This window comes from Oncorhynchus kisutch, linkage group LG3 (assembly GCF_002021735.2).
Source record: "Oncorhynchus kisutch isolate 150728-3 linkage group LG3, Okis_V2, whole genome shotgun sequence".
NCBI lineage: Eukaryota > Metazoa > Chordata > Actinopteri > Salmoniformes > Salmonidae > Oncorhynchus > Oncorhynchus kisutch.
Window position 1 is genome coordinate 26,307,068 of NC_034176.2, and position 72,089 is coordinate 26,379,156.

Genomic DNA, 72,089 nt, shown 5'->3' on the forward strand with positions numbered 1-72,089 from the left:
GATATAGGTCTGTAGCAGTTTGGGTCAAGAGTGTCCCCCCCTTTGAAGAGGGATTTCTGGGATTTTTTTTTATTTTAATTTTTTTAATTTTACCTTTATTTAACCAGGCAAGTCAGTTAAGAACACATTCTTATTTTCAATGACGGCCTGGGAACAGTGGGTTAACTGCCTGTTCAGGGGCAGAACGACAGATTTGTACCTTGTCAGCTCGGGGGATTGAACTCGCAACCTTCCGGTTACTAGTCCGACGCTCTAACCACTAGGCTACGCTGCCGCCCCTCTCTCTCAGACGACACGAAAGAGAGGTTGAACAGGCTAGTAATAGGGGTGGCAACAATTTCGGCAGATAATTTTAGAAAGAAAGGGTCCAGATTGTCTAGCCCGGCTGATTTGTAGGGGTCCAGATTTTGCAGCTCTTTCAGAACATCAGCTGAATGGATTTGGGAGAAGGAGAAATGGGGAAGGCTTGGGCGAGTTGCTGTTGGGGGTGCAGTGCTGTTGTCCGGGGTAGGAGTAGCCAGGTGGAAAGCATGGCCAGCCGTAGAAAAATGCTTATTGAAATTCTCAATTATGGTGGATTTATCAGTGGTGACAGTGTTTCCTATCTTCAGTGCAGTGGGCAGCTGGGAGGAGGTGTTCTTATTCTCCATGGACTTTACAGTGTCCCAGAACTTTTTTGAGTTAGTGTTGCAGGAAGCAAATTTCTGCTTGAAAAAGCTAGCCTTGGCTTTTCTAACTGCCTGTGTATAATGGTTTCTAGCTTCCCATCGCTGTTCGATGCTAATGCAGAACGCCATAGGATGTTTTTGTGTTGGTTAAGGGCAGTCAGGTCTGGGGAGAACCAAGGGCTATATCTGTTCCTGGTTCTAAATTTCTTGAATGGGGCATGTTTATTTAAGATGGTTAGGAAGGCATTTAAAAAAAATATCCAGGCATCCTCTACTGACGGGATGAGATCAATATCCTTCCACGATACCCCGGCCAGGTCGATTAGAAAGGCCTGCTCGCAGAAGTGTTTCAGGGAGCGTTTTACAGTGATGAGTGGAGGTCGTTTGACCGCTGACCCATTACGGATGCAGGCAATGAGGCAGTGATCGCTGAGATCTTGGTTGAAGACAGCAGAGGTGTATTTAGAGGGGAAGTTGGTTAGGATGATATCTATGAGGGTGCCCGTGTTTAAGGCTTTGGGGAGGTACCTGGTAGGTTCATTGATAATTTGTGTGAGATTGAGGGCATCAAGTTTAGATTGTAGGATGGCTGGGGTGTTAAGCATGTTCCAGTTTAGGTCGCCTAGCAGCACGAACTCTGAAGATAGATGGGGGGCAATCAGTTCACATATGGTGTCCAGAGCACAGCTGGGGGCAGAGGGTGGTCTATAGCAGGCGGCAACGGTGAGAGACTTGTTTTTAGAGAGGTGGATTTTTAAAAGTAGAAGTTCAAATTGTTTGGGTACAGACCTGGATAGTAGGACAGAACTCTGCAGGCTATCTTTGCAGTAGATTGCAACACCGCCCCCTTTGGCAGTTCTATCTTGTCTGAAAATGTTGTAGTTTGGAATTAAAATGTCTGAATTTTTGGTGGTCTTCCTAAGCCAGGATTCAGACACAGCTAGAACATCCGGGTTGGCAGAGTGTGCTAAAGCAGTGAATAGAACAAACTTAGGGAGGAGGCTTCTAATGTTAACATGCATGAAACCAAGGCTATTACGGTTACAGAAGTCGTCAAAAGAGAGCGCCTGGGGAATAGGAGTGGAGCTAGGCACTGCAGGGCCTGGATTCACCTCTACATCGCCAGAGGAACATAGGAGGAGTAGAATAAGGGTACGGCTAAAAGCTATGAGAATTGGTCGTCTAGAACGTCTGGAACATAGAGTAAAAGGAGGTTTCTGGGGGCGATAAAATAGCATCAAGGTATAATGTACAGACAAATGTATGGTAGGATGTGAATACAGTGGAGGTAAACCTAGGTATTGAGTGATGAAGAGAGAGATATTGTCTCTAGAAACATCGTTGAAACCAGGAGATGTCATTGCATGTGTGGGTGGTGGAACTAATAGGTTGGATAAGGTATAGTGAGCAGGACTAGAGGCTCTACAGTGAAATAAGCCAATAAACACTAACCAGAACAGCAATGGACAAGACATATTGACATTAAGGAGAGGCATGCTTAGTCGAGTGATCAAAAGGGTCCGGTGAGTGGAGAGGTTGGTTGGTGATTTAGACAGCTAGCCAGGGCATCGGTAGCAAGCTAGCATAGAATGGAGGTCTGTTGTTAGCCACCTCTTGCGTTCCGTCAGTAGATTAGTGGGGTTCCGTGTGGTAGAGGGGATTAATCCAAATCACACAACAACAACAAAAATAAAAACAATAGATATAGTTATAGAGGCCCAAGAAGAAAACATAATAATAATTAAAAAAAATAAAAAATTGTCCGATTGTCTATTCAGATAGCAGCCGGTAAGACAGCTAACGGTTAGCAGGCCGCAGATGGGCGTTCAGGTAACGTCGCGACGGAGGAGCCAGCCGAATAACTCCTTCGGGTAGATAACGTCGGCAGTCCAGTTGTGAAGGCCCGGTGGGGCTCCGCGAAGGCAGTAAAACGGGTCCGGATAGGTGACTGCAGCCCAGGTGTGATTGATGGAACTCAGGAGTGATTGACGGAGCTTTCTAGCTCCGGAATAATTGATGTTTGCTCCGGAATCGACGAAGGCCGATAGTCACACGGATAGCAGCTAGCTAGCTGTGAGATCCGGGTATGAATGTCCAGAGAGCAGTCGAAATCCAGGGACATGGAGAGAAAAATTGGTCCGGTATGTTCCGTTCCGAGCCGCGCTGCACCGTACAGAACTGGCGATAGATTTTCGAGCTAAAGGATAGCTGATGACCACAAACCGTGGTTAGCTGAATACTAACGATTTGCCAGTAGAGGAGCTAACTAGCTTCTGAACTAGCTTCTGGATTAGCTTCTGGCTAGTTTCAGGCTAGCTTCTTGGAGTTTCTGGCTAGCTTCTTGGAGGATTACAGATCTGAGGTAAATAATACTTTTTTATAAATATACATTGGTGAGGCGGGTTGCAGGAGAGTGTTTTGAAGATGAGTTGATGGAAAATAAAAATAAAATGTATGTGAAAAAGTTGTAAATATATATATATACAGGACACGACAAGACGAGGACAAAAGACGTCTGAACAGCATTAATGCCTTTAGGGGGAGCAAGGGGTCTACGGTTGGGTAGGGAGAACCCCCCACCCGTGCCCATCCAATAGGGGGCACCCCTGGTCATTTGGACGTTTAAAAAAAAAACTTTAAATAACAAGAGTCCCACTTCTCCCTCATAATACATGACAAATAGAGCATCTAGGTTGATTCATGGCTTAACATAGTGCCATATATCATTTGGGCATTATAAAAGCCATTTGGACATGGTTCACTGACTTTTGACTTTGACTTCCTATGATATCATATTGCAAATGGACAAAACATTGTGATTTGGCACTTTCAATACGTTCATAATGCATTTGGACATTTCTTATGGCATTTGGCAATGGTTCACTGACTTTTGACTTCGACTTTTGACTTCCTATGAAATCAAATTGCAAATGTACAAAACAAATGCCTTTTCGACAAGTAAAAAATAAAATATGACAATAAAATATGACAAAAGTATGTTCGTACAGTTCTTATTCATCTATAATTAACAAAAGAATAGAAAGAATTTCGAAAAACGATTCAGAAAGCACTTTTTTAAGGGTGTGATAAGTATTTTTTTTACATTTCAAATTTTTTATGTGTATTTGCAATGTGAAAATTTACTGTGAAGCTCGCTCGCCATCTATTGGATTTTTGCTGTATGACACTTAGCATTTGCCATATGACATTTGCAATACGTTTTGAATGAAATGCCATCCATTTGAGTGGTATTGTACATCGTGTATATGTTTCGTACGGTGCCAATAAGTTCCCATTAATTTTTGTCCATTTTAGGGGGGTTTTCCCTTACATTCTGAAATCTTGCTCTGATTTATCATCCAAAGGGTCCCAGAGATATCACATTTGTATGTATTCCACTGAGATCCTAGAATGTAACCAGACTTCACTATATCATTAGGGGTGTAGTATATCCTATAGAACACCATATTTAGTCAGAGAGCTACGCCTTCATGGCACGCCGATGACTCGGGCGGTCTTCACTTGAACGACTCTAACTTTGTCAAATAATCACCAATCGGGGTCAAACAAAGCTAGCTAGATAGCCAATGAGCCGGGCTTTACAGAAGTATTTGGAAACCCTGTATCTGTCGTAAAATGTAGCTACTAACCTTGTACGACAGCATGCCTTTTCCTTTTGGACAAAAATTATAAGAATATTCAGAGTTATGAAGTTATGAAAACTGGTTGTTTTGCAAATGTTGTACTTATAGTATGGCTACTAATACTGGAAAAGCTAAATCAAAGTCCAAGTATACAGATTTGACGATATTCTTGCAGAAAAATGTAATATGAATGCAAATGTCTCCTTCACTATTTGCCCAAATGTACCTGGGTGACTTCAGACTAAATGTCATGTAGTTCGCTCATATTTCAAGTTATCCATCTGAAACGTTTCACATACATTGCTGCCATCTTGCGAACAGCAACGGAATTATAACCAGAGTGATGGCTGGAAGTGGGACCTTTCTGTTGCATTTCAAAGACGGTTGAAGAAAAAAAATGTTTGTTTTTTTCTTTGTATTTTCTTCTACCAGATCTATTGTGTTATATTCTTCTACATTCAATTCACATTTCCACAAACTTCAAAGTGTTTCATTTCAAATGGTACCAATAATATGCATATCCTTGCTTCAGGGCCTGAGCTACAGGCAGTTAGATTTGGGTATGTCATTTAGGCGAAAATGTAATAAAGGGGGCTATCCCTAAGACGTTTTAACAAAATGTAGAAAAAGTAAATGGGGTCTGAACACTTTCTGAATGCACTGTAAGTGCTTTTAAACAGAGTAGGGTAGTAGGTGCCAGACACAGGGCCAAGAACTGGAATGTCAAGAACTGCAACGCTGCTGGGTTTTTCATGGTCAACGGTTTCTTATGTGTATCAAGAATAGACCACCACCAAAAGGACATCCAGCCAACTTGAAACAACTGTGGGAGGCATTGGAATCAACCCAGACCAGAGCTTTCGACACCTTGTAGAGTCCATGCCCAGGACAAATTTATGCTGTTCTGAGGGCAAAGGTCTCATTTTTCCCCGCTGGGTCTGTGAACCTTGAGGCACGCGAGTGGCCTGTAAAACATGTTAAAGAAACTAAGGGATACATACCAAGCTTTCACTGCTTGCATGTTGGAACTGGGTGTGTTGGTTTGTGTTGCAGGTGGTATTAGAGGATAGTGATCTGGCTGCAACTGAAAGGTAATAAAGAGAAAGTTTGCTGAATGTGGAGCATCCAAGAGAGGGATCTCTGCAGGGATCAGATTTCAATAGAGAGATAAATAAATTACTAATCTAATTTTAAATAGACCCATGTATAGACTTCCCTTAGAAATGCACGCTGTGCTCCTTGTAAAGCCATGCAATTAAGCCTGGAGTTGCATTTTATTCGAGTAGCGTGCTCTTAACCCCTCCCAACTTTTTATTAATGAGCATTTTTTCTCTTTGATTTTCAGCCAATATTTAGATTAGTAGCGACATGCAGAAATCCCAGGTTCCTCCAGATATGTGAAGTTTCAATGAGCTCAGTTGTTTTGCTGTCTCCTCAAAGGCATCAAACAATATGTGTACAAAGAAGAAAGAGAGAGACTGAGAGGAGCCACTCTGCTTCGTTAACACAGGGAATTGAACTCCAAATAAATTGTCCTCCTCAGTTAGAAATACGCTCTCATTAATAGGCAGACACATGCTACCGGCACACTGCATCATTATTGTCTTGAGAATGCAATTGTACGGTAGGGGCAATTAGGATGGAGAAACCGTGAGTTCACCATTATTTTAGCATTTAATGACAAGGCAATAAGGCAAGAGCTTGATGTAAAAATGAGGGCTGCAATACAAAAATGATGCATAATGTGCACCCCCCACACTCTCTTCCTTAGCCTTGAATACATTTACATGGAAATGAATATTCCTCTAATTTATTCAGAGAATTATAATATACATTACAAATATTTCCATAGCAGACATTAATGGCATGCAGTTAGGTTTTTAATGACTTCTTTCTTTGTTTTCAAAGGGGGTAGATGGGCTTGTTGCCCTCACTAAAAAAATATAAATAATTACCTACGTATAGAGGTGCGAATAATATTTACTGGATTTATCTTCACGTGGAGAATTACAAAGGTTTTAAGGATCATCAAATCCTAAAGCTAGAGGGAAAAGTGTGGTGTATAGGTAGTGTACATACGATAAATACCACGGATGGTTATGTGTAATAGCATGAAGGCAAAATACATGGGTATGCATGGACACAACCCTAAAGAATGGAATATTGACATGGATGCTATAGGTCTTTAATAAGCCACTGTGTCCGTTGTGTGTTCGGGGTCACCATTGCCTACTATAACTATACCTTGTCAAGGCTGCTCCAGCCTCACAATATGTACCTCATGTATATTCTGTCAGCAGGCATAATTCCTGTGTGCTGGTACACCGTTGATTTCTGCATAAGTAATGCAAGCCTTAGGAGCTGGAGTTAGGAGCTGGAGTTTTTTTTTACCACTGAAAGATGTTCATCATTCTTGATCCTGCTCTGTCAGGGCCTAGTGTTTTAGTGCCTCTCACGATTAGGCAGAATTGACAGGCCAAGAAGGAAGCGAATAGCAGAAACGTGTGAAATGAAGGGGAGTGTGGTGTAGGGTGGAGGATGAAGTGAACTGTGACCGTCATTTAATCTGCAATTTATCAGTTTAGGCTGCACCATGTAACATCGGGATATTAGATTCCAGAGAGGAGAAGCTCTCCCCTGTATTCTCTCACACACTTCTTAATGTTGTCTAGGGGTGGAGGAAGAGAGGGAGGGATTTCTTTATTGTTATTATTATTATTTCTGAAACACTTAATTAATATATAGCATTGTGGACTCCTCTGTGGGGTAGCAGAGGATCGTTGGTGACAGAGTGATGGAGTGAATGAGGTGTGCTGCAGGAAGAGAAAGAGAGAGAGCATCTCCCATTGTTACTGCGTCATTGCTTGTCATGAGACCGAGGTCATACAGTATCGACACAGAAAGAGAGACAGAGAGAGACAGAGACACAGAGAGATGCACACACACACACACATACACACACATACACAGATACACAGAGACACAGAGACACAGAGACACAGAGACACAGAGAAACACACACACACACATACAGAGAGAACTGACGCAAACTATATATCTGCACATATCTACTATACATAATGTTAGTCTGCACATGACCTCTAACAACATGGATCATGTTTTGGAGTAATCAATGTTTAATTGGTATGTTTTCCATTATTGTTCTATTGATGTCTTTTCTAAACCATAAATATGAAGTGGTTTCTAGTTGGTGTTATATTTCCCACTCTACATTAAATATATTAATTGATTCAGTAGTTGATTACTTTCACTGTATAACCTTCGGTTCAAATACCTTTACAAAATAAGAAGCATACTGTACGCAAAACATTGGTATATTGAAAAAGTAAATTGATCCTGATGTATTATAATTTGATAAGATGTGTGTCTTCCTCAACAGCAGTTCCCTCTGGTAACCCAGGAAGCCCAGGGCCATTGTTCCTTTTTGTAGACAGGGAGCTGCGGCCAGTGGGCAAATAAACTCTCTCCTCCAGAGGTGTCACTCAAATTACATCCCAGTAAGTGATCCCCAGCTCAGTGTTTAGTGGACTGTTATAAAGCCAAATCACAGTTAGTGGCAAGGGGCATTGTGCTTCTCTCTCAAAATGGATCCATTTCCACCTTTTTTGGGAGAGCTTAATCCACCTCATGCTTTGCACTATACAGTATAAATCAAATCAAATTGTATTGGTCACATACAGAAGTTTTGCAGATTATTGCAGGTGTAGCGAAATGCTTGTGTTTCTAGTTGCAACAGTGCAGCTAAAACTGTTGCAGTTAGAAACACACACATACGATAACATACGGACTATACCTACACATGGATTTAGTACAGTAGATATGTGGTAGTGGTTTTGTAGGGACCTGAGGGCACACAGTGTGTTGTGAAATTTGTGAATGTATTGCAATGTTTTAAAATTGTATAAACTGCCTTAATTTTGCTGGACCCCAGGAAGAGTAGCTATGGCAGCAGCTAATGGGGATCCGTAATAAATACAAATAATATCTAACAATTTCACGACAATACACACAAATCTAAGTAAAGGAATGGAATTAACAATATATAAATATATGGACGAGCAATGTCAGAGCGGCATAGACTAAGATACAGTAGGCAGCAGCCTCTAATGTGCGGTGATGGCTATTTAATTAACAGTCTGATGGCTTTGAGATAGAAGCTTTTTTTCAGTCTCTCGGTCCCAGCTTTGATGCACCTGTACTGACCTCGCCTTCTGGATGGTAGCGGGTTGAACAGGCAGTGGCTCGGGTGGTTGTTGTCCTTGATGATCTTTTTGGCCTTCCTGTGACCGAGTGTTGTAGGTGTCCTGGAGGGTGGGTAGTTTGCCCCTAGTGATGTGTTGGGCAGACCGCACCAGCCTCTGGAGAGCCCTGCGGTTGCGGGCGGTGCAGTTGACGTACCAGGCGGTGATACAGCCAGATAGGATGCTCTCAATTGTGCATCTGTAAACGTTTGTGAGGGTTTTAGGTGCGAACCTAAATTTCTTAAGCATCCTGAGATTAAAGAGGCATTGTTCAATCACTGCACCTTCTTCCCCACACTGTCTGTGTGGGTGGACCATTTCAGTTTGTCAGTGATGTGTACGCTGAGGAACTTGAAGCTTTCCACCTTCTCTACCATGGTCCCGTCGATGTGGATAGGGGGTTGCTCCCTCTGCTGTTTCCTGAATTCCACGATCAACTCCTTTGTTTTATTGACGTTGAGTGAGAGGTTATTTTCCTGGAACTACACTCCCAGAGCCCTCACCTCCTCCATGTAGGCTGGCTCATCATTGTTGGTGATCAAGCCTACTGCTGTTGTGTCATCTGAAAACTTTATGATTGAGTTGGAGGCATGTGTGGCCACCCAGTCATGGGTAAACAGGGAGTACAGGAGGGGGCTGAGCATGATGGTGTTGTTGTGAGCCATGACCAGCTTTCAAAGCACTTCATGGCTACCGACGTGAGTGCTACACGTCGGTAATCATTTAGTCAGGTTACCTTCGCTATCTTGGGCACAGGAACTATGGTGGTCTGTTTGAAACATGTTGACATTACAGACTCGGCCAGGGAGAGGTTGAAAATGTAAATGAAGACACTTGCCAGTTGGTCCGCGCATGCTTTGAGCACATGTTCTGGTAATCCTTCTGGCTCCGCGGCTTTGTGAATGTTGACCTGTTTAAAGGTCTTGCTCACATCGGCTATGGAGAGTGTGATCTCAGAGTCATCCGGAACAGCTGGTGCTCTCATGCATGCTTCAGTGTTGCTTGCCTCAAAGTGAGCATAAAAGTTATTTAGCTCCTCTGGTAGGCTCGCTTCACTGGGCAGCTCGCGACTGGGTCTCCCTTTAGAGTCCGTAGTAGTTTTCAAGCCTTGCCACATCCTACGAGTGTCAGAGCCGATGTAGTAGGATTCAATCTTAGTCCTGTATTGATGTTTTGCCTGTTTGATGGTTCGTGTGAGGGCATAGCAGGATTTCTTATAAACTTCCGGATTAGTGTCCCGCTCCTTGAAAGTGCCAGCTCTAGCCTTTAGCTCGGTGCGGATGTTGCCTGTAATTCATGGCTTCTGGTTCGGGAAAAGTATATACGGTCACTGTGGGTACGACATTGTCGATGCTCTTATTGAACATATTCCACTCTGTGCTAGCAAAACAGTCCTGTAGCGTCATCTGACCACTTCTGTATTGAGCGAGTGACTGGTACTTCCTGCTTTAGTCTTTGCTTGTAAGCAGAAATCAGGAGGATATAATTATGGTCAGATTTGCCAAATAGAGGGCTAGGGAGAGCTTTGTATGCGTCTCTGTGTGTGGAGTAAAGGTGGTCTAGAGTAGTTCAGAGCTCCGGTGCACAACTGAGCAAGAGGACAAGTACATTAGAGTGTCTAGTTTGAGAAACAGATGCCTCACAAGTCCTCAACTGGCAGCTTCATTAAATAGTACCCACAAAACACCAGTCTCAACGTCAACAGTGAAAAGGCAAGTCCGGGATACTGGCCTTCTAGGCAGAGTTGCAAAGAAAAAGCCATATCTCAGACTGGAAAATAAAAATAAAAGATTAAGATGGGCAAAAGAACACAGACACTGGACAGAGGAACTCTGCCTAGAAGGCCAGCATCCCGGAGTCGCCTCTTCACTGTTGACGTTGAGACTGGTGTTTTGCGGGTACTATTTAATCTTGGCGCATGGATCAAGCTAGCGGGATCAAAATCGTCAACATCCGGTGAAGCTGGAGTCCAAATGACAAAATTGTAATATTAAACATTCATGAACATTCAAGTGTTCTACATCATTTAAAAGCTAAACTTCTTGTTAATCCAACCGCATTGTCAGATTTCAAAAAGGCTTTACAGCGAAAGCCTACCATGCGATTATCTGAGGACAGCGCCCCACACAAAAATACTTTTCCAAACCAGCACAGGCGTCACAAAAGTAACAAATAGCGATAAAATAAATCACTTACCTTTGCAGATTTCCCTCTGTTTGCAATCCCAAGGGTACCAGCTACACAACAAATGGTTGTTTTGTTTGATAAAGTCCTTATTTATATCCCAAAAATGTCAGCGCGCTTGATTCAGTAATTCACTCATTCAATATGCATACAAACAAATCCAAAAAGTTACCAGTAATGTTCATCCAAACACGTCAAACAATGTTTCTAATTAATCCTCAGGTACTCTAATATCTAAATAAATGATCCAATTTAAGACGGAGAATAGTATGTTCAATAGGGAAGATAAATAACGAACAGCGCGCACCTCATTCATGCGCGCAACAAGACTACATTTCTAATGAGAGACACCTTTGCAAAACTACAACTACTCAATCATTTTTCAAAAAACAAGCCTGAAACCCTTTCTAAAGACTGTTGACGTCTAGTGGAAGCCATGGGAACTGCAATCTGGGAGCTATTTATTTGTATATCCCATAGACAAGTATTGAAATGGACATCTGAAAAACATTTTCCAGATGGTTTTTCCTCGGGTATTCGCCTGCCATATCAGTTCTGTTATACTCACAGACATTATTTTAACAGTTTTAGACATGTCAGAGTGTTTTCTATCCAATGCTACCAATTATATGCATATCCTAGCTGAGTAACAGGCAGTTTACTTTGGGCATGTCATTCATCCAAACTTCAGAACACTGCCCCCTAGCCCTAAGAGGTTTTAATAAAGCTGTTAGTTGAGGACTTGTGAGGCGTCTGTTTCTCAAATTAGAAACTCTAATGTACTTGTCCTCTTGCTTCTCTCCAATGACAGATCACTCCTGAAATGTGGCTTGAACCCTTACAAGATGAAGACATGACATGACATCTTCCGTTCACTTGATGTCAATGATAGGACAGCTCACTTTTAGATCAGGCATGTTGCCAGCCAGTCCACCCCGGGTCATGAGAGCCAGTCGTCGTCTCATACCAGAGGCCAATGACACAGACAACACCCAGAAAAGCCCATCACCTGTTGCTTATGGACAGCATAACCAAAGCAGGTCACACAAGTACAGGGGCAGTACCCAAGCCCTCCTCGTGAGTGTGTGTGAGGTGATCATCTAACCAATTTGATGCTCCCAGTCAAGTACGTGCTCCAGCTCTGAACTTATCTGTGATATCCAACCTGACATAGATCAACATAATCAGTAGCAGCATCACATGCTCTGTCAGATCATACTCACTCTGAGGGCCAGTCATTGTCACTATGTCCTGCTGGACAGCATGTGTGCCGCAGTAGCTGATGTTTTTGTGTAAATGATTCATTTTAAAATAGTATGTGGCACTTAGGAAGATAATGACAGTATTGTGGGACTATGCCTAGTTTCTGTAACTGATTAATGGTACAGTATGTAAAAAAATAAGTATCACTTTTTGACTGAACACACACACACACACGTCATGTGTTCCCTTCCCTTGTTTTTCCCCCAATTGGAAACTCCCCCTTGGCTGGTCTCCTTGGAGACAGGAGTGGTCCCAGGTCTGCCACACCTGAGCCTGATCAACTAACAAGCTATCTGGGCTCCTTAAAAAGAAGCTTCCAGTTCACTCTGGGGTTGCTAGAGGAAGACCACGTCAAAACGGCTGTCATCAGCGCCACACGGCGATGACCTTGCAAACAAAGGGTACTCATGCATGTGAGCGTGGTCGAATATGTCTGCTCAGAATGGCTCCCTGCTCATGCATGTCTTCTTCTCCCCCCTCTGTCGCCTGCACTGGACTGGACCATTGGCTGGATGCCACAGATGCTTTATGACAATCGACGATGAGGAACGACTGCCAAGTGAATACCGACGAACAAACAAACCAACTGCAGATGAGAGACCGAAGGGTGGTGGTGGTGGCCATTTTAACAACCCTCCAGCAACATGGACTATCTCTGGGACTGAATGTATGGTTGGTGTGAACCCAAACATGTGTTACATTACAAACCCTTAACCTTACATTTGTCTGTGTTGGCCTGGGATCCAAAGAAACTGGTTTTTGACACACATTATTCACAACTGTATATTGTTACAAATGGGTTTTTCTCAAACATCAGTTCAATTAATTTAGAAGCATCAGAAATGTATGCTTCAGGAAATGCCTTGTGGTCTCTCTCTCCAGGGGATTTTTGTCTCCCTAACTATGCTTCTTAATTGCAAGAACAAAGGAAAGTGCCTGTACAGTAATGGCAGCACCTTACTGTTGCCATTTATGTGAATGCTATGTATGAAAAAGAGATTTGTGCACCTTTTAACTGTCAAGTCCAAAGGGTAATTTTATTTGTTTTCATTAACATAATGCTGGCTAAGCGCATCTAATTCTTGTTTCCATGGGTGATTACACATGCATAGAAAGCTTGCTTTAGAAACTAAGTTAAGTGCAACTTTGAACTTGCGCTATGCTCTAACCACACGGACAGCTGTACTTGACACAATGCCTAATACTATTCAGTGCACAAAGGAACCTACACTACATGACAAAGTATGTGAACACCTGCTCGTTGAACATCTCATTCCAAAATTATGCAACCCCCTTCGCTGTGATAACAGCCTCCACTCTTCTGGGAAGGTGGTCCACTAGATGTTGGAACATTGCTGCAGGGACTTACTTCCATTCAGCCACGAGCATTAGTGAGGCCGGGCACTGATGTTGGGTGATTAGGCCTGGCTCAAAGACGGCATTCAAATTCATCCCAAAGGTGTTCGATGGGGTTGAAGTCAGGGCTCTGAAGGCCAGTCAAGTTTTTCCACAGCAATCTTGACAAACCATTTCTGTATTGACCTCGCTTGGTGCACGGGGGCATTGTCATGCTGAAACAGGAAAGGGAATAACCCCAAACTGTTGCCACAAAGTTGGAAGCACAGAATAGTCTAGAATGTAATAAGATTTCCCTTCACTGGAACTAAGAAGCCTAGCACAAACCATGGAAAACAGCCCCAGATCTTTTTTCCTCCTCCACCAAACTTTACAGTTGGCACTATGATTTGGGCAGGTAGTGTTCTCCTGGCAATGGCCAAACCCAGATTTGTCTGTCTAACTGCCAGATGGTGAATCATGATACATCACTCCAGAGAGTCCAATGCGAGATTTACACCACTCCAGCCAATGCTTGGCATTGCACATAGTGATCTTAGGCTTGTGTGTGGCTGCTCGCCATAGAAACCCATTTCATGAAGCTCCCAACAAACAGTTATTGTGTTGACGTTGCTTCAAGAGGCATTTTGGAACTCTGTAGTGAGTCTTTGCAACCGAGGACAGAATTTTTATGTGCTTCAGCACGGGGCGGTCCCATTCTGTGAGCTTGTTTGGCCTACAATTTCGCGTCTGAGCCTCTCTTGCTCCGAGACATTTCCACTTCACAATAATGGCACTTAAAGTTGACCAGGCAGCTCTAGCAGGGTAGAAAACTGACTTGTTGGAAAGGTGGCATCCTATGACACTGCCACATTAAATCCCTGAGTTCTTCAGTATGGGCCATTCTACTGCTAATGTTTGTCTATGGAGATTGCATGGCTGTGTGCTCAATTTTATACACCTGTCAGCAACTATTGTGGCTGAAATGGCCAAATCCAGTAATTTGAAGCGGGTGTCCACATACTTTTGTGTGTGTGTGTGTGTATCAGACATTGAATTTCTAAGTTATATAGGCTACAGCTTTATTTAAACATGAACTTGAACAACTCAAATACTATACATTTTAATTATTTTCTTGATCATGTTGAAATAAATTAAAAATATTATGCATCAATACCACAGGTTCTGTCATGATTTAGTAGTGAAATAGTATGTACCATGATTGAGTCTATTGACATGAGTGCTGAGCTTTCAACTGTATCCACATCACTAAGGCTCTATCATGGTCCATGCATACACATTGGTCTCTACACACACACACATAACATGCACACACATGCATACTGACGCCACACAATTTCACCCTCAGCACATATTGTACACTGCTGCTACTGACTATGATCTATCCTGTTGCCTAGTCACTTACCCCTGCCTATATGTACAGTACATAGATACCTCAATTACCTCGTACCCCTGCACATCGACTCAGTACGGGTATTCCCTGTATATAGCCATGTTATTTTCTACTCCCTATATACAGTATAGCCATGTTATTTTTACTTATTTGATTATTTATTCACTGTGCATTTTTATTCCTTGTGTCACTATTTTTATATTTATTTTTTAAACATAATCTTTAACTCTGCATTATTGGAAATGGACCCATAAGTAAGCATTTCACTGTTAGTCTACACTGGTTATCTACAAAGCATGTGACAAATAACATTTGATTTGATTTTATCATGCCAGTGGGAGATCTCCATCACATTGCCGATACATTCCCAGTCTGTATAGTTTGGGTGGGAATTATCTCAGAGAAGAAAGCTGAGTTGTATTATTTATGTCTGTTATCACCCCAGGCACAGACTGTATCCTCCTGAGTTTTAATCTGCTTGTCTCCAAGCATCCTCCTGGTTATTTCATTTAGGTTTTAATGTGTATTTGACATTTTGACATCTAGGTTCCCCTTTCATTTAATTGATTTGCCACTGCCTTTTGCTGTTTTCTCCTCAGTGAAAGGATTCCTCATGATCACCTGCCCACTTCTCATGGTGGGCCTATTGCTTATTCAATTTCTCTTCACTACATCTCCAGATGTACTACATCTCCAGATGTAGAAGTTAGATTAGTATTAGAGAAGAGGGGATGAAAAGCTTGCATACAGGGTTTTGAACATTTTAACAAAAATATTAATGGCTACCATTTTGAAACCACACACACACACTGTCCAATTTCCAATTTATTTGGATAGTGGTGTGCTATGATTTTTAAAAAATCTATAAATGTAAACTTCTGGAGTTAGATGGGGAGTTTCGCAATGCCACCGTCGACCGTTTGACCATTTGAATGATTGAATGAAAAGTAGTTAGGAATATGGGAGACTTGCGAGACCGTGTCGACAACAAATGTAGACCTATGTGTATGCAAATGATTATTGATTCTGTCTGTCCACCCAGTAATTTAAATGTACTACTTGTGATGGTAATATGCATTAATTCGAAAATACTGTGGCGATTTTTGTGAGAGTGCAACGCTAATGGTGAGTTACCCAAATTAATGGGGACGCACACCTTTCATTATTACTATTAGATTAGGTGGCGCCAATTGATGGATTCACTTGTGACCAAACTAAAAGCCTTTCTGCGGTTCGCATCAATTTGGTTTAAGACCAAATACAGGTTTTAATGTTATGGACACTTACTAAGTAGTTTTTTGTCTTTGTCAGTAGTCCATTAATTGTAATAAGTTTTCTTCTATCCTTAGGGACTTTGAAAGAATCTTGAATAATTAGGCTACAAAAAAAAAACATGGGGCTACACAACAAAAGTCATGTTTTGTTTGTTTAATAAAGGAAACCTATAAGTAGAGACAATAATATTAGTAGTAGTAATAAGAGGATTTCCAAATTTAGTTGAACTTTATAACACTTTTTTTATCCATGGTTTTTGTTTATTATTTTATATATATATATGAATGTTAGTTAATGTAAATTATATCCTTGAGAGGGAATGAGGATTATATATATATATAATCCTCATTCACTCTCAAGGATATAATTGACATTAAAAGTCTATGGACACATGAATGTTAGTTAATGTGGTAATGTTCCATAGGTCTCTGGTGTTCTTTGTCTAAGCTCAGCTCAGGAGACCGTCGTCAAGAATGATGCGTCTGCCATCTGCAGGAGAGCGACGGCACGCCACATTAAATGGCCATTCCATTGGCCAGAGCCAACACATTCATGTAGCTCTGATTTATAGCATATTACACTGTGATAATAAAATGTTTTCTTTGATACAGCTTCACGGCTATATGCACCTCTACTTTTCAGATTATTGATTTACCACGTTGTTAAAAGGCAAGTGCAGTAAGCATGTCCAGTATACAGTAAGTAAACATCCATTGCCCTAAGATCCCATAGTTTGGGTAGGCCTAATGTCCATTACAAAAGGTAAATGAGCATAGTGGATGCCTACAATACAACATAAATGTGTCTGTCTTTCTCAAAGAGTGACTGGTGAGATATGCTATTGATATCAAGCAAGTTGTAAAAGAAATAATCAAAAAGAGAGTCTGAATTAACCCTGATCAGAGTTCACTGTGTTCAGAGCTGCATGACCAACACTATTGAGCTAGGTAGCTAGCATTAGCTAGACTAGGGGTTAAGGTTAGGAGTCAGGTTAAAGAGTTATGAGAAGAGTTAGCTAAAAGGGTTAAGGTTAGGGGAAGGGTTAGCTAACGTGCTAAGTAGTTGCAAACTGGTGAAAAAGTAGGAAGTGGTTGAAAAGTTGCTAATTAGCTAAAATTGTCCATGATGAGATTTGAACCTGCAACCTCTGGGTTGCTGGACGTTCGCATTATTAGCCCACCCATTCACTCCAACCAACCACTGTACTTTTGTTTTTTCATTAAGTAACCATCTGTCTTATGTAACCATACCTAACATACACTGCTCAAAAAAAGAAAGGGAACACTTAAACAACACAATGTAACTCCAAGTCAGTCACACTTCTGTGAAATCAAACTGTCCACTTAGGAAGCAACACTGATTGACAATAAATTTCACATGCTGTTGTGCAAATGGAATAGACAACAGGTGGAAATTATAGGCAATTAGCAAGACACCCCCAATAAAGGAGTGGTTCTGCAGGTGATAACCGCAGACCACTTCTCAGTTCCACTTCCTGGCTGATGTTTTGGTCACTTTTGAATGCTGGCGGTGCTTTCTGGCGGTGCTTTCACTCTAGTGGTAGCATGAGACGGAGTCTACAACCCACACAAGTGGCTCAGGTAGTGCAGCTCATCCAGGATGACACATCAATGCGAGCTGTGGCAAGAAGGTTTGCTGTGTCTGTCAGCGTAGTGTCCAGAGCATGGAGGCGCTACCAGGAGACAGGCCAGTACATCAGGAGACGTGGAGGAGGCCGTAGGAGGGCAACAACCCAGCAGCAGGACCGCTACCTCCGCCTTTGTGCAAGGAGGAGCAGGAGGAGCACTGCCAGAGCCCTGCAAAATGACCTCCAGCAGGCCACAAATGTGCATGTGTCTGCTCAAACGGTCAGAAACAGACTCCATGAGGGTGGTATGAGGGCCCGACGTCCACAGGTGGGGGTTGTGCTTACAGCCCAACACCGTGCAGGACGTTTGGCATTTGCCAGAGAACACCAAGATTGGCAAATTTGCCACTGGCGCCCTGTGCTCTTCACAGATGAAAGCAGGTTCACACTGAGCACATGTGACAGACGTGACAGTCTGGAGACGCCGTGGAGAACGTTCTGCTGCCTGCAACATCCTCCAGCATGATCGGTTTGGCGGTGGGTCAGTCATGGTGTGGGGTGGCATTTCTTTGGGGGGCCGCACAGCCCTCCATGTGCTCGCCAGAGGTAGCCTGACTGCCATTAGGTACCGAGATGAGATCCTCAGACCCCTTGTGAGACCATATGCTGGTGCGGTTGGCCCTGGGTTCCTCCAAATGCAAGTCAATGCTAGACCTCATGTGGCTGGAGTGTGTCAGCAGTTCCTGCAAGAGGAAGGCATTGATGCTCTGGACTGGCCCGCCCGTTCCCCAGACCTGAATCCAATTGAGCACATCTGGGACATCATGTCTCGCTCCATCCACCAACGCCACGTTGCACCACAGATTGTCCAGGAGTTGGCGGATGCTTTAGTCCAGGACTGGGTGGAGATCCATCAGGAGACCATCCGCCACCTCATCAGGAGCATGCCCAGGTGTTGTAGGGAGGTCATACAGGCACGTGGAGGCCACACACACTACTGAGCCTCATTTTGACTTGTTTTAAGGACATTACATCAAAGTTGGATCAGCCTGTAGTGTGGTTTTCCACTTTAATTTTGAGTGTGACTCCAGTTTGATTTTGTTGTCAGCACATTCAACTATGTAAAGAAAAAAGTATTTAATAAGAATATTTCATTCATTCAGATCTAGGATGTGTTATTTTAGTGTTCCCTTTATTTTTTGAGCAGTGTATATTAATTTGAGTGTCCTGGATTTACATTTACTATGTTACGTCTCGTCCTTGAGACCAGGCTGGCTCTTTCCATGACATACTGACCAGGTGAATCCAGGTGAAATCTATTATCCCTTATTGATGTTAAATCCACTTCAATCAGTGTAGATGAAGGGGAGGTGACAGGTTCAAGAATTATTGTTTAGCCTTGAGACATGGATTGTGTGTGTGCCATTCAGAGGGTGAATCGGCAAGAACAAATTTTAAGTGTCTTTGAACGGGGAATGGTAGTAGGTGTCAGACACACCAGTTAAAGTGTCAAGAACTGCAACGTTGCTGTGTTTCCTGTGTTTATGAAGAATGGTTCACCACCCAAAGGATATCCAGCCAACTTGACACAACTGTGTGTTGGAGTCAACATGGGCCAGCATCCCTGTGGAAAGCATTTGACACCTTGTTGAGTCCATGCCCCAAGAATTGAGGCTGTTCTGAGGGCAAAAGGAAGGTCTTCCCAATGTTTTGTACGCTCTGTGTAGATTTCAAATTTCAAATATATTTATAAAGCCCTTTTTTACATCAGCAGACGTCACAAAGTGCTTATACAGAAACCCAGCCTAAAAGCACGGTCGTTAGCAAAACTCCATAGAAAGGCAGGAACACAGGAAGAAATCTAGAGGAACCAGGCTCTGAGGGGTGGCCAGTCCTCTTCTGGCTGTGCCGGGTGGAGATTATAAGTACATGGCCATTAAGGCCAGATTGTTCTTCAAGATGTTCAAATGTTTATTGATGACCGGCGGGGTCAAATAATAATCACAGTGGTTATAGAGGGTGCAACAGGTCAGCACCTCAGGATTGTTTTCTATAGACCTAACACATTTAGCGTTTAACTACTCAAGGTAATATAGTGGAGCGAGTGAGGGGAGATATATGGCATTCCATGGTTCCCCTAGTAGTCATGCACAAGCCCCGCTGGACTGATCATCTGTTATTCCAGAGCCATCTGGGCCAGGCTCCAGGGCTGTTTATATCCTCATGCAACAATCTGACATCAATGTGAAACAAGAGTTGCGTCAGAGAAGCCAAGTCCACATTTTCTCCACTTCATCCCTCAAATAATAAAACGGCAAGCATCTTTTGCATCAAACTTTAACAAAAATATAGTATATAATGACACGTAGCTGTTGCCCATACAGCCAGAGCTGTGTAATGCAGGATATGATCACATTGGGATCATGGGCAAGCAGTGATTGGGGAAACAAAGACCTCATTCTCAATGTATCGGAAATCAACCATGCATCACAAACAAAAAGATCCAAACTATAAACCAGGCCAATTTTGCCATTGGTTAATTAATCCAACTAATTAACTGCACAGAACATTTGAATTTAAATTAACAATTGAGAGATATTATCAGGAGATGCAAGCCACTCCGAGACTTTTTTTTGTAATAAAGATTACTATTAGAGAAGGCTGTGTGTGAAGTGATGCTTTTAGATGAGAAATCTCCAATTACAAATCTGCCGTACACTTGTCAGCAGTAATTAAATGTTTGGTTAGACGTTGCTATATGTGGCGCTGCCGAGATAGGATGATCTTGCTCTGTTGCCCTCTCCAACAATTATGTTCCATGCAAAAATACGGTCAACGTGTACCATTTATTGTGCAGCCTGAATGTCAGAATTTCTCTGAAGCTAAATCTGAATTACAAAGCCACAGAATATGAAACAAAAAAATGAGACTACAACATCCCTCCATTAGAGAGCCTTCACACATTATACTTGCATGCAAACAAATAACAGGATACTGAGTAACAGAAAAATGACTGTTTAATAGTTTAAGAATTATATAATACATTAATCACATTAAAGACAGATCGCCTACCCCTCTGCATATGTCATAATTGTGCAAGCTTACAAATGTCAAATGTATTATTCTGCCTACTCTGTACAGGGACCAGAGCACAGGGAGGATTGTAAAGCTTTGAAGACCAGATTTCATAGGCAAGTGTCTCTTCGTCCAACAACGGTCTACTTGTTTGCATACAATCAATGCTAAAATCAGGCTATAGTACAGACTTCTCAATGTTAGGATGTGTACTTGAACTTCACAATAAGAGGTATTCTGTCACTGTGTATGAACAGTATCACTCAGGTCAGACACTAAGGCTGGTTGTAGTTTTCTTTTTAAGCTATTAAAAAGAGTCACTGATATGTATAAAGGAACATTGAAACACTATTCAGGTCCAGATTGTTTCACATTTGGTCTGTACTGTACAGTACCTCTAAAGTGACACCACAAACACTTATAGATACAGTCTATCTGCATTTGGTGACATAGTACATGGTGTGTTTTCAGACAACAGTATCATCTATTTAGCAGAGGTGTATTTAAAACGGTAGATGCTGTACACACATATTCCTCAAAAACCAGGAAGAGAAGTCCGGGAATGGGGAGAAAACAAACATCCCACCTTTAGAGATTGCTTATAAATGTGTGTCCTTATGACTAACAGTAAGACCTAGCTAAAGTACCCATATAATCACCTCAATTAGAGTATTTTAATGTCAGAGGCATTAGTTCAAATGAGTGCAACTCATTACTAAAGAGCAGGGAAGTAGAAAACATGTCAAATGTTCTGCTTGTAGAATGTAGGGCTCAAGCGTCGCTAACCCCGTACAAAAACTCAAGAGTAATTTAGCTCTGAACTTTTAAAAATAAATGACATCAGGGTCACAGACTCAAAAGAAAACCAAGCCTCATTCTTCTCAACCCTTTCATACCTGGCCTGAGTTGGAAAATATAAGTATTTATAGAGATTTTTTTTTACCAGCAAGGACTTACTGCTTGTGTAGTACTGTAGCTACAGTAAGAAGACCATCCTATAAGACAGTGCAAGAGGAGACAGAGCAGATGCACTCGTTTAACAGACCAACCTCTCACACATTCAACATACAAACCTCTCACGCCCATCACAGCCTTTTTCCAGCGGTCAGTAACATGTCAGTGTTCTGATTGTTTGATCTTTTTGTTGTGCTGTCTATTCATGTGATATGAAAGCAGTCATTTAACACATCAAATGAGACAAAACACTTGGCACAATACTAAGCGCACAAACAGTGTGTTCCTTCTTTTGTAGCTGCAATGAAAACAGAACAGGAGTTTGAGTTTTGATGACTTTGGCTGCAAGTGATTTTGAAACAGTTTTTTCCACCCTTCTTTTTTTTTTTACCTTAATTTAACTAGGCACGTCAGTTAAGAACAAATTCTTATTTACAATGCCGGCCTACCCCGGCCACACCCTAACAACGCTAGGCCAACGGTGCGCAGCCCTATGGGACTCCCAATCATGGCCGGATGTGATACAGCCTGGAATTGGACCAGGGTCTGTAGTGACACCTCTAGCCCTGAGATGCTGTGCTTTAGACCACTGTGACACTCGGGAGCCCCTGACAGAACAGGCAGAGGAGCAACATGCCTGTAAGTGGAAGAAAATTATGAAACTGGAATATCCCTGCGCTCTAAAATTGTATAATAAATAAAATAATCCACGCGAGCATACGCGTGAAGAGTCCCTTTCTTGATCATGTGAGGTAGAGCTAATCCAATCACTAGCCTGTCTGCTCTATGCTGAAACATACATGCATTCAACTACAGAAATACCTAACTTTATTCGCTTGGAAATGCTTTACTACCTTGAATACTAAAGGTTACTTTGACTCGCCCAAAATAAAAATATCACATACTAGTATGCTTCATTGTAGCAGGGGAAGAAACAGTGAATACCTGTTCCATTATTCTTTCTATCCAACCAATGTTAAAGACTTGTGCCCAAAAATAAATTGCAGGTTCATTGGTTCTAACTGAGGTAGAATCTTGGATATTCAAGGGCATAACGGTAATGGGAAGGAAATGAGTGCAAAGGGAATTAACTGAAACAACCAGCGGTGTTCCACACACTGCCTGTCCTCCTCAGAGGTCACTCCCAGCATAGAGGTTGGACAGAGGTTTCTTAAGAGGCTGTGGGGCTCATTGGTGATAATGGGGTGGGAGAGTAATGCCAATCGTTTATGGAAAATAAAGAGCAGAACCCTCATTCTCAAGAATATATAGAAAATGAATACTTACACAAAACGCCCCTCAAGGCACTCATTTTCAGTATTTCCAAATAAGCAGTGCTACTGATATCTGATCCTGGGGGCTTTTCAGGCTTGTCCTAACACTATATATTTTTTGTTTTTTGTTTTTTGTTTAAAAGCATTAAATAGAATGAAATAAATACATACATTTTATTTCATATATATAAATATGTGGGCCCTTGTGTCAAAATTGCCACATAAAAATAAGTATTTAGGAAAGGATGAACTGAAATGACTACATTTGTTTACATTTGATGAAAAAAAGTTACCCTATTATCAATGTGGTAGCGTTAAAAATAGAAACATTAGCATTAGTATATTGGATTGGTCTTATAATGTATTGAGTCACGAATACTCAGTATCTATTGAGTTTTGTGATTCCCCAGGATACAATGCATCTGAAGAGCATAAGTATTTCAGGGGAAAGATTGCACAATTTAACAAGGAAGAACTTCCATCACCTACTTGAAATCCCCTTCCACTACATTTATCTGAGATCATCTCTAGGAAACATGGTTCCCTTTCATCTGATTAGAAGCTTTATCCGTCAATTTAACATCAGAATCATAACTTAAGATAGAACACTTTAGATACAGACCCCCACACCTCACCATGACTAAGGAGACCCAAGAGATGAAAGGAAAAAAAACATCTAATTAGTTTAAGTTCAAAGTTAACATCTGCCATTTTTCCAAGGCCTTTTTCTCTACTGTAAAACCTGGATTTTGCCAGCTTAATAATCATATATACTCTCAGTCTCTGACTATGTACAGCTATACAAACAGACAGCAGACAGGGTGTGGTCCTGGTGGCTGTGGTGAGCAGAGAGAGAGGGAGCAGTTGGTTGGGAAGCCTCCCAGTCCAGTCTCCTTCACCACGGTCTGCCCATACAGGTGGCTGTTCGTTCTGCTTCACTTGCGATCGTCGATGGTCTTAATGAATTCCACTGCCGCGGTGAACTGCATCCACCAATAGCACTCCTCCCCACTCAGCCGGCTGGCGTAGAAATTATTGATGTACTGAATAGTGGACAGCAGGCAAGGCGGGTTTGCCTGGAGGGAGGGGGCTCACATTAACCACGGAGAGAGCCACACGTCCGCCATGTATAATACATGCTGTATGTAAATATGTCCATACAAGTTATCATACAGCAAGATCTTTATGCTACAACACATTTACTATGCAGTTGTCTAGGTGAGAAGGAATTGTCAGAGGTTCTGCTAAGGATTCAGTTTTACCCTCTGCATTTTAGGGAGATGAGGGTCATACTTCTAGCAAAGCCTATCATTTTAATAACCATGTTTGTAAAATTAAAGATATGGCTTAATGAGGTATCAATTTTCATTATCTAAAGTGAATATGTTGTTGTAAACATCTCAGAGTAACTTTATATCAGTTTGCGATGGATGCTCACCTTTATCAGGACAAAGACGAGCACAGGGACAAAATCGTCAGCTCCGGGGACAGAGTCCTCGTTGGCCAGACTCAGGAGATTCATGATGGTGGAACACATGCGTAAAATACATTGCACTTTGTCCCGAGGGGTCTTGTAGGCACTGATGGTCCGGATCTCTGACTGGGCAGACGGCCAGGGAGCCTCCCTCGCATACACCTGGAGCCACACAGGAAAAAGCATTCAGCATGTCAAATCTGTAAGAGCTCCAAAACATCAACACAAAACGAAACATCTCAAACTTTGACGGACAGTTGGGGGATACAAATCTGTGGGGCATTACCTCTGGGATTTGGAGAGCTTTGTGATTCGCTGTCACCACTTTTGAGAGACGTGCTATGTGTTCCTGAAGAAGCCTAGAGGGGGAAACATGGATGTAGAGAGCAATAGCTACAGTAGCCTAAGATGAACACATAACATAGCAATACAGGGTATTGGTTACTCAAATATGTCAAAGATACTGCTGCTACAGTAGCATCAGAGGAGGAGAGGATTCTGGGTCATTTGATAGCGTCAGGGGTTGCAGCCACACCGAGGCTGGGGCTGTGTGACGGAGGTGAGGTGGCGGTCACCGTTACTCACTGGTCTCTTAGGATGTCCCCGTCCTGGTTGGGGTAGAAGGCCAGCTTGAAGATGCGGTTCATGACGCTGCGCTCGATGGCCATCTGGGCATCCTGCAGCTGATCCTCGCTGGCGTACTGCCAGATGGCATCATGGGCCATGGCCCCGTACAGGTAGCGCAGGAAGTCCTCCACCGCCGCCGTCTTGTCGTCTGACGCTGTGCACCCCTGGAAGGCTGGGGGGGGCAGAGACAGACACGCTGAGAACTATGCACCCCTGGAAGGCTGGGGGAGGAACCTGAGATAGTCTTTTTAGAGAGGTTACAGATTGACGCACTGCAGTTTGGTGCAGGTAGTTAGGTTGAATATTAGTGTCCCTATTTTTAATTCCACTCTATGGCCATTCAGCAGACAATCAACTAGCAGAGACGACATGAGTAGATTAATGGTTACAATATCAAAGTGATTGTGTCCGTAATAAGTGGCAAAGACCTTTGATGAAGTCCAGGGACTTCGCCTCCATGTGTTCCAGTAGGAGGCGAACACAGACTGTGGTGAAGTAGCGGTTAGCTACCTCCTTGTCCCTCAGCACCCTCTGCAGCAGCCTCTCCAGGTGGGCATGGGATGTCTGCAGACCCTGCCGACACCGCGTCAGATACGCTATGTAGGGTGCCCGCTTCCTACCGGAGAGTACAACAGACACACACACAGGCATTATGGATTATGCTTATTAACAGTTGTGTTCAGTGACAAAATTAGGTTGATCTGAGATAATACCAGTGAAATAAGACAGTACACTCAACATTCATTGATAGTCTACCAAAATGTTTCTTTTATCCTTTCAAATCGACATACACACAGGTATTTCAAACAAAACAACACAACCAACTATGCCACAGAACTACGTCCTTGCAGTAGAAGAGGTGAATGTGCAGTGCTGGTCCTTCGGCAGCATGTCTGTCTTCCTCCATAGTTACCTGTAATCCTCAGCAATGGCAGCCAGCAGCTTCTTGCAGGTGCGTGCGTCGAAGCGGCTGACGCAGCGCGTGGTCTCCTGGATCTGGGCCATCTGGTTCTTATCCTGCAGGTTGATGGCCTCCGCCAGCTGGACCTTCAGGAAGCACACGATCTCGTTGTCTGGGAATGAGACGGGAGGGAGATGGCGGTGCGTCAGATACGCAGGCCCCTCAGTGGGAGAAGGGCTACTGCTGTAATCAGATCACCCTTCCCTGCTCCCCCCTGACATGTGGATGTGACTGATGACTACAGAGCTTGTCTCTTATGGATTTCAAATGTAATCATTTCAAAGGATTTCACTTTCTATTGTGTGTGGCCGTGCCCTGATGGTAAACATGTAGTGGGATGGCTTACTTACAGGAATGAATGTGGTAAGATATAATATGAACAGTGATGATAGAATGTGCAAAACAGATTCAGTGATTTTTTACAGTAGCTCGTCTGGTACCTTCAAAGTCTGTGTGGTCAGGCAGCCCATTGCGTGTGGTGGCAGGAGCCATGAGAGGGAAGGCCACAGACTCTGCTGAACACAAGGCCAGCCTCAACTTCTTCTTTGCATCACTGCAAAATATGAGTAAAAAAAATTGCCAAATGTAGATTTGGTTTGACAGTCTTATCACTCTGTCTTTTGCCTCTGAAGCCCTTCTGGCTAATTAAGCATCACATGAAATCTGATGCATAAACAAAGATCTTATTATTACTATTATCAAAATCCTAGCTGTGTGATTCCTGTGAGTTGATGAGCGTTGGCTGACCTGAATGAGAACTTGTTGGAATCGTGTTGCTGGGCTGTCTGGCTGGCTGAGTCTGGCAGGTCGTCTGTGGACATGTTCTGCAGAGCTTCGTCTCTGGGGGAGTTGTGCACACACTCCTCTCCACACAACTCTGTGTACAACACATTCACACGCTCAAATTGATGTAACGTGTGTGTGAGTGGGTGTACTTGAGCGAGAAAGACACTGACCTGTGGCGTCGTAGGCTGCAGCAGTGGCTCCTTCACTGGGACTGGTCCTCTTGATGTTCCTGTACTTGTCAAGGATGTCTTCTGCTGCCTGGGCCTGGGAGTTCCTGGACAGAGGGTCGTCTGACACACACAGGAGACACCACAGGCACATTTGGATTAAACCCACCATGGGAAACATGCCCAATTCCTTTCCCAGTGATTCAGCCATATCTGAGTGCAATGACAGTAAATCAGGACAGACCTTGTAGGACACGTTCATGGCCCATATTGTCTTTCTCCTGCTTGTCCCTTTTCCGTAAGGCTGCTATCGGAGCTGTGGAGAGGGCATAATGAGTGAGCTAGGAGAAGTGCAGCTACGCTCTCCTCTCACCATCTCTGGACCACAGTCCCATCATGACTCACTTCACACAGCAGTGTTTCATGACAGCATGTGTTTATACAAGGTATTTTCTGACTAACAATGCAGAGGAGAGATGCATACCGTAGCATAGCATCATATCACTGAACAAAACGAAGGAGATTTATCCATATTTTTACTGCATGAAAATAGCAAAGGAAAAGAGTGGTAAATAAAACCAACATGGCTGAAATAATACGACTGCCAGACCGCAATGGAGAAATAAGATCATAGATATATACACATGATAAAATATCAATATATACAGTAAGTGTATATATTTGTACAAATAAGCAGGTGAGGCTCATCCTAATAACGTGTCAACTAGACAAACGGGATGTGTCCAGATAACAGACGTATCCTACAGGACTGATATTTAAAGGGAAAGAATGTGAAGAGGACTAGCAATGATTAGACTAAATGGGTTGTCATTCTGTACGCTCCAATAACATTGGCTCACAATGTTGTATCGCAAACAGTACAGTGCAAAAAGAAAAATGGAGACAACCAAAACAAATGCATGAATGCTGAGCCAGAGACATCAACTCAGGTGGCACCATGTCACATCACAGCTTTATCACAAAGGGCCACGTCTACAAGCCTCATGACCTACAGAACTCAGGCACTGACTTCAGAGCCGCTAGCTCAATGGTGACAGTTACAGTGTCGGGACGTGTTACCTGGGACTTCACTCTCAGCCGTCCAATACAGCACTGTGTGAGGAACACAACAGACAAGGTTGGCCTTTCACACACTCAGTCTGCCTGGCTGCCACTCTGTGTGAGGGGCTACACATCACCATGGTATTCACAGCACAGCAGCAGCAAGGCCAACAGAAGGGCCTTTATGTGGACTTCACAGGTTTACACTTCTCTTTGCAGATCTGGCTTTATTAATACAACTTCAATGTTCACTAAAGGAACATCATTATCTAAAAGAGTAATAAGCAGTCATCTCTTGTAGGCACAGCCCCATTATTTCCCTGACACTTCCATGAGAGATGGTTTTGGAGTTTAACTGCAACAAGAGATGTGTAATCTATCCGCGGTGATGACAGCAAGGTCTATGTAACGACCATTAGGCTGGGGATGACAGGACTACTTGGAGGGGTACCACTGCACAATCTACACCTGCTCAAGCCCCTCACATTAATGATTAGTTTCACAAACTAAAAATAAATCTAGCGCAAGTGAGACGTGAGGAAAAGACATGTCTGGTGTAACTTTCAACAACAAACAGTATTTGAAGTGGAGAGATCACGCATCATCACTCCCTTTCTCACATTACAAACAGTACAGGTCTGAAACACAGATGTGATTAAGAGAAGATCGTGAAAGAGTGAAAATAATGTACGATACATAGGAACCATGCAATTCTCTAACGAATTGTAACAATTTTCAACCCACTAAAAGCATTTTTTGCAACAGACAGCATGCCAAAATGACACAGTGATGGAGGGGAAAGAAAGTAGTTGAAGTGACTCTTTACCTTTGGGAATGGCTGACTGAAAGCGTTTCTTCCACCACGGTCTGTTGCGATCAGACTTTTCCTCATCACTGTCCTTTCTCTCCTCAACCTTTGGGAAAACAGACATTCAAGTATGTTTTAGAATCTGTAGTGACATACTGTACAGTAGGACAGGAAAGAAAGGCTTGCAGTAGAGTTCAAACTTAGACTATTGCTATAGAGCAGCAGGTCTAAAACTAGGCTTGGAGAGCAGCATACAGGACTGACGCGCGACACAGGCAGCGATGACCAGCAGCTCTCACCTCCCCTTTCAGGGAGTCCTTGCTAGGAGACGAGAATGGCCCCATAAAGAAGGCCCCCGCATGGTCCCGCTCCTCGGCAGCAGCCCTGCGGTTCAGGCCCGGGTCGCTGGTGGGTCGGCGGCCTGGGCACACAATGTCAGAGCTGCGGCTGCGTACCAGCCTGTCTGTGTAGGAGTGGCGCTGCTTGGTGTGCTCCAGCTCGGCTTGGGCCAGGCAGTGGGGCGTGAACAGGGAGTAGCGGGGCTCCTGGCCCAGGGCACAGGTCTCTGGGATGGGTGGGTCAGGCGGAGGATGAAGGGGTCTGGCGTAGTGCACCTTGGGCCTCACGATGGTACCAGTGGAGGAATCTGTGGTGGGGAAAAACATGGCTTAGTTTGGTTATACAGCTTTATACATAGGGGTGTATCACACTCTCTCTATTACCCAGATTGTCCAGAAACAAAAGAACAGCAATACAATTAGAAAGTAAGGGACAGTGCTAGAGAGACGTTGGTGGGAGACAAGCCCTAGGTGTGGGTAGGCCACCTGTTCCAAGGGTAGATTGTCTCTCCTGAAAAGCTTCCAATGGCAGCCTGGTGCCATGAGCACAGTGGGACAAGGGGACTGTGCCAAAGTGCCTGGGGTGAGGTCTCTCAACCTGTCATCCCTTCACCTTGCCACAGACACACAGCCCTGCCACAGCTCCCCTCCCTCTCCAGCCATCTCCTCCTCCACTCACAACAACACTGAGCAAGACAGGGCCACAATTTACCAAGCACAGAGAGAACAAAGAGCAAACCACAATGGAAATATTATACACCAAATTAGCTAATTGAAATGACATTCCCACGCAGTAGACATTTTTATTGCACTAATGTTTTGTCCAGTAATTGGGGCGAGACTCTTTGGTTCATTTCTCAGAGCTCAAGCTGTTCTGTGAGCCCATGCCATTAGACACGACTTAATGATGCTCATTTCCGGGTTTGATTGGACACTCGACACAGCAAAGACCCCAGAGCATTGTGGAAGCAGAAATTACCTTCGCCGGAAGAGAGGGGATCAAACATGGCCAGTAAGGAGTCAGCCTGAGAGGGCGGAGAGGCCAAACTGTGATGTGCTCCTGAAACAACAAGAGGGGAAATAGTGAATTATGAATGACATTCATACACTAAACAGAGAGCCACTTTCTGCTATAATTGGTCATGTCACTGAAAAACGCATGGGCTATTCTGTGCTTCGTATTATACAAAGTCAGTCATCATCATGTACCTACACTTTGTATTTGAGATATATAGTCTAAACATATGAAATATAGCTGAAAACATAGCAGAAAGACTCCAACAGGGTCAGCAGCATTCTAGTGTAGTGGAGAGGTCGTGGCAGCTCAGCTGTAGAGCAGACAGGGATTGATAGGTCTTGCTGATGACAGTGTAGTGATGGCACAGCCAGGCCAGGGTTGAGGTGACTCTTCCCGCTCTCCTACCGTGGGATGACTCCTCCCCATCTGGACTGGTCACAGAGTCCTTCCCCCCAAAGTCCGAGCTGCACTCTGACCGCAGGTCCTCTGTCTTGTTGGGGATGTCTTCTGATGTCGCTGCAGAAGAAAAAATGTCCGTTCAAAAGTCTGTCATCCAGGAGATGTTTACATTTGGTGGAAGACTTGGTTTTGCTGACTAGCTCCTATTCTGAGGGATTGAATGTGTGACATTTGAAAGGTAGCAGCATGACACCATACACACTATTGAGAGGATATGCTGAACGATCCCACTGGGACCTCTAAATTTGGTGGCGGGAGATCCCATGGGTGGGATGGTGACACAAATAGCAGCAGCAAGAGTGATAATCAGACAGAGCCTATCCATCGGCACGGCCCCTCTGGGACATGTTCCTATAGGGGCTCAGCCATGGGCACTAGCCCAGTCCTCTTAATCTGGGATGCTACGCCAAACATGTCAGCACGGCTTGTTCACCTGAGCTACCAGTACAGAGTGCCAGGGTTAACCTCTGTGCCCTTGCCAAACTCACACCAACCTGATTGTCCTGACTATTTAGCATTATTTGACGTTTTTCCAACTAACACAGACAACTCCCAACGTGGTTTTAAACTAGCCTGCATGTATTCTATGTAACTGACTGGTTAGGTTGCTTTTACTTGATTTCCCACTATGTGTTTTATATGTAATGAAACCTGATGTATAGGGTGTAACCGCACAGCTTCAATTAGTGACATAGACGCAGGGTACCTGAGACGACGCTGAGCCCTGGGGTGCTGGGCCGAGAGCTGACCTCTCTGACCTCTGTGTCATCGGAGGTGCTGCCCACCCCGGAGCAGCTCTCTAGCTCCTGTAGACGCTCCTCCTGCTTCAGGTCTGGGGCTTCTGGAGGGGATTATGGGGAGGTACACACACACACACACACACACACAGTCACATCCCGTTATAGTAATTGTGGTTTGTTCTTGCATACAGTAGGCAGCCTAAAATAGGCCTATGAATGCCAATGTACACCTTGCTGTATGTTTGCTCTCCCTTCTCTGGGAGGACAAAGTAATAGCGAAGAAAAGCTCATATGCACGAAAGAAAACAAACCATTTACAACTGACAGAGAAAAACAGAAAGTCCAGCCCATTTTGTGGCTGCCCAATAGAGCTGTTCAGCTTAACCCAGAGGCTCCATAGTAACAGCCGTAGTCATTTGCATGCTCATTAGTAATAATGTGCTAGTGAAGTGCTCTTTGGAGTGCAGTTTTCTGCTGCCTAGCCATGAAACAAGCGCTCAACTCCAGGTGAGCATCAGATAGCCCTATTACAGAGGAGAACAGGGGCAGCAAACGGAACAAAAAGCAATCAAGACACTCATGCATGTCAATTTAACACTGCACATATTGCAATGGTGCACTTCAATTAACAGAGTCCGGGCTTTCCCAAGAAACCCTAGTTATGCTTTTATTAGCACTCAATTGATATTCATGAAACACTGACTTTCTAGGAGATTTACGTAATCTAACAAGGTTTAACCTTGTTTTTAACTAAATAACAGACAGTGAAAGATTGATATGATTCCTGCCGTTCATCATAAGGTATGGTTTGTAACTGCTGCAATGGGACCACATTCACACTGTGCTGGAACTGCTCAGCACATGTCCATACATAGAACATGGTCCGAAGACGGTTGCAAAGCCTACAGATTTGTGAGAGGATGTCGCCAGCAGATAACAGCACTCGTTGCACATTTCCTCATGACTGTTCCTTCACTACAGGTGCAAACACACCTGGAGGTTCCTCTGGGGAAGCCCAGAGCTACCTTATACTGTCACAGGCAGATGTGCCCTGATAGACAGGCTAGTGCACACAAACATGACAGATTGCACCCACTTCCTTGATTTGGAACTGGGGGACACCACACCTGGCATGTCCACCCACACACAGAGCTTCATACCGTGCACACACACCTACTGGAGTGACTCATGCAGATGCAGTGCATGGAGGAAGACAAGAAAATGAATATACATAGAAACTCATGGAAAATGTGTGTAGAAAGTTGTGAAATAGACAGGAGACAGCATTCAGCCCCTATAATCCCCTTCTCCACACTGAACCCACCTGAGTCGCTGGGCAGGACCTCCACACTCCAGGCCTCACTGGTGGTCTCGGAGATGGTGGATCCATATGGGTCTAGCAGCACTGAACCAGAGCCTGGTAGACACAGCAGGCTGCCCAGCATGTTCTCTACAGCCGCCCCTGAGAACACACGCACAGACAGAGAGAGAGAGAGAAAGCCTGGAGTCACGGGCATTTCATGCTGGGCCCAAAGGTGTGCGCACGCACACACACACCTGTGCCAAAGGTCAAAGGTTAATGGTAATATCTCACCCCACCACCACCCCCTGAGCAATGACTTTGAGCTGTTGATTAAGCCGGGCATTACTCACAACCAAATTACCCCTCACCCACCCTCCCACAAAGTCCTCCACACGACGTCCCTCCATTTCCATTTGGGATGCTGCGGCAGGTTAACAAGGCGGAAGAATGCGGAGGAGGGGAAAGAGCTAGCAGGTGTGAGTGGGAGTATGGTGGCCGGGGTGCGGATCATGAGTCGACCCGTGGTACCCACACTCCCAGGTATGCCATGTTTCCACTTCACAGCACACACACAGGCGCACGTGCGTGACAGCGCCCAGGCAACAGTCTGCAGGGCGGGGGCAGGGCCCTTCCTTGCGGCAGGAGAGCTCTACCCTGCTGTCCATGTTTACAGTCTTCAAGGTAGAGGCGCAGAGCACTTGTCTTTCAGGTGGATGATTAAATGAGTGGCACAACAAGAAGTGAAACAATTAGAATGTCTGCCTCATTATCATGGTAATCTTATCAGTGGGATAATGAGGTATTAATGGATATTTAATGTGCATCTCATAACCCAATCCCTTGGAGAAAACACATAAGGAAACCGTTGTAAATTCACTTAATGATGGAAAAGTCCCCCAACGCCATATTCCGAGCAATGAAAAATGGTGGATGCAAATGAGAAGGAACCAAGGTCAATAAGACTGCAGAGACTGAGTGAATATATATGAGCGAGAGAAAGAGCTTTGCATGGAATAAAATGAAAAATTCTGATGTCTTAAGGCGTCAGCATGCTTCAGTTCAGCTGGTGCCAAGCTGAACTTGGCGAACCGAACAAGTGTGCTCGCAAACTCCCTTAAAAATACCTTCTCTTGAAAACGAGAAAAAAAGCAGCAATAGTACTGTTTGGCCATTGGGACGCCGTAGCCACTCTCCAAAATAGTCAGAACTATTCAAGTAATCTATCATTAATTGACATTTTTGCCGAATAAATCTTATTTGCGTGATTTTACATCTAACTAAGATGTTCAGTGCATTATTGTTCAACAGGAGAAAAAAAATGTGCATTAAAACATGTCGTCTCTCATTGAATGACAAGACTTTATTTAAGAACCCCTACTGTTGACCAATCACCGATGAAGGGGCATAGACTTCGACCTTCAGCTTGCCTCCAGAAATGTTTTGTTGTGCACAACCAACCCCCCCCCAAAAAAACTCAAAATGTCGCCATAATATTTGCACGAATTCTACCGAACTGTTGTTTCGGCTGGGATGTATGCGGATGCCATTAGAGAACATTAAAAGGTAGTCCTTACTTTAAAGAATTAGCTAAATAAAATGGGATACTCCAGAATAAATGTGACCATAGGCTATATCGAGTGGAACTGTTAAAAAAAAGAAAAAAAAAGTTTGAAATACAAGCTAGATGAATAGCAGATAATGATAATGAGCTGCACACATGAACTCATACTTTGATTGAAATCATGCATCGATGCTTCAATGGAAACATTCTAGTTATGCTAGTTAAGGATCTCAAGTTGGGATTCAGCCCGAAGTGCCCATTTTCTACCCACATATAACCATCTACCCATAGCTAAACTTAAAAAGGGCATTCAAGAGAGTTAACTCAATCAAGAACACACCCATCACTCGAAAAAAGTTCATTAAGAAATAGCAATGATAAGTCCTCAAGGGATCGAGTGCTTTATAGGGCAGGCCTGCTTATGGAGAGGAAACCATAACATGCCGTTATCCAACATACACCACAACAGTATTGTGCTACATTCTCTTAACAAAAATATGCAACAATGTCAAAGATTTTACTGAGCTACAGTTCACGAGAAAATCAGTCAATTGAAATAAATTCATTAGGCCCTAATCTATGGATTTCACGACTGGGAATACAGATTTGCATTTATTGGTCCCAGATACCTTAAAACAAAATGGGCTTAACAATGGGCCTCAGGATCTCGTCACGGTAGCCTGGTGGTTAGAGCGTTAGGCCAGTAACCGTAAGGTTGGTGGATCGAATCCCCGACAAGGTAAAAATCTGTCTCCTTCCCCTGAGCAAGGCAGTTAACCCACTGTTCCTCGGGCGTCGAAGACGTGGATGTCGATTAAGGCAGCCCCCCACACCTCTCTGATTCAGAGGGGTTGAGTTAAATGTGAAAGACACATTTCAGTTGAAGGCATTCAGTTGTACAACTGACTAGGTATCCTCACTTTCCCTTTCAAATTGCCTCCGATAAAATGCAATTGTGTTCATTGTCCGTAGCCTGTTGTGAGGCCAGTTGGATGTACTGCCAAATTCTCTAAAATGACATTTGAGGCATTTAATTCATGTTAAATTCTCTGGAAATAACTTGTGGACATTCCTGCAGTTAGCATTCCAATTGGACGCTCCCTCAAAACATCTGTGGCACTGTGTTGTGTGACAAAACTGCATATTTCACAGTGGCCTTTTTCCCCCAGCACAATGGGCACCTGTGTAATGATCATGCTGTTTAATCAGTTTTTTGATATGCCACACCAGTCAGGTGAATGGATTATCTTGGACCTCTCTGTTAGTGAGCATTTCTCTTTGGCCTTACTACACTGAACAATAAATAAAATAAATGATATATATATATATAAATAAATAAAAACACACATGGCATATGTTGGAACTCCTTCAAGACTGTTGGAAAAGCATTTCAGGTGAACCTGGTTGATAGAATACCAAGAGTGTGCAAAGCTGTCAACGCAAAGGGTGGCTACGTTGAAGAATCTCAAATATAAAATAGATTTTGATTTGTTTAAAACTTTGTTTACGTGTTATTTCATAGTTTTGATGTCGTCATTATTATTCTACAATGAAGAAAGCAGTAAATAATAAAAACCCTAGAATGAGTCGGTGTACAAACTTTTGACTGGTACTGTATGTCTTACCAGCTATTTCCTGCAGTCTATCTTCGTCCATGTTGGGGTCAAAGTCGCTGCCCAGCACGTCTGTGCTCCAGGTCTCACTCACAGTCTCAGAGATATCCCGGTCATCCGTCAGGCCCATCATGTCTCGTATCTCAAACTTCCTCAGTTTGTCATCCAGGTTGTCCTGAGTGGTGGCTGGGGGTTAAAAATAGACAAAGTTATCACAGCTCAATTTAACAATCCCTGACATTGATATACACTACCGGTCAAAAGTTTTAGAACACCTACTCATTCAAGGGTTTTTCTTTATTTTGACTATTTTCTACGCTGTACATCAAAATAATGAAATAACACATAAGAAAACATGCACCGTAGTAACAAACAAAAAAAAAAGAGTCTCCAATCAAAATATATTTTATATTCTTCAAAATAGCCACCCTTTGCCATGATGACAGCTTTGCACTCTTGGCACGCTCTCAACCAGCTTCATGAGGAACTTCTTTCCTTCTTCATGCATTTGAGCCAATCAGTTGTGTTGTGTCAAGGTGGGGGGAAACAGCTCAAATAAGCAAAGAGAAACGACAGTCTATCACTACTTTAAGACATGAAGATCAGTCAATGCGGAAAATTAAGAACTTTGAACGTTTCTTCAAGTGCAGTTGTAGTAAGGACCTCTGGGGGGGGGGTGTATATTTATGTGTGTGTGTGCGTGTGTATAAACTCAGCAAAAAAAGAGATGTCCTCTCACTGTCAACTGTGTTTATTTTCAGTAAACTTAACATGGGAAAGAAGATTCAACAACAGACATAAACTGAAAACGTTCCACAGACATGTGACTAACAGAAATTGAATAATGTGTCCCTGAACAAAGGGGGGGGGGGGGTCAGAAATCAAAAGTAACAGTCAGTGTCTGGTGTGGCCACCAGCTGCATTAAGTACTGCAGTGCATCTCCTCCTCATGGACTGCACCAGATATGCTGTGAGATATTACCCCACTCTTCCACCAAGGCACCTGCAAGTTCCCGGACATTTCTGGGGGGGGGGGGGCCCAGACGGAGCCCTCACCCTCCGATCCAACAGGTCCCAGACGTGCTCAATGGAATTGAGAGCCGGGCTCATCGCTGGCCATGGCAGAACACTGGCATTCCCTTCTTGCAGGAAATCGCACAGAACGAGCAGTATGGCTGGTGGCATTATCATGATGGAGGGTCATGTCAGGATGAGCCTGCAGGAAGGGTACCACATGAGGGAGGAGGATGTCTTCCCTGTAACGCACAGCGTTGAGATTGCCTGCAATGACAAGCATGATGCTGTGACACACCCCAGACCATGACGGACCCTCCACCTCCAAATCGATCCCGCTCCAGAGTACAGGCCTCGGTGTAACGCTCATTCCTTCGACGATAAACGCGAATACGACCATCACCCCTGGTGAGACAAAACCGTGACTCGTCAGTGAAGAGCACTTTTTGCCTGTCCTGTCTGGTCCAGCGACAGTGGGGTTGTGCCCATAGGCGACGTTGTTGCCGGTGATGTCTGGTGAGGACCTGCCTTTCAACTGGCCTACAAGCCCTGAGCATTGGAGGGATTGTGTGTTCCTGGTGTAACTCGGGCAGTTGTTGTTGCCATTCTGTACCTGTCCCACAGGTGTGATGTTCGGATGTGCCGATCCTGTGCAGGTGGTGTTACACGTGGTCTGCCACTGCGAGGACGATCAGCTGTCCATCCTGTCTCCCTGTAGCGCTGTCTTAGGCGTCTCACAGTAAGGACATTGCAATTTATTGCCCTGGCCACATCTGCAGTCCTCATGCCCCCTTGCAGCACGCCTAAGACACGTTCACACAGATGAGCAGGGACTCTGGGCATATTTCTTTTGGTTTGGATTTTTGGTTATTTGGATTTTTACAAATTATCTTTGAGAGGGTCCTGAAAAGGGGACTTGCCTTTTTTTGCAGATAGACAGAGGTCCTTACAACACTGAACAAAAATATAAATGCAACATGTGAAGTGTTGGTTCCATGTTTCATGAACTGAAAAAAGATCCCAGAAATGTTCCACACAAAAAGCTTATCTCTCTCAAATTTGTTCACATTCATGTTAGTGAACATTTCTCTTTGGCCAAGATAATCCATTCACCTGACTGGTGTGGCATATCAAGAAACTGATTAAACAGCATGATCATTAGACAGGTGCACCTTGTGCTGGGGACAATAAAAGGCCACTCTAAAATGTGTAATTTTGTCACAACAATGCCACAGATGTCTCTAAAGTTGAGGGAGAGTGCAATTGGCATGCTGACTGCAGGAATGTCTACCAGAGCTGTTGCCAGATAATTTAATGTTCATTTCTCTACCATAAGCCAAAGCAAAACAAATAAATAAACTGGAATGAGTAGGGTTTCTAAAACTTTTGACCGGTAGTGTAGCTGATGATTTCTCACAACACACCATGTTCATGCTCCAGCAATTGTAGAGCCTCCACCCCATTGCTCCCTGATGGCCCAGCTCCCAGCTCTGACACAGACTCTCCCTCCAGGTCCAGAGACGACACAGAGTTAGACCGGTTGGACGGACCTGTGCAAAGAAAACAATTACATTGTGACATCTCTAACTACAATGCATCAGATTAAAAAGTCCTCTTCTAAATCCTATTTTTGTGGTACATTAACAGTTACTGTGGTTTACAAAAGATACACTGTAATAACATCTATTATAAACTCAATTCCAAACATTGAACACATTCTGTTGTGTTGCTGTAGTAACTACTGAGTTAGCAAGGCATGTGGGCTGTTAGCACACTGACCCTCTGAGATACCCTCCAGGTTGTCACTACAGAGGGAGAAACGCAGGGTTTTGTCTGGTTTGCAATGGTGCTTGGTGTCGTCTGCAGGAGTGTACCCTTGTGCTCCATCAGTCTGCTGCACGGTCAACACCTGAGAGAGAGCAGCACTGGTTACTGCCACCCTGGCTCTTGATATGGGCTTCCAATAAATGACAAATACATCTGTTACATAAAAGTATATATAAAAGTAACTGATCTTTGATTTCCACAATTGTGTGTAACTGTGTTAAAGCACATCTCCCTAATGAACAACTCTTCATGATCCAGGCTCCTTAGTTACCTCATTCTCTGACATCATGCCGGGGATGGTCTGCGGGCTGCTTCCGAGTGAGATCACCAGCACCTCTTCTGGCATCACCTCCTGCAGGGATTCCATGGAGCTGGCCTCTGCTTCCCCCTGCTGGGCCAGCTCAGTACGGCTGCGACTGCGGGAGGCTGCTGGGGGAGCAGGAAGACAGACGGGATGAGGCTAACTAAATAAGATATTCAGGGTTAGCAGGGGACAAGGAGTTACTCTAATATTCACTCATTAACAGAAATTCAGAGTGCGCAAAAGACTGGGATCGGTTTCAATTATAACAAAAGCAAAAAGTAGGCAATATACTATCTATACAACAACCGAACGTACAGACTCACCTACCTACACACAACTACATACAGACTGGTTTGCTAGTTAGATTACCTGTAAGTTGCTCCCAACCTTTCAGTTTTGCATTGTGAAAGAAGTATTGCAGTGAACAGAAATATTGGACTAATGAATATCTCACATTTAATCATTAAATCAATGAATCTCTCCTAATAGAGACTGAATAGTTTGCTAGGCCCTGCTTAGATAACCTGTGCTGTATAACCTGTGCAGTGTAATACAGGTCAATGACTGCATCCAATCAGGTTCACAAATCTGTGCATGCCAAACACAATGAAGCAGTCACACTCACAATCTGCACATGGCATGCATACCATTCTAATGACCGACCTGATGGACTTCTACAGGATGACAATCTGTTCCTACATTGTGCTCTGTGTGGTTTTTTATTTACTTAACCAGGTAGGCCAGTTGAGAACAAGTTCTCATTTACAAATCTGACCTGGCCAAGATAAAGCAAAACAGTGCGACAAAAATAACACATGGGATAAACAAACGTACAGTCAATAACACAATTTAAAAAATGTATGTACAGTGTGTGCAAATGTAGTACGGTTAGGGAGGTAAGGCAATAAATAGGCCATAGTGGGGCAAGTAATTACAATATAGCATTAACACTGAAGTGATAGATGTGCAAGTAGAGATAATGGAGTGCAAAAGAGCAACAAAAAAATAACAATATGGGGTTGAGGTAGTTGGGTGTGCTATTTACAGAAGTGCTGTGTACAGGCGCAGTGATCGGTAAGCTGTTCTGACAGCTGATGCTTACAGTTAAAGAGGGATATAAGACTACAGCTTCAGTGATTTTTTCAATTCGTTAAAGTCCTTGGCAGCAGAGAACTGGAAGGAAAGGCGGCCAAAGTAAGTGTTGGCTTTGGGGATGACCAGTGAAATATACCTGCTGGAGCGCGTGCTACGGGTGGGTGTTGCTATGGTGACCAGTGAGCTGAAATAAGGCGGGGCTTTACCTAGCAAAGACTTATAGATGACATGAAGCCAGTGGGTTTGGCTACGAATTTGTAGCAAGGTACAGTTAACGAGAGCATACAGGTCGCAGTGGTGGGTGGTGTATGGGGCTTTGGTGACAAAACCGATGGCACTGTGATAGATTGCATCCAATTTGCTGAGTAAAGTGCTGGGGCCTAGTCAGTTTTACGAGGGTATGTTTGGCAGCATGAGTGAAGGAGGCTTTGTCTGCAAAATAGGAAGCTGATTCTAGATTTAATTTTGGATTGGAGTTGCTTGATGTGAGTCTGGAAGGATCGTTTACAGTCTAACCAGACACTTAGGTATTTGTAGTTGTCCACATATTCTAAGTCAGAACCGTCCAGAGAAGTGATGCTAGGCGGGCGAGCAGATGCGGGCAGCAATCGATTGAAGAGCATGCATTTAGTTTTACTAGCATTTAAGAGCAGTTGGAGGCCACAGAAGGAGTGTTGTATGGCATTGAAGCTCGTTTGGAGTTTTGTTAACAGTGTCCAAGGAAGGGCCAGATGTAAACAGAATGGTTATGGTGCAAGACCTTCAAACAGAGGGATGCACGATCCCAACATCAGCAACTTTAATATCTCTTTCGCCAAAAGCATGTGTCTGAAAACATTCGGCAAACAACCGGGTATAAACGATGTTAACAAGACGAAAGCACAGGGCGAAGCAGGCATGGTCAAAACAACATGGACAAGAGCACATCTAGCGCTATCTGGTGGTGAAGCAGTGGGACTGCAGCTACATGGCTAAAAGCATGGCTGTTACTGTATGTTTATGACTGGCAGTGGTACATGACTGGCAGTGGTACAAACACACTTTTGTTCTAGTCAGCCTCACAGGGCTGCCAGGCTACCCACCAAAAGGGGTAACTAATGGAATGTGTGCAGACAGGGTGGTGGTTGTGGAATCCCAGGACGTTGCTAACTGTTGTCCTGATCGTTCATAGGCAGCAAAGGAGGAAGGAAGAAGGTTGAGGGTGAAAGAGTATACAGGGCAAATATTTAGTAGCAACAGTATAAAACAGTTTAAAATCTGACTAAAAAGGTTAATATTTTAGGACAGCTTGAAGCGGCTTATTTCATGGCAGAGGATGTTGTGCCCTCACATTTAATGAATGTATTTCTAATGGAGGAAGGTATACATTTCTCCATCTATACCAATTAAAAAGGGTTCATTTATATTTGGTCATTTAATTGGTTGTCATTTCTGGAATTGAGCTCCAATCTAGAAGCTGCTAATTACCTGTAGAACAGTCCGGGAACCTCATTAGCTTCCTACATAACAGGGGTTTTCTAAGGCAGCCATTACAACTCTAGCAACTTGGTTATTTATTACCATGAATGAAACAACCTATAGTTCGTACATAAATACAGCAAGGCTGGTTTCAAACTGAACTCTCCAACTGGTGCCATCATTTACAGCAAAATACACCCTATAATGGGAATGACAAGTACTGGAGATGAACACCTTACATCATTAAGCAGTATGTAATTCTATCTGTCAGAGAGCCAGTGGCTGCACATGTACAGTAACAATAGCTGAGGTAGGTACCTAAGTTCCTGTTCTTCTTGTTGGCAGGGGTGGTGGTTGGGGAAAGCTGGGGGGTGTTGGAGGGGGTGAGCTCCAGACTGTTGCTCTTCACTGTGCGGGACTGGGGCACGTTGGCCATTAGGGTCTCAAGGAGTATGTGCTCCTCCTCCCGGAGGTAGTCCCCTGCCATCACACTCCGTACAAAGTCCACCTGAACACCATACGATTGATTGAATTAAATTTACTCACATCCTAGTCTCTATGTGGAACCTAATTATGATGTTTTTAATAATGCATGAATGGCTAAGCTGGAGGAGAACTTATGCCACAGGTGATAAGTACAGGGCTCTGCTTTACAATTAAACTAAAAGTGGCGCTTGAGACATGCTAATGTGCAGAATACAGCTACAGAGTAATTGTTGATTATTGCACTGTTATAAGGAAAGGTTCCTGTAACTCCAGGAATATGTGAGACTATTTTGTATACTTGAGTATGGTATATCCCAGTTAGGGTTCCTGGTTATTCCCTCCTGATTCCTGGAATTTTACAAACAGGATTTCTGGAAAACCTGTGACTTTTGGGATAGTTACCAGAATTTTGTAACCCTAATACCAGTCCTTAAAACATAACAGCACTCTCAACAACCTGTGTGAAATGTCTCTTTCTGCTCTGACAAGTTCGGGCATGTCATGTAAATGTTCTGTAACATATGAATCTCTACTGTTGCCTGTATAAAACATGGGGGTATACAATTCTTAGGTTAGGCTAACTATATAACAGTCAGACTCTGGGCTTCAGCAGCGTACCAGGCAGAGCAGCTGACTGTGTGTCATGTACGCCACAGTCCTGCTGAGGCCTTCAAGTAGGTTCATGGAGGACATTGGCGGCGTCTCCACAGCTCTCCCTCCGATTACCACATCCAGGAAGGCAGATACGCAGCTCTGAGGTGACACAACCAGACAGTCAACTTCAATAATAAGGCAAGAAGCAAAAGTATTCAGAATGTAATTAAAGCTACCCCATGGGCAAACCGGTCCATATTAAGATGCGTGTTTGAGGATATTACCTTATCAAACTTGGCCAAACTGTTCTTCCTCCTGGGGTCTCCATCACCGTCAGCCATTGCCAACTGTTGAAGAAGCTGCCCTACCTAGAGGACAAAGATAATGATTAGAATACATACAAAGGTAACAATATTTTGTCTTGTTATTTAACAGTTAAAACAAGATTTGTACTCTAAGCTGTCAATATAAGACTAGTGTGGATGTATGAGTCTGTTGGCTCCTCCACTGACCTGCATGAGGTTGAAGCGAGCCACCTCGTTGATAGGGGCGTCTGAGATGATGCCGTACTGCTCAGGGTTGACTATGGCTGGGCAGATGAAGCAGGTGAGCAGCAGGTCCGTGCACATGGTCCGCACCTCGCCCACCTCCAGCCTCTCCACACACGACAGAGTCTTGTACATCTGAGACACAATCCAGCGCAGGTTGTGGGGGAAGCAGTAGGTGTTCTGCTTCAGGTAGCCGATGAACTTGTTGACCAGGGTCACCAGCTTGGCCTCATTGGCCTCCACAGCAGCCGCCACCTTCTGCCTGTAGCCCTCCGAGCCCTTCTCCCCAAACAGGCGCTCCTGCTGCGCCGGCGTGAAGCGCTCTGTCACCTTGGAGGGGTCAGTCTCCAGGTGGTCCTCATCCTCCACCAGCAGCTGCATGATGGGCTCATGGAGGGTGGCGGTGAGGAAGAGCTTGGCGGAGTACAGCCCCTCAGAGAAGAGCTTGAAGAGGATGCTGAAGGCACACGTTCCTCGCCGCAGCAGCCGCCGAGGGTTGTCGCTCTCCTTCAGCTCAAACTCCACCAAGTATCGGAGGACCTGGAATTTATAGAAACAGCAGCACTGTTACCATCAGTTTTAGCAGTGCAGAGGTTAGAAACTAACTGCCTGATCACACTGCCTATGGGGATCTGTAATAGTAACATGTGGCTGCTTGGACTTTGTGAGTGCAACTGGCTATTGGCTGTGTGTGAACAGCATGTTTATAGTGTAAGTGTATAAATCAGAAGAGGTCTGGGCTGCTCACCTGCAACAGGTAGCTCTCATCCTCCTGCATGATACAGTTGCCATAGAGTGAGGTGAAGACAGTGTAAATGACCCCCTGTGTGTGCTCCTGGTTCAGCCTCTCCCCAGCCACCAGGCAGGAGGCCACCAGCCGGGGATTCTCCCGCACCCGGCCCAGGAACTCCCCATAGATGCTCTCCTGGAAGCCCAGAGTCTTGTAACCATCCAGGAACTGTGTGTCCTCCAGCACTTTGGCATGCTGGCAGCATTCGGCCGGGGAAGCCTCAGCACTGTAGGAAAGGAGAGCTTTAATTACAAGAGCAGAAGGCTCCACAAACCAGGAGCTGGAATTAGGCAACAGCGGGCCACAATGTTGATTAGTAGTTGGAGTGACATGTAATTGTATGATATTCTTGCTGATCACGGGACTTCTAATTCCTTGCAATTCCCCTTTTGACTTGCTAAACTAAATAATACTCAGCTGGGTCTGGCATGCACCATGTTTGTATTTGGCAGGATCTACCATAAACAAGATGATCACATCAGGAAGATAAAGACAGTTAACACTGTGGAATCCGACTTCGGGAATACTAAGTTACTAGTTCATTAAAAGGTCACTCGGTGGTCACACATTGCTGTACAATTTAAAATGCAGGACAATGGGCAGGACAATTTAAATTGACAATTAATTGAGAGTTCCTATTAGAACTGTTTCTATTCTACAATTGGATCAGTGTCAATTAAGTGCACTGGTGTAACAGTAGCTGTGGGGGCACCATGCTGACCTGGTGAGGATGAGCCGGTCGAGGTTGATCCTCTGCTGCTTGGTGATCCAGGCAGCACGGTACAGCCTCTCAGCAGTCTTCAGCACGTCCCCATTGAGCCGCTGGATCAGCTGCTTCTCTGAGGCCACATACAGCCGCTCCTGCTTAAGGTGATGGGCCAGAGTGTGGATGTCTGGCTTCATCTTTACCAGCTCACACAGAGAGGCAAAGGACTGCAGAAGAGTGAGAGAAGAGAGGGATCAGTCACACTGGGAGAATGAGTCCTAGACATTCAGGGCAGAGCTACATACAGGGCAGTTTTGGAGTAGATTTATAAGCGTGGACAATGTAGCATTTCTATATCTGAGAGGAATTCAGATGAAGGGCCGGAAAGAACCCTTTTCCTGTGGATGCATAGCTGGCAGAATCCTAGCTCACACACGGACAGAGGAATTGGATTGTCAGTAGTCAAAAGAAGGTAGAAACACTACTTCCACTGGCTGAGAATGACAGCAAAGAGAGAAGAGGGGTGTGGGGGGTGGCTTCAAGCCATCTTTAGCAGCTGGCCCCATACTGGGGCGGCCTTTAAAGAATTAACTCCTACTCTCACACACACACACAGACACACACACAAGTGTTTGGTAGTATTATTCACAGCACAAAATAATATGCAAATTCCTTTTTCTTAACACACATACACAAAACAGAAAGAACACATTAAATTTAAATGATTTCCTGGAGTATTCTATGACACAAAAGGCTCTTTGTGGATGGCTGATCCCGAGGAAAACAGACAAGATTGTAAGGCTGGGAGGCCCGTGAAAACGGCCCAGAGAACCCTGCCTCAGACAGAAGGCTATGGCTATCAGAGGACACAGCCTGCTAGCTAGTAACAAGTGCAAATGCTTGATACTATTAAACAGAATCAATTAATGTGGTTTGAGGCATAAATAGTGTAGAGGCTTAGAAGCATTTATTTTAAACATGTCAAATAAGCAAGGTTATCATCATGGGTAATACACAAGGCGGTCTCTGTTTCTTTAGTATGCTAAATCCAATGACGGACAGGCCACTGTGGAGTTTTCTAGAAACATGAACACTGTGGGATCTCTGCTAAATCAAATTCTGTCAAATGTATAAGGTTAATCAATAGATTATTGAACGACTAGTATACTTGCCCATGAGATGATGCATGTGCCGAATTCTCTTGAGAGAGAGGACTACATTTGTCATAGTTCTGCGGGGGAAGAGAAAGGGTATAGGCCTAGGGCAGCCAGACAGGTGGTACTGTAGGAACTGTGGCCTGGTACTGATATTAAAGCCATTTCTGCATTAGAGATTTGTTGAGTAGACCTACAGTGCATTCGGAAAGTATTCAGAACCCTTGACTTTATCCACACCTGTATTTGTTACGTTACAGCCTTCATCTAAATGTATTAATTAATAAGAACCTGAAAAGAAAAAAAAAACACATTTACATAAGCATTCAGACCCTTTACTCAGTACTTTGTTGAAGCACGTTTGGCAGCCTCGAGAATGACGCTACAAGCTGGGCACACCTGTATTTGAGGAGTTTCTCAGGTTCTTCTCTGCAGATCTTCTCAGTCAGGTTGGATGGGGAGCATTGCTGCACAGCTATTTTCAGGTCTTCCCAGGGATGTTCGATCAGGTTCAAGTCTGGGCCTCTCAAGGACATTCAGAGACTTGTCCCGAAGCCACTACTGTGTTGTCTTGGCTGTGTGCTTAGGGTCGTCGTCCTGTTGGAAGGTGCACCTTTGTCCCAGTCTGATGTCCTGAACGCTCTGGATTAGGTTATCAAATATCTCTCTGTACTTGGCTCTGTTCATCTTTCCCTCGATCCCGACTAGTCTCCCAGTCCCTGCCGCTGAAAATCAACCCGGCATCATGATGCTGCTGCCACCACCACCATGCTTCACTGTAGGGATGATGCCAGATTTCCTCCAGACTTGACATTCAGACCAAAGAGTTCAATCCTGATTTCAGCAGACCAGAAAATCTAGTTTCATGGTCAAAGTCCTTTAGGTGCCTTTTTGGCAAACTCAGGCTGTCATGAGGCTTTTACTGAGGAGTGGCTCCCGCCTGGCCACTACCACAAAGGCCTGATTAGTGGAGTGCTGCAGAGATGGTTGTCCTTCTGGAAGGTTCTCCCATCTCCACAGAGGAACTCTGTCAGAGTGACCAATCGTGTTCTTGGTCACCCCCCTGACCAAGGCCATTCTGCCCAGATTGCTCAGTTTGACCAGGCAGCCATCTCTAGGAAGTATCTTGGTGGTTCCAAACTTCTTCCATTTAAGAATGATGGAGACCACAGTGTTCGTGGGGAACTTCAAAGCTGCAGAAATTATTTGGTAGCTTTCTACACATTGGTGCCTCGACACAATCCTGTATCAGAGCTCTACGGACAATTCCTTCGACCTCATGGCTTGGTTTTTACTCGGACAAACACTGTCAACTGTGGGACCTTATATAGACAGGTGCTTGTGACTTTCCAATCATGTCCAATCAATTGAATTCACCACAGGTGGACTCCGATCAAGTTGTAGAAACATCAAGGACCATCAATGGAAACAGTACGCACTTGAGCTCAATTTCAAGTCTCATAGCAAAGGGTCTGAATAGTTATGTAAATAAGGTATTCCTGTTTTAATAAATGTGCAAAAAAATCTAAAAACCTGTTTTCGCTTCATCATTATAGGGTTGTGTGTGTAGATTGATGAGAATGTTTTATCCATTTTAGAATAAGGCTGTAACGTAACAGAATGTGGAAAAAGTCAAGGGGTCTGAATACTTCCCGAATGCACTGTACCCAATGAGTAAGTAATGGAAAAGGAAGGGGAACTTGAAAGCAGAAGAACACTAGGTGGTGGGGAAAGGCGCAGGTTGGAATATGTGAGACAGAATGACTGTAGTTACAGGTAGGTAGGCAGGCTAGAAATAGAATTCTCAGTCAAAAGCCACCCCAACCCTCTATACATCATCCTTAGGCTCAGAACAAGGACGCACACCATCCATCTGATCAAAACAATATAACAGCACCTGAACCAGTGATGTAGAGTCATGGTGTTTCGAACACAACCCAAACATTCCCTCAGTTGAACATACAACACAAGCCAAGAGAACAAAGCGCTTTCTAAAGGCACTGGAAACTCAGCCAAAGTCCCCTTTTCACTTCCCCTCCAAATCAGATCAAGTAGGACTGTATGCATGAGTAAGTTACCAACACCAGTACACCATAATCTATGGTCCCCGCCACACCACTGCTGAGCCGCAGCATCTCCCTTTGAAACTCGTCAGGCCTCCTTCCATTGGACTGCAGACATCTACCAGCTCCTGTGTGCAATGCCTTGGGTTGCACACTGCACCTCCCTACAATCACCTCCTCTAAGAATGAGCTCACACAGAGACATAGCAAAACTCTACCTAGCCTATTCCAGCAATCTGGGCCCACCACTCCCCATATCCAATTGACAACATAGGACAGTCATATATTCTGTTTTAGATGATTAGGAAACTAAAAATATGAAATTAAAACTAGGGTGAGCAGGGTAGCTGAGAGTGTACTGCAGTCAGAACAGAGATCTGATAAAAATGGCTACATCACAGAAGCTCAGGCATACAGCACTCTTTCACTCGTGAGTTCCCCACATAGGTTGTCTGTCACATCTAGTAGGCCTAGGCCTATGTCTGTCCTACAACAATTTTCATTATTGAGCAAAGCCTCCTGCATATGTCCCTGTTTAACAGTACATACACAAAATATACTCAACTGCTGTACCCTTAGGAGGCTCAGCATGTTTATGTTCAGATTATTGATTCTGGGATGGAGAGGTAGAGGGAATCGCTCTGACACTGGTGTCTCCCTGGCCACTGAGAAGAGGGGCAATGTTGGGGGAGAATATGCTGTGTGGCATTACAAGCCCAATTGATGTTTTTAGTGAGTAGTTTCACTTTGAGAGTAATTTCGATGCTTGGCTAGCTCTTCTGCTTTCCCAACCATGTAAAGAATAATCGAGTGCAGTACTGTCATAAATACCTAGAAACTTAAGTTAGGCTATCTGAGCCCAGAGATGACAAATTAGTAAATGCTTCCTCTTACAAACACCATAACCAAAGGGGGGCATTCTGTAGGTAAGAGGAGTGCTGGCAGCAAATATTTAGAGACTTCAAGTTCAAAGGTGGGAGGGAGCAAAGGAGTAGCATCCAAATACAGGAAAATGATCAATTATAGGCCTAAATCAACACCTTTACTGACATATTCATGCTCCAAATTTGATTTTGCAAAATGGCGTTTGAAATGCTGCCTGCCAGGAAGACAAAGCCTGGCAGTGCACTTCAACGCTGAATGAAACATCCTCTGGAGTGTTCAACTTCCTAACTTCTGACCTTGCCGAAACACAACTAGTATTGCATGGGCAGAGGCAGTTGAGATTCAATGGAACCAGAATTATATCCAATTTCTGGTAGATCACTATAACTAAATAATAAATTAAAGAAGCTAGGAGCACACTTCTTATTTGCAGGGATTGAGGTGTGTGTGTTTTTTGGCTCAAACAATTAACCTAATCAAAATGTCAAGTGCATCCCTGAATCAACATAAATAGTGACCATCCGGATTAAAAAAAGACTGAGCCCCTCTTGATACACACATGCCTTTTTCTATGGTTCATCATACTGCACTACATTCATGGCCCCTGCAGTGGGTGGGGCTCAACTGTACACCTAACTAAGGGATCGGGTGGGTAATGAAAGGGGCGACCACCGTTTGTGTGCCAGCCATGCAGCTGTCTGAAGAAAGATAAAACTGTAGTTGCCCAGCAGCCCAGAACCATATAACAACCCCTCTTTGTCATCCTTAACTTGGAAAAAAGCTACAGACCATTTCGGAATTTCTGATTTAAAAATCTATATGATAGCTGACATTGAAGTAGTTACAAACTAGCCAGTCCTATGATTTGTCAAGGCCCTAGCTTGTTCACTCTGGTGCAGCAGTCGACATCTTGCGGAATTTTTGGTTTGTTTGTTAGCATCTCACTGCTAAGGTTTGCAAGCATTATGATAACAAGCGATAGTAGCTGTTTACAACAGTAGTAGCTGTACCACCTAGTTAACGTTAGTTGTTGTAAACAGCTAGTTTGCTATCATGATGCTGGCAAATCTTAGTAGTGAGATAGCAAGCATTGGTTAGGTAGGTAGCTATCTAATTATTAGCGTTATATCCTAAACAAACAAAATATCAAGCTATCGAAGAGAGAATGGCTAACGCGCTAGCTATCAACAACGATAGCAAGGTAACGTTATCTAGTTATGGTAACTAACGTTAGCGATCTAACGTAAGTTAGCTAACCTTAAAATGTTGGCAGTACTAGTGCTGTACGAGCCAAACATCGAGTTACTGTGGGACAATTTTATGGGAATACCTACGCCAATGTTGCCGTGGTAGGCCAGTTGCAGCAGCAAACCGGTACAATCACAGAGGACCGTTCGTATTCAAAAATCAAGAAGTAGCTAACAGCTACTACTAGCTAGCCTGCTATCTGTGCAAACTAGCATGGAGGCGGCCGGCGAGGAAAACATGCAAACATAACTATAACACTAATTCAATGACTTACCAAACAAGTTGATTAGTATAACAGTTGTTTACGGATTCCCAATAACCGTGAAATAATTGCAGTAAGCAATAACTCGTTAGCTCGATACGTCTATTCCACAACGTTTCTGAACTCCCTCTTTCGGGTTACAGCGCTTGCTAACGTTAGCTGTCATAATGAGAAGACGCGCTCCACCCGCATGCGCACTGGGCATAGAATGCTCTTGGACGCGGTCAGCGCTTTCTTGCGTCCTTGGAATGTCTCTACCCTAAAACCTTAACCTTAACCCTTACCTTAACTGTTTTACATTTCAACTTCATTGAGGGTGACGTCCGAGTTTGGACTTCCCAATGATGCCGTTTAGACGTTTTCCTCTTGGGAGACTCAAGGCTGTTGAGGTCAGAAATAATTTAAGAAATTAGCAGGTCAACTCTTTTTTGATCTGTATGAACGCCCATTACATACTTTGCCCGTGAGTTGTGGGCCATGCGGTGCGTTCTAGGTAATTCTGGGACAAGGTAACCAGGGCCTTTTCTCATTTAGAAAAGTCTGTCCTTCACTCTCTCTCCTTTGTCTGCTCTCCTCCATGACCTGGAAACCAATAAGTAGTCAAGGAGACATCAATTCTTTAGTAGGCAAAATGAAGAGTGTCCTCCCCTCCTCGATAGCCACCTTTCAAATACATTACGTATTTGATACCATTCCACTGATTCCGCTCCAGCCATTACCACAAGCCCATCCTCCCCAATTAAGGTATCACCAACCTCCTGTGATCCTACATGAGTCTGCAGAAAAGTTTTGAAATCAGCCACACCCCCATTGAATTAGTTTTTGTTTTGTCGGAGGAGAAAAGCAAAAAACAATATGCTAATTATCAATGTATCTATAAAATGTTTTGCACAACTAACTTAGTTAGTTTTTATCACTTTACACACTTATTTTGAGATCCCTGTAAACATAATTTGCCTGATGACGTACAGGTGGAGTAGATTTCATACAAGCACATTTTCGTCCACATTCCCTCTACTCACCGCCTCTTGTCGATAACCTTTGACCTTCTTTAAAAAAGGAGGCCAGAGAAGACAGAGGATGCAGGAGTTGAGCAAACCAATAGAGAAAATTACCATGACAAGGAAACTTATGGGGGGTGATAAGGGCCATATTTAAGCCTTGTGAAGCTACTCATACCTCTCACGAAGTCACCTAATGTCCTAACTCCATAAAATACCGCCATGAATTAACACTGTTAATGGAGACAAGTTTTTTTCTAAGGCGTCAAACTGCAGACGAGTTCACGTCACTTGACACGTACACGTCATGTAGACGTAGCGTTCACGTCGTGTAACGTGGCACTGACACGTCATGTGTCAGTTTGCTTATAAGTTCATTATGTTTAGTTTATTATTAAAGATCTCACCATGAACGCCTTACAGACGTCGACATGTACATGATTTTGTAAATTGTTTTATTTAATTGCCAGAGTAATCAATTCAATTTCATTTGTCGATCTAGCTAAAATAGGCTTATCACCTCAATACAAAAATTATTAGGCTAGTTGATATCGCAGCCAGCCACCATTACTGTGTAGTTACTGTATGCCTATTTCTCACATCAATACAGCCACAGGGGCTTCTTTGTTGGAGATAGCCCTATTCAGAAATAAGAGGTAACCTAGGTCTCTAGTGGCGCATTCAAAAGAACTTGTAATTCGGCAATCTCTGACTTTCGACTTCAGTGTGTTCAAGACAACTGGGAACTCGGAAGAGCTCAGACTGGGAAAAATAGTTTTAAACGTCATCAGATTCAGAAACTTGATCTTTCTCTGACCTAAAAATCAACGATTTTCAATAATTTTTTCCCCAGAGTTCCCAGTTTAACAGACACAATCACTGTCACTATGCAATCCTTAGGTTATACATTTCTGTGGAGATGTCATATGGTCAAAGGCAGGCTCGAATTGAGGGATATAGGCTTAACCCTTGTTATATAGATGGGTAAAAAGCATATGCTACCCCTTGTTTGCTTAGCCTTAGAAAAAACAACGGTCCAGATTATGTAAAGCAATTTAGGCTATAACAATGATTACCTCCCCGATTATTCCCGCATAGTCTACTAGCCTATCGAAGGACTTGCTCAGCATCAACATGGTTTCTTGGTGGACCAATAGGCTTATGAAAACATTCATTTTTAAATTAAAAGCAAGTGTCACCATCACAGGAAAATATGGTTGAATTAAATGATCTGTAATTTAGAATATTAGTGGTAGGCTATACCTACCACAAAAGACCAAAAATATAGAATCGGTATGGGTCTATCCATAGACCAAACAGTTTAACAGAAACACTTTATTACTCAGGAGAATCACATTGAATCAGGCTATTCATTTCAGTGCAGTTGCGTTCTTACGCATAACCTTAGTCTAAACGGAACCGAAAACACCCCAGCCTGTTATGATGACAGATCATGATAAAGCCTGAACATTTCAGCTATATTTGTCATTGATTTAACCCAAAATCGCCTACATATTTCATACACATTGAGGCCTTTATTTAGTCTGGCTTTGACAAACAATAGATTGACTAGGATACATTGACTTTTCTCCGCATTATATTTGTTCCCAATTAGGAAAATGTGGTCCTATTAAGAAGCTTTTGTTTTCCTATTCATTTTCATAGGCTAACCATTGTGATTAATGATATTTACCATCATCTGCTTTGATGAATAAACAGGCATCAGTGTATCAAAAACAAAAAATATTGCATTTAATTCAACCATATTTTCCTGTGATGGTGACACTTGCTTTTAATTTAAAAATTAATGTTTTCATATGCCTATTTATTCAACCACAAGGGTTTACTAATGAGGTATAACTTTTTTTAAATCATAATAGAGGATTGCTGAATTAGGCCAGCTTAAAATGAAAACATGCCAGCCAGACAAGTTAGTGTATGGGCGGCAGGTAGCCTAGCGGTTAGGAGAGTTAGGCCAGTAACGGTTGCTGATTTGAATCCGCGTGCTGACTAGGTGAAAAATCTGTCGATGTGCCCTTGAGCAAGGCACTTAACCCTAATTGCTCTGGAAAAAAGTGTCTGCTAAATGACTAAAATGTATGAATAAAATGTATTTGCGTAGGAATGGATTGGAAATTAGCTGACTTTGTGATCCAAGGTAAGTAATGTGTGTGGGGGGGTGGGGGGGGGCAATTCAGTAATCCTCTATTATGATTTTTTTTAAACACGTATACCTCATTAGTAAACCCTTGTGGTTGAATATATACAGTGGGGGGGGGGGGGGGGGGAGTATTTAGTCAGTCACAAATTGTGCAAGTTCTCCCACTTAAAAAGATGAGAGAGGCCTGTAATTTTCACCATAGGTACACTTCAACTATGACAGACAAAATTAGAAAAAAAATCACATTGTAGGATTTTTTATGAATTTATTTGCAAATTATGGTGGAAAATCAGTATTTGGTCAATAACAAAAGTTTATCTCAATACTTTGTTATATACCCTTTGTTGGCAATGACAGAGGTCAAATGTTTTCTGTAAGTCTTCACAAGGTTTTCACACACTGTTGCTGGTATTTTGGCCCATTCCTCCATGCATATCTCCTCTAGAGCAGTGATGTTTTGGGGCTGTTGCTGGGCAACACGGACTTTCAACTCCCTCCAAAGATGTTCTATGGGGCTGAGATCTGGAGACTGGCTAGGCCACTCCAGGACCTTGAAATGATTCTTGCGAAGCCACTCCTTCGTTGCCCGGGCGGTGTGTTTGGGATCATTGTCATGCTGAAAGACCCAGCCACGTTTCATCTACAATGCCCTTGCTGATGGAAGGAGGTTTTCACTCAAAATCTCACGATACATGGCCCCATTCATTCTTTTATTTACACGGATCAGTCGTCCTGGTCCCTTTGCAGAAAAACAGCCCCAAAGCATGATATTTCCACCCCCATGCTTCACAGTAGGTATGGTGTTCTTTGGATGCAACTCAGCATTCTTAGTCCTCCAAACACGACGAGTTGAGTTTTTACCAAAAAGTTCTATTTTGGTTTCATCTGACCATATGACATTCTCCCAATCTTATTCTGGATCATCCAAATGCTCTCTAGCAAACTTCAGATGGGCCTGGACATGTACTGGCTTAAGCAGGGGGACACGTCTGGCACTGCAGGATTTGAGTCCCTGGCGGCGTAGTGTGTTACTGATGGTAGGCTTTGTTACTTTGGTCCCAGCTCTCTGCAGGTCATTCACTAGGTCCCCCCGTGTGGTTCTGGGATTTTTGCTCACCGTTCTTATGATCATTTTGACCCCACGGGGTGAGATCTTGCGTGGAGCCCCAGATCGAGGGAGATTAACAGTGGTCTTGTATGTCTTCCATTTCCTAATAATTGCTCCCACAGTTGATTTCTTCAAACCAAGTGGCTTACCTATTGCAGATTCAGTCTTCCCAGCCTGGTGCAGGTCTACAATTTTGTTTCTGGTGTCCTTTGACAGCTCTTTGTTCTTGGCCATAGTGGAGTTTGGAGTGTGACTGTTTGAGGTTGTGGACAGGTCTTTTATACTGATAACAAGTTCAAACAGGTGCCATTAATACAGGTAACGAGTGGAGGACAGAGGAGCCTCTTAAAGAAGAAGTTACAGGTCTGTGAGAGCCAGAAATCCTGCTTGTTTGTAGGTGACCAAATACTTATTTTCCACCATCATTTGCAAATAAATTCATTAAAAATCCTACAATGTGATTTTCTGTTTTTTTTTCTCTCATTTTGTCTGTCATAGTTGAAGTGTACCTATGATGAAAATTACAGTCCTCTCTCATCTTTTGAAGTGGGAGAACTTGCACAATTGGTGGCTGACTAAATACTTTTTTGCCCCACTTATATAGAGTAGGTCCTAGGATACAACAACGAATCATGTTGAACTAACAAATACCATCAAGGGATACCTTACAATTTACAATAATGAACACCTTGTGAAACAGCTGTGAAAACCAACCTGCCAATATTAAAGATTGAAATATATAAACTTAAATATTTGTTTTGGTACAGGTGTGTCAATTTACTTTCACAGATTTTCTCTACACTCACATAGCAATAATAGCCTGAAATACTTAACTCTGGTGGGTGGAGTCCAGGCACTGCTGCTCTGTTTGCTCTGAGTGTTTGCAACGCTAGTGTTTTTAGTTCATCTGTGTATCTCACATTATGTGCCCAGTATGATAGAGCAAGAACATTTCTTAGCAGATAATGACAACATGACAATAACAGTAGCTGTAGATGATGTAATGACATCAGGTGGATCCATTTCTGGGTGTTAGGCAGAACCCTTAGGTCCTGGAGAACAAGAGCAAAGTAAAGGGAACAGGGCAAGAGACAGAGAAGTAAACAAGCAAACACACAGGTTACAGGTTGATCAGGTTGATATGTAAAAATACAGTTATTGAATTATTCAATTTAAATGTTTGACTAGACATGCAATATTGTTAATGTCAGACAGAAAATAAAGGATACCCGTCTGTAATTTTTTACGTCAGTGGGTTGGATGAGGGAGGTAAGGGATGGTCCCTGGAAAAGATGAGAGAGGTGAGTTGTGAGAGAAACTCTGGGGTGGTGTCATAACCACTTGAGTCATACACCTTAACAGTACCTACCTGGCAGCAGAGGTTACTCATTGTGACCCAGTAGTTATCCTTGAGATGCACTATTTGGAGAACCCCAGTGTTGGTACTGTTGACAGCATGACGATGCCGCACACCGCGAGGAGGCAAATGCAAATAGTTATCGGAGATTTTAATATTCACCTTAACGGATGGTGACCCCAGCTAGGAGCAAAAGAGCAGCATAGTTTCCCAGGTCTCGCCCTCCTTTCGTCCTTCTTCCAAACCAAATACTTTGCCCGCATGTCAAAGCTCTTGGTTTCTCTTACATATTTCTTGGAGGGCCAGAAAATAAATTAACAGTGGACAATAGTTTTTACCTGATCAAAAACATTGCAGTGGACTTTCATTAACACGCAGGAGTTACGCAGATGTCAGTAAGGCGTTGGTATCACAATTTTTTTAAATGTATTTTATTTTTCCTTTATTTAACCAGGTAGGCAAGTTGAGAACAAGTTCTAATTTACAATTGCGACCTGGCCAAGATAAAGTAAAGCAGTTTGACACATACAACAACACAGAGTTACACATGGAGTAAAACAAACATACAGCCAATAATACAGTAGAAAAATAAGTCGATATACAATGTGAGCAAATGAGGTGAGATAAAGGCAAAAAAGGCCATGGTGGCGAAGTAAATACAATATAGCAAGTAAAACACTGGTAGATTTGCAGTGGAAGAATGTACAAAATAGAGATAGAAATAATGGGGTGCAAAGGAGCAAAATAAATAAATAAATACAGTAGGGGAAGAGGTAGTTGTTTGGGCTAAATTATAGATGGGCTATGTACAGGTGTAGTAATATGTGAGCTTCTCTGACAGCTGGTGCTTAAAGCTAGTGAGGGAGGTAAGTGTTTCCAGTTTCAGAGATTTTTGTAGTTTGTTCCAGTCATTGGCAGCAGAGAACTGGAAGGAGAGGCGGCCAAAGGAAGAATTGGTTTTGGGGGTGACCAGAGAGATATACCTGCTGGAGCGCGTGCTACAGGTGGGTGCTACTATGGTGACCAGCGAGCTGAGATAAGGCGGGACTTTACCTAGCAGGGAGGTAAGTGTACACAGCATACCATAATGTTCTGAATAATGGCAAAGTCTACCTCGCTCCTTATTCTACTGAACCGCTTAGGCGTAACAAACACAAGTCCAACATTTATCGGAAACTGTTAAACTACCTGTTCGCTACCCTCCTGCTCTCCGGGGATGTACAACTCAATCCTGGGCCCAATATCACCGAGCCAGTGATACGCACCGGAGTGGAGAGTGGTGGATGGCCTCGTCCACTGGTCGTCGCCGCTGTGGAGGTGGGTGAGTGCTATGGTCCTATGGTTTCTCTCGACTCACCCGGCTCCAGGATAGATTTTGACTCTTCAAACATACCAGAGTCGCTATATGCGATCCCTGACTCTGCTTCTGGTACGCAAGCTATTTTAATTAGTTCCCCGCATCCAGTGCAGGCGGGAGGGATTGTTAATTGCGCTACCGAACTGCCCCTAATCAAAACGAAACAAAACGGCCTAAACCCAGCCGTCAGAAAACACAGAAAATTTAACTTTTTTCAATGTGTCAATCACTCTCGAGTCATCTGGGACCCACGAGCTAAGCCCAAGGGACTACTAGGGGGGCACTTGAACATTCGTAGTGTCATTCCAAAAAGTGATCAAATTCAACATCTACTCACAGACTCCAACCTTGACTTTCTCTGCCTCTCAGAGACATGGCTCCATAAACACTCTCCATGTGCTGCTTTGGTTGTGCCTGGCTACAATGTTTTCAGGAGAGACAGGATTGAGGGAAGAGGAGGGGGTGTGATGATTTACATTAAAGAACATATCCGATGTAAACAAATTGAGTGGTCATGTGATAATGAACTAGAATGTATCGGCCTGAACGTTACACTGTCTCCCCAAATGTCTTTTACCCTCATTGTAATGTATAGGCCACCTTCCACCAAAAGTGTGTTTTTTGATCAGTTTAATACCATGCTTAGGGAATGTGATTTTGGGAAAGAGGTCATCTTAATGGGAGATTTTAACATTAATTATGAAGACAAGTGTTGTAGGAAAACCCTCAAACGGATCACTAATACCTTTGACCTTACACAGCTAGTTAAAGGGCCAACCAGGGTGACTTGTTGCTCTAAAACACAGATTGATTTGGTGTTCAGTAATAAACCAGAGAGAGTGACTAAATCATTCAATATGGTTACTGGGCTGTCTGATCATAATCTGACACTTATAGCCAGAAAGCTGTCTAAGAGCAGGTTTAACCTCTCCACTGTTAGAAAGCCAGATCAACTCAGAATACCTAAGAGTGAATTAAATAATTTTGAAAAAGCAATTAAGGGAATAAACTGGAATGATCTCTTGTCCTATACAGACGTGGAAGCTGATAGTCAGGTTTTTCTATCCACAATCCAGACTACAATAAATGGCTTCCTAAAGAAAATCAAATCCAAACCTGGCCAAAAGAGCACTCTTCCTTGGCTAAATGGAGAAATCTGGAAATTGATGAAAGAACGTGATTATGCTCTAAAAATAGCCCTAAAATCTAAATTAGAGCATGACAGACGTAGGTTTACCATGTTGAGAAATAAGGTGATGAAAGAAATCAGACAGGCCAAGGCAAACTTTTTTATTAACAGAATTGGTGAAGCAAAGGGAAATGCTAAATTGATATGGGAGAATCTAAAAAAGTTAACAGGGAAAGACCATAGTAACACTGCAAAAAGACTAGAAATCATGGTGAATAACAATCTAACACAGGATGCAGTCGAAATAGCAATAGCCTTCAATTCCTACTTTATTGACTCTGTCAGGGTACTGACACAGAACCCCTCCACTTGTTTCTTGGGCTCAGTGCTAGTGAATGACACTCAACCTGTCTTCATCATAAGGGAGGTTTCTGAGTCAAAGGTGAACAAGGTGATTAGCTCACTAAAGAACTCTAAAGCCAAAGATGTGTTTGGGATGGACTCTACCTTTCTTAAAAACTACAAAGAGTCACTCATTGGCCCCATTACTAAGGTCACCAACACATCTATTGGTCTCGGTGTGTTTCCAAGGGTATGGAAGTCGGCCATAATAACGGCCATCTTTAAATCAGGCGACCCTGCTAACGTGAGTAACTACAGGCCCATTAGTATATTACCTGTGGTGTCAAAGGTTGTTGAAAAGTGTGTAGCAGAACAACTGATTGCCCACTTCAACAACAGCCCCTTCACATTACACTCCATGCAGTTTGGCTTCAGAGCGAAACACTCCACAGAAACGGCCAACTGCTTTCTTCTGGAAAATGTGAAGTCCAAGATGGACAAAGGGGGTGCTGTTGGGGCTGTGTTTCTGGACCTAAGGAAGGCTTTTGATACTGTTAACCATGAGATTCTCATCACAAAATTGTCCAAGTTCAACTTTTCCCCTGATGCCTTGAGATGGATGAAATCATACCTTGAAGGCAGAACTCAGTGTGTCAGAGTGAGCAATGAGCTGTCGCCCACTCGTAGCTATGATGTGGGCGTGCCCCAAGGGTCAATACTGGGGCCCCTCCTGTTCAGCCTGTACATTAATGATCTGCCTTCTGTCTGTACTGGGTCTGAAGTTCAAATGTATGCAGATGATACAGTGATATATGTGCATGCAAAGAGCAAACAACAAGCTGCACAAGAACTCACTACTGTAATGGTCCAGGTTACAAAGTGGCTCAGTGACTCGTGTTTGCATCTCAATGTGAAAAAAACTGTTTGCATGTTCTTCACAAAGAGGGCAACAGATGCTACTGAGCCAGATGTCTATGTGTCAGGGGAGAAGCTCCAGGTGGTATCCGATTTTAAGTACCTTGGCATCATACTTGATTCCAACCTCTCTTTTAAAAAGCATGTGAAAAAGGTAATTCAAATAACCAAATTCAACCTAGCTAATTTCCGATTTATATGAAATTGTTTGACTACAGAGGTAGCAAAACTGTACTTCAAATCTATGATACTCCCCCACTTAACATACTGCTTGACTAGTTGGGCCCAAGCTTGCTGTACAACATTAAAACCTATTCAGTCTGTCTACAAACAGGCTCTCAAAGTGCTTGATAGGAAGCCCAATAGCCATCATCATTGTCACATCCTTAGAAAGCATGAGCTCTTGAGTTGGGAAAATCTTGTGCAATACACCGACGCATGTCTTGTATTCAAGATCCTCAATGGCCTGGCTCCCCCTCCACTCAATATTTTTGTTAAACAGAAAACCCAGACATATGGCAGCAGATCCACAAGGTCTGCCATGAGAGTTGACTGTATAGTAAATCTGCATTCTCTGTGAGAGCTTCCCATGTCTGGAATACACTGCCGTCAGACACACATAACTGCACCACATATCACACTTTCACAAAATGCTTGAAGACATGGCTAAAGGTCAATCAGATTTGTGAACATGGTCCCTAGCTGTGTGTTGCCGCTCTCCATGTTGTCTGTTGTCTGTAGCTTGTGAGGTGTGGAAACACTTTGTTGCTTTTATGAATTTTGTCTTGCTGCTTTTTGTTTTATGCTGCTCTGTCTGTATGCTACGTCTTGCTTGTCCTATGTTGCTCTGTCTGTATGCTATGTCTTGCTTGTCCTATGTTGCTATGTCTTGCTTGTTCTATGTTGCTATTGTTTATATTGTAATTGTTTTTAATAACCTGCCCAGGGACTGCGGTTGAAAATTAGCCGGTTGGCTAAAACCGGCACTTTTACTGAAATGTTGATTAATGTGCACTGTCCCTGTAAAAATAAAAATAAACTCAAACTCAAGCAGTGTCTTGGAGATGACCTGGAACCAGTGGCTTTGGCGACGAGTATGAAGCGAGATCCAGCCAAAGAGAGTGTACAGGTCGCAGGGAGCTTTGGTGACAAAACGGATGGCACTGTGATAGACTGCATCCAATTTACGTAATTTTATGACTGCATCCAATTTATGATATTTTGTAAATGACATCGCCAAAGTTGAGGATCAGTAGGATGGTCAGTTTTACAAGGGTATGTTTGGCAGCATGAGTGAAGGATGCTTTGTTGCGAAATAGGAAGAGATTCTAGATTTAACTTTGGATTGGAGATGTTTGATGTGAGTCTGGAAGGAGAGTTTACAGTCTAACCAGACACCTAGGGATTTGTAGTTGTCCACATATTCTAAGTCAGAACCGTCCAGAGTAGTGATGCTGGGCGGGCGGGCAGGTGCAGGCAGCCATTGGTTGAAGAGCATGCATTTAGTTTTACTTGTATTTAAGAGCAGTTGGAGGCCACGGAAGGAGAGTTGTATGGCATTGAAGCTTGCTTGGAGGGTTGTTAACACAGTGTCCAAAGAAGGGCCAGAAATATACAGAATGGTGTCATCTGCGTAGAGGTGGATCAGAGACTCACCAGCAGCAAGAGCGACGTCATTGATGTATACAGAGAAGAGAGTCAGCCCAAGAATTGAACCCCGTGGCACACCATAGAGACTGCCAGAGGCCCGGACAACAGGCCCTCCGATTTGACACACTGAAGCCTATCAGAGAAGTAGTTGGTGAACCAGGTGAGGCAATCATTTGAGAAACCAAGGCTATCGAGTCTGCCGATGAGGATGTGGTGATTGACAGAGTCGAAAGCCTTGGCCAGGTCAATGAATACGACTGCACAGTATTGTTTCTTACCGATGGCGGTTAAGATATATTGTTTAGGACCTTGAGCGTGGCTGAGGTGCACCCATGACCAGCTCTGAAACCAGATTGCATAGCGGAGAAGGTGCGGTGGAAATCGAAATGGTCGGTAATCTGTTTGATGACTTGGCTATCGAAGACCTTAGAAAGGCAGGGTAGGATAGATATAGGTCTGCAGCAGTTTGGGTCAAGAGTGTCCCCATCTTTGAAGAGGGGGATGACCGCAGCTGCTTTCTAATCTTTGGGAATCTCAGACGACACGAAAGAGAGGTTGAACAGGCTAGTAATAGGGGTTGCAACAATTTCGGGCAAAGAAAGAAAGGGTCCAGATTGTCTAGCCCTGCTGATTTGTAGGGGTCCAGATTTTGCAGCTCTTTCAGAACATCATCTGACTGGATTTGGGAGAAGGAGAAATGGGGAAGGCTTGGGTGAGTTGCTGTGGGGGGTGCAGTGTTGTTGACCAGGTTAGGGGTAGCCAGGTGGAAAGCATGGCCAGCCGTAGAAAAATGCTTACTGAAATTCTCAATTATAGTGGATTTATCGGTGGTGACAGTTTCCTATCCTCAGTGCAGTGGGCAGCTGGGAGGAGGTGTTCTTATTCTCCATGGACTTTATAGAGTCCCAGAACGTTTTTGAGTTTGTGTTGCAGGAAGCAAATTTCTGCTTGAAAAAGCTAGCCTTTGCTTTTCTAACTGCCTGTGTATATTGGTTTTCAGCTTCCCTGAAAAGTTGCATATCACGGGGGCTGTTCAATGCTAATGCAGAATGCATAGGATGTTTTTGTCTTGGTTAAGGGCAGTCAAGTCTGGAGAGAACCAAGGGCTATATCTGTTCCTGGTTATACATTTCTTGAATAGGGCAAGCTTATTTAAGATGGTGAGGAAGGCATTTAAAAAAAAAACTGACGGGAGTTAACGTAACATGTTAACGTAACACACAGGTGACATGCAGACGTTAGTAAGGCAGCCACACAGTGGTACAGGTTCCTGGGCTTAATTAAGGCCTTTATCACCCCCCATAGAGACTCCTTCAAGGGGTGAATGGGAGTGAATTGAGCGCTCGCTCAAAAATCCAACATTAGAATGAATTACGTGAACAACAAGGACAACATTACTTATAATTTCCGAGATCTTAGATATTTTACTTGTTATTTGTAATATCGTATCGTTTTGAAATCGTGACAATGCGTACTTTTGAGGAAAATAAGGACTTTCTCGACTCATACCCTGTCATTTTACAAGGGATTTCGTGACGATTAGTTTAACAACCGCGTGACCTGATTGGTCGACAGTCTGCTGGGTTGGCCGTTATACATCTCTACATTCATTGACTAATGAGATACCTATCTCCTTATTTCTTAAAGTATTTATGTTAAAGTGAGTCCCTAAAAGGTTCATCTCAAGGCTAAGGCTGGAGAAGCAAAATCTAGAAAATCTTTGTTTATGACAAGCACCCCTCATTTATTTATGTTTTTTCACTGTAAATATGTTGGAGGCATCCCTATGGTTCAAATTATGTATACTCCTTGCACAATTAAATAAAGGGGCCAATTGCCTAGTCTAGTCCACCATCTCTCTCTCTCTCTCTCTCTCTGTTGTGTGTTAATTGAGAAAATAGACACATTTATTTTCTTGATTATGACTGAGAGAATAACTATGATCATAATTTCTTCTGATGCGTTCTGCAGGCAATCTTGACTCTGAGTGAAATATGGTTGTGAAATAAATGTAATATTCCCCCCCCACCTTGTTGAGAACTCCCCTGGGACACCCTCGAGGACCCATAGGGGACCCTGGACTCCAATTTGGGCCATAGTTGCAGTCTGTGAAGTTCATAAACAATCTGTTTTCAAATGTTAGGATAATAGACCTAGAGTGGCAAAGATACCTCCTGGAGAAAATATAGGGTGTATCTAGTCATAGAATATTTCTCAATATAGACTGAGTATGAATAAAACCGATTTGTAGTCTATAAGCTACAAACTTTGTTTTCAAATAATATGAAGGGACAGTTTTTTCTGATTTGCCACTTTAGCAATGTCTAGATTTCATCAATAGGTGGTGCTCAAGTTCTATGATTTCATATACATTCTTCAAAATGGCTTGCCTCCAGGTTTTTCTCTCCATCCAGCTCCATTTGTATAGAAAAACAAAGATACAGCACTCTCTAACATAAGAATATTGAGATGTCTATTTTAGGAGCAGCAGTAGTGCTGTAGTGCTGGTTTCTCACATGTGCCTGCATATTGCAGGGTGATGCACTATCGTAATGGGATAGTGTCTGTTTGCAAATTCAGTCACTATCAACATTTAAGTAATATTGAGATACAATTTAAATGATTATCTGCATTGTCTTGGTCTGTTTAATGGGCTGTAGGCTTTCTGGAGTTCTAGCTTGTAGTGCAGAGAATGGTCTTTAACGTGACATGGCTGATTTGATTTACAGTTTGTCAATGCATCAGTTAGACGAGGATGTTCAATTTATTCAGTCTTCAAGTAATTCTGACTGTCCTTCAGGGCTATCTGATAGAAGTGTGAATAACTACAGACTTTCCACATACATAGTGTTTATTTTGGTCCTAAATTGTAAGACCAACAAAAAATAAAGGGGAAAGACTAAATACCAAGTTGTTATTGTGTCCTTCAACTTAGTCTATGTATCACATTGTATGATCATTGTTTTAGTGATTTGTACGGTTTACTCGAGAGCCTTGATATGTCTGAATATAAGGCTCTGCATGGTTTACTCTAGAAGAGAAATGCAAAGAGAAAGGTCAGTCTTTATTTTCGGTTTATTATACATGGTTTATAAACGTCACAAAATAGAAAATTGGGTGACATCTTGCAGGAGGAAAAAATAGCAACTTTAGATTTGTCAGGCTCTATCAATGGAAACATAACATGCTTGTTTCAGTGCTGTGTAGATGCATTAGGAGACATTCTGTATAATTTATGTTCAAGTGCAAAAGAAGCTCATAGCAGCTCAAAGCTCCAACAATGTTAAGTTGCTCTTTTGTTTCTTCTTTTTATTGCATTTGTGTGTTCATTTACAGGTATGAAATACATTGGGCGGAATAGGATATTAATAGATATTCTTCAACAAATGTGTTAGTTAAAACATTTTTTTCCTCAACCAAAAATAGTAGTACTAATATTTCATATATCTTCGAAAATAATATTCAATTCCCAAGCATTGAATGTCAGTTTATTATAACCATTGTCAGTCTTATCATGAGCATAATCAATATTAAAATACCTGAATATAAATAACGTGCTTTAAGCAAAATAAATGTTCATTTGCAATGTCAAGCAAATGCACCACATTAATTTACAGTCAAGAGTCAAGCCTTACAAAACAAATCCACACATTGCTTTCTGTCAAATGCATTTTCTACTGAAGGCCACTATCAAACAAGTTATCAAGCGTGTTACAATGAATTTAGCAGTGTAGAATCAGTACAAAATCGAAACAAAGTGATGAAAGAGGGTGCAATTCAAATGCCTAAAACAAAATGAACAACTGGGAAACTCAAGGGGTGAGAGGATTCAGAGCGTAGTTGTAGACACCTGATTTGTTTTTATCCATATGTAGCCATAATGAAATTATTATTATCAGCAGTGATATTAATAGTATTAACTAAGATTTCTACCCAGACCCTGGCACAACACAGCAATTTCAAGAGATTCTTGATATTCAAATTAGAATAATTTCTCGATATATTGAAGCATCTGCAGAAATACAACGGTCAGTATTTTAAAAATATATTCCAGCTGCTGAGAAAAGCTTCAACAAGTAGAACACTAGATTATGCTTTGAAGCTTTAATCTAGTTTACTTTAGAAATGCTCTTAATAGTAGTGCCTCCCTCAGTTATATTCAGTTATATTTTGTATTATTTGTGCTTGTTCCAACCCAGTTCATATGGTATCAACACAGACAGTACCTTGTTTAAACAGGGATTAAAACTAAAGAATGACTTGTAAATACAGTATGACCATTTTACATGCAGATCAAACTATTTCAGTGTAACAGGATCAAAACAATGCTACTTCAACCAAAAACTACAATGATAAAGTGTTACATTATAGTTTGTTTGTGTGTGCAACGTCAGTCAACCTTTCCAGCACATTGTTTGTATGAATCACTTCTAAATGATATCTAATTCTTAGTGATTAATATGCAAACATTACTACTGGTAGTCTTATTAAAGGGATACTTCAGGATTTTGGCAATTAAGCCCTTTTTCTAAATCCCCAGAGTCAGATGAACTCATGGATACCATTTCTATGTCTCTGCATCCAGTTTGAAGGAAGTTAGAGGTAGTTTCGCGAGCCAATGCTAACTAGCGTTAGCACGAAGAGTGGAAGTCTATGGTATCTACTAGCATGCTGGCAGTTACCATAGACATCCAGTCATTGCGCTAACGCTAGTTAGTAATTGTGCTAGATAGAGACATAAAATTGTATCCACGAGTTCATGTGATAATGGGGAAATAGATAAAGGGCTTCACTGATAAAATCCTGAAGTATCCCTTTAACAATCTTCCTTTCTGATGTAAAATACATGTGTATCTACAAACATCCATCATAAATATCTGTTAAATCACATGTACATACATGTACATATAGGTGACATCAGAGGTGCACAGGTCAGTACTATATAATATCATCCAGGAGATGGGGGGTACCCACCCAGTCTAGCGTTCTGGGCTCAGAAGCAGCCATGATCATACACATGAACTGCTTCCCTGTTCTCTTATCTATGGGGTAAATGGTAGTGGGCGTGAATCTCTTGTTGCTCTCCACAAATTCACAGAGTTGACGGTATATTTTGGGATACTCATGACGCAGGAAGACTCCCCTGGTCCTGAGCTCACGTTGGATATTGATAAAGCAGATCTCTCTGGCTTTCATACCCTCCTTTCCCTCTTTGTCAATATCAGGTGTGCCTGGTGGCGGGGTGAGAATGAGTGTCTCCATGTCACTTTCCTTCTTGAAGACCTTTTTATCTGGGCTGGAGGAGGCCAACGAAATCTTTGCATATTTTCGGACTGTTGGTGTTTGGACTCTTGGTGAAGGTCTGTTAGGCACTAGTTCACCAACAGCTATGGATACATTCAAGAGAAAACATTCATTGGGGTCATACTCATTGCCAGCCTGCTGCAGGTCCTTACAGTAATCCCCCAGGTTGTCTTTGAAGCTGTCCAGCTCTCTTAGAGACAGATATGTTGGGGACATGACAAGGCTCTCAAGCCCAACCTTCAGGAAGTTGTCAGCAGTCCCTGGGTTAGCAAAGCCCAGGAAAAGAATGCCTCTCCCTCTGGAAAGGTAGCCAGCTTTGGCAATGCGAGAGAAGGCTTTATGGATCTCAGAGTTCTCTCTGCAGTACTTCAGCATGTGCCTGCACACACTACTGATACGCCCATATAGACAGTTCTCTTTATGGCTGTCCCAGTCATCCCGACGGCAGTTCCGGGAGCAGTAGAAGGTGTAGCAACTATGACAGGATTTGAAGTAAAGACAGGCATTGAATAGGGACTCTGTCCGCTTGCACTTCTTGTTGGCACATATCATGGTGTCATCGTCGTCTGTGCTGTGGTCTGGGGAGATCTCCTCTGGACTCCTTTGTATGCTCTGTAAGCCATCACACCCACTGTCTGGGTCTTTGATTGTGTCAGGGCTGGTTTTAGTGGAGGCGATTGGTGAGCTCAGAGTTCCTAGACTCTCTAGGCCTCCTAGACTCTCTAGGCCTGAAGATATTAGCTTTCCTTTTTCATCATCCTCACTAATCAACTGTTTTAGTTGGTCCATTAGATCCTGACTAGGCTGCCTGCTGGTCGAGGGTTTGTAATCAGTGACAAGATCAGCTAGCAGCTCGTCCAGTTGCTCTAGGCTCTGCTGCAGGGAATAATCTTTGTGTTGTCTGTCTTTGGTCAGCTCCGCTGACTCAGATGGCTGCTCTTGATGACGAAGAACATTTAGAGTTGGCACCTTTTCACAATCCAGTGCATCCCAGGTGGCTGAACGCACATCTTGCAGTTTGTGGTTGCGTGCGCGTATGTCATTGTCGGTTATCGTGATCTCAGGAGTTACAAACCATAGCCCAGCCTTAGTGTTCCTTCCAGGATTGTTTGGACCTTTCTCTAAGGAGTTTTCAGAGAGGGACAGGGCAGCATAGCGCCTTGGTGAACTAGATAGATTGAGTATAACTGGCTTTGGTGTATCATTAGGAAACAGAGCATGTCTCCCCTGATATAACAGATTATCATAGCTGCGTCCACACGGCACTGCTTGCTCCCTGTCATGACGAGGATAAAGAATATTGTCCCAGGACTTTGAGTGTTTTCTGACTTCTGCTCCCAGTCTGGTTGGCTCCACATAACTGTTTTCAAACCAGGGGGACATTACTGGCTCTTGTCTTACTCTCTGTGGTGTCAGCTGAGAGGACTGGTTAGAGTATCCAGATATACTTGAACAATACCAGTCATCTGCATAGGCCTGGGACATTTGTGTACGTCGACGGCCCTCCGTGTGATATGCCCTGTAAGGAATATACTGTTCTGCTGGGGGGTTGTACGGCTTGCTGTATAACATCCTGGAGCCATTAGACTGACAGGGATAGCCCCTGGGTTCTTCCCCATAGTACGCTCTTGCCTGTTGTGTTTGAGAAAAGTATGGCCCTGCCTCGCTTGTGGAGTAAGGTCTGGTATAGACAGCCTGCACAGGGTCTCTGCTGGACATGTGTTGCTCTGTGTAATATGGCCGGACTGGGAGAGTGTGAACCCAACGAGTCCGTGGATCATGCACATACTGACCATTAAGAGTACTGCCTTGGCTGGTGAGGCTGGAATTATCATCCTGATAGTACGCTCTAGCAGGGGGGTGGACAGGGTATCTGGTTGGATCCTCAGTGTAGAAGAATTTAGTGGGTATATTGGGGGTTGAAAGAGTCCTCTGCTCCCTTGACAAGTATTCCCGTGGCATTATAGTGGAGGGCACCCTTCGCATGTCTACTGGCTGGATGTAGCTGGGGGGCCCACAGGTAGTGTACTGATATGTTTGTCTATAATCGCCACTGTAACAGTCGTTTGGTGTGGGTGTCCGTACCTGCCGTGGCACAGACAGACCTCTGCTCTGACTGAAGTAGGAGTATCTCTGCCAGGGATGTTCAGTCCTCATGCTCTGAGACCTCCTGGATGTGTGCTGCAGGACTGCCGCATCTGGCTTGATATCCACACGACACCTGACATGAGGAGTGATGGCTGGCTCATCCTGTTTACTCTCCTCAGAGAAACATTCTGAGACATAGAGGGGAGAGTGTGGTTGCAGTTTTATAGGGTGTACCTCGTTCGAAAAAGCCTGGTTAGAGGAGTAAGAGTCCCGGTGTGGTTCAGATGTCCTTAGAGGGGGGTCTGGTACAGCCTGTGGGACACCTCGTCCTCTCCTGGTTACCGGTGGAGAGACTGACATGGGCACAGGGGTAAGGGTGGTCTTGACTCTGGGAGCACTTTTTGATCTTGTCCTTTTCTTTGAATCTGACCTCGTGGCCTGACTGGTTTTGTCTGGGTTGGCATGCTGTGGTGGGGGTAGTCTAGTGTTGAACAGATCAGGGGACGAGAAACGGAGGTGTCCTGGATGATCCAGGCCATTCCAGGTCACCTCTTTATGCACCCTCTGATGCTCAGTCCTCTTGTAAGGATACTCCATTGAGGCAGAAAAGGGCTGTGGGTCGTCCAATGACTCAAGGTAGTCAAAGCTACGGCAGTGTCTTTTGTTAATGGTTTCCGTGTGTCGCTCCAGTTTGTCAATCATTTGCGAGTCACATTGTTGGAAGGGGCTGAGCGAAATGGAGTGCCCAGTGATGGGATTTAGTTTGATGTCCCGATACAGAGTAGATACCAGTATATCAGGGGGATCTGTGCGTGTCATCTTATAGGGACTCCTCAGATATCCCCATTCAGATTGATTCAAGATCAATATGGCCTGAGAAAAGAAAGAGAAAAACATTAAAACATACACAAATTTTCTTTAAAAATGTAGAAGTGGTTCTACACAGACATTAACATGTTATGATGACAGAGATTAACAAAATAAATAATCAAATGATTACTTAATTCAGCACTTTTATCTTCCATACTGTAGGCCTATTTCATTCCAGATCCAATGAAAAGAAGGAAAAGTTCACATCTAGTAAAGCATCTTAAACTTGAAGCCTGTAATCTGTGGATTTTCACACAGCTTGAGAAGAAACAGATGAAGGATTTAATTGTATCATGTTGCGACGTGCTTTTCTGCAGTGTGCCGCACAAGGTTGTTCTAATTTTAGGAGAGTGGGAAATCTCGATTTTAATGCCCATCATATTGCCAAGATGCTTTACACAGCATCTAAATCTAAGACTAATATCTTGTGCAAGATCAACACTTGAGAAACATACTCTTAGAAGTACGTGCTATCTAGAACCTAAAAGGGTTCTTCATCTGTCCCCATAGGAGAACCCTTTGAAGAACACTATTTGGATCCAGCTAGAACCCTTTGGTTCCAGGTAGAACCCTTTTGGGTTCCATGTAAAAGCCTTTCCATAAAGGGGTTTACATGGAACCCAAAAGAGTTCTACCTGGAACCAAAAAGGGTTCTATCTGGAACCAAAAAGTGTTCTCTTATGGGAACCGAAGAACCCCTTTGGAACCCTTTTTCTAAGTGTGTACTAATATAGACAAGGCCCATAAATTGACATTTAAAAAGAGAGAAACAATTAAAGTAACAAATACTGAAACTGTGGATGTTCCCCTCAAAAAAAGTACTGCATTTCTAAGAGGTAGTAAATTATCAGTATTGTATTGTAATGGCAAATCAGACTTAGTCTTAGTGGGATCTTACATACAAAGTCTGGTCATGAAAATAGTGCAAAACTGTATCTGTACAGATATCTGTATCTGTATCTGTAATCATTCACTCTAGAGAAAAATAGTCACTAAATCATAATTCAATGGTTTGTTTCAAGCACTTTGGGAATGATTGTGTAAGGATCCAAACCTACAGTAGCCTGCAAAAGTATTCACCCCCTTGGCATTTTTCCCATTTTGTTGCCTTAAAACCTGGAATTAAAATGTATTTTTGGGAGGTTTGTATCATTTGATTTACACAACATTCCTACCACTTTGAAGATGCAAAATATTTTTTATTGTGAAGCAAACAACAAATATGATTAAAAAAACTGAAAACTTGGGCGTGCATAACTATTCACGCCCATGAAAGTCAATACTTTGTAGAGCCACCTTTTGCAGCAATTACAGCTGCAAGTCTCTTGGGGTATGTCTCTATAAGCTTGGCACATCTAGCCACTGGGATTTTTGCCCATTCTTCAAGGCAAAACTGCTCCAGCTCCTTCAAGTTGGATAGGTTCCGCTGGTGTACAGCAATCTTTAAGTCATACCACAGATTCTCAATTGGATTAAGGTCTGGGCTTTGACTAGGCCATTCCAATACATTTAAAAGTTTCCCCTTAAACCACTTGAGTGTTGCTTTAGCAGTATGCTTAGGGTCATTGTCCTGCTGGAAGGTGTACCTCTGTCCCAGTCTCAAATCTCTAGAAGACTGAAACAGGTTTCCCTCAAGAATTTCCCTGTATTTAGCACCATCCATCATTACTTCAATTCTGACCCGTTTCCCAGACCCTGCCAATGATAAACATCCCCACAGCATGATGCTGCCACCACCATGCTTCACTGTGGGGATGGTATTCTCGGGGTGATGAGAGGTGTTGGGTTTGCGCCAGACATAGCGCGTTCCTTGATGGCCAAAAAGCTCCATTTTTGTCTCGTCTAACCAGAGTAACTTCTTCCATATATTCTTTTACAGCTTTATTTTACTAGGCAAGTCAGTTAAGAACAAATTCTTATTTTCAATGACGGCCTAGGAACAGTGGGTTAACTGCCTTGTTCAGGGGCAGAACGACAGATTTGTACCTTGTCAGCTCGGGGATTCGATCTTGCAACCTTTTGGTAACTAGTCCAACACTCTAACCACTAGGCTACGCTGCCACCCCACATGCCTTTTGGCGAACACCAAACGTGTTTGCTTATTTCTTTCTTTAAGCAATGGCTTTTTTTTAAAGCCCAGCTCTGTGGAGTGTACAGCTTAAAGTGGTCCTATGGACAGATACTCCAATCTCCGCTGTGGAGCTTTGCAGCTCCTTCAGGGTTATCTTTGGTCTCTTTGTTGTGTCTCTGATTAATGCCCTCCTTGCCTGGGCCATGATTTTTGGTGGGGGGCCCTCTTTAACTAATTATGTGATTTCTGAAGGTAATTGGTTACACCAGATCTTATTTAGGGGCTTCATAGCAAAGGGGGTGAATAGATATGCACGCAACACTTTCAGTTTTAAAAATATATATATTTTATTTTTGAAACAAGTTATTTTTTTCATTGCACTTCACCAATTTTGACTATTTTGTGTATGTCCATTAAATGAAATACATTTAAATGTCAGGTTGTAATAC

At 43.2% G+C, this 72,089-nt stretch overlaps 2 protein-coding genes across 7 annotated transcripts in view; both read right to left on the minus strand.

Moving 5' to 3' along the window:
• Positions 1-21,368: 21,368 nt before the first annotated feature.
• Positions 21,369-50,899, minus strand: gapvd1 (GTPase activating protein and VPS9 domains 1). 6 transcript variants are annotated; one of them, XM_031819706.1, is made up of 28 exons: positions 50,744-50,899; positions 50,572-50,668; positions 44,691-44,902; positions 43,928-44,195; positions 43,144-43,719; positions 42,916-42,999; positions 42,656-42,790; positions 41,870-42,059; positions 38,966-39,120; positions 38,647-38,776; positions 38,292-38,417; positions 35,866-36,039; positions 32,701-32,838; positions 31,343-31,477; positions 30,583-30,693; positions 30,139-30,219; positions 29,121-29,467; positions 28,840-28,927; positions 27,196-27,267; positions 26,955-27,074; positions 26,746-26,875; positions 26,439-26,551; positions 25,951-26,110; positions 25,466-25,653; positions 24,996-25,209; positions 24,697-24,769; positions 24,375-24,572; positions 21,369-24,012 (listed from the first exon to the last, which is right to left on the minus strand). In XM_031819706.1, the coding sequence occupies exons 1-28, from the start codon at positions 50,815-50,817 to the stop codon at positions 23,872-23,874; spliced, it is 4,530 nt and encodes a 1,509-aa protein (XP_031675566.1). In that variant the 5' UTR covers positions 50,818-50,899; the 3' UTR covers positions 21,369-23,871. The 6 variants fall into 6 exon arrangements, with proteins under 6 accessions (XP_031675566.1, XP_020326801.1, XP_031675570.1 ...); XM_020471212.2 differs by having other exon boundaries at positions 38,966-39,123; positions 50,744-50,898; XM_031819710.1 differs by lacking the exons at positions 50,572-50,668; positions 50,744-50,899 and adding exons at positions 41,176-41,250; positions 50,300-50,497 and having other exon boundaries at positions 31,343-31,474.
• Positions 50,900-64,363: 13,464 nt separating this feature from the next.
• The window catches only part of LOC109873572 (apical junction component 1 homolog), an 11,456-nt gene continuing 3,730 nt past the window's right edge, over positions 64,364-72,089 (minus strand). The window contains exon 2 of the mRNA XM_020465226.2: positions 64,364-69,572. Within this exon, the coding sequence (XP_020320815.2) occupies positions 66,246-69,518 (3,273 nt within the window). The 5' untranslated portion in view covers positions 69,519-69,572 and the 3' untranslated portion in view covers positions 64,364-66,245. The remainder of the gene's footprint in view (positions 69,573-72,089) is intronic.

What these genes read in the sequence shown, in the direction of transcription:
- gapvd1 (XM_020471212.2), bottom strand. Translation starts at nt 50,817, where the DNA reads ATGAGAAAAGGCCCTGGTTACCTTGTCCCAGAATTACCTAGAACGCAC. An exon ending in ATGAGAGCTACCTGTTGCAG is followed by an intron (nt 43,720 to 43,927) that starts GTGAGCAGCCCA and finishes TATAAATTCCAG; the next exon opens with GTCCTCCGATACTTGGTGGA. An exon ending in AGGGCTCAGCGTCGTCTCAG is followed by an intron (nt 30,694 to 31,342) that starts GTACCCTGCGTC and finishes TTTCTTCTGCAG; the next exon opens with CGACATCAGAAGACATCCCC.